The 72,089-nt window shown below is 45.2% G+C and overlaps 1 protein-coding gene across 1 annotated transcript; it reads left to right on the top strand.

Annotated features, from left to right (window-relative positions):
- The first annotated feature begins 32,048 nt into the window (after nt 1–32,048).
- oip5 (opa interacting protein 5) lies at nt 32,049–58,806 on the top strand. The gene is made up of 6 exons (XM_063032012.1): nt 32,049–32,155; nt 41,966–42,098; nt 44,144–44,210; nt 55,560–55,682; nt 57,960–58,041; nt 58,251–58,806. Exons 1-6 carry the CDS (start codon nt 32,105–32,107, stop codon nt 58,395–58,397), a joined length of 603 nt encoding a protein of 200 aa, XP_062888082.1. The 5' UTR covers nt 32,049–32,104; the 3' UTR covers nt 58,398–58,806.
- The last annotated feature ends 13,283 nt before the right edge of the window (nt 58,807–72,089 follow it).

Below are 72,089 nucleotides of genomic sequence, written 5' to 3'. Positions count from 1 at the left end.
TCCTAAAGGGATTGGACAGGCTAGATGCAGGAAGATTGTTCCCGATGTTGGGGAAGTCCAGAACGAGGGGTCACAGTTTGAGGATAAAGGGGAAGCCTTTTAGGACCGAGATTAGGAAAAACTTCTTCACACAGAGAGTGGTGAATCTGTGGAATTCTCTGCCACAGGAAACAGTTGAGGCCAGTTCATTGGCTATATTTAAGAGGGAGTTAGATATGGCCCTTGTGGCTAAAGGGATCAGGGGGTATGGAGGGAAGGCTGGTACAGGGTTCTGAGTTGGATGATTAGCCATGATCATACAGAATGGCGGTGCAGGCTTGAAGGGCCGAATGGCCTACTCCTGTACCTATTTTCTATGTTTCTATGTTTCTATGTAATATGTGTTCGGGGGTCTGAAGCAACTCTTGTCCTGGTGTCATCTGCCCATCTGTGGTACCGCAGCCATGATGTGATATACGGCTCAGGATTCCATTGAGCTAGAGTAGATCCGTGTAGTTTAACAAATGTAAGTACTGATACATGACCTATGAAAATCCTTGAGCGTGTTGTTGTTATTATCAAGTTCATGTGACTGAATCCTCTCTCACACTCAGCAGTACTAATAGGAATAACTTGTGAACAACTCAGTAATGGGCTTAAATCTTGGGGGATGCCGCTTCCACGATCCTCTACATAATCTCTGAAGGCATTTATTACAGAGGAACAAACCCCTTACAGAGAGATGATATTGCAGCTTCTCCATAATTAGGCGGTATTTCAGTAGTTATGTTTATCAAGGACACACATTTCATTTAGTAGGGATTTATACGTACTTTGAGGTTTAGAAGTTTGAGAACCTTTCAAGGCTGTTGCCGTGAACATATGGTGTTGCAAATTGTTTATAAGACTAGTAACAAAACTGCAGATAATTAATGGAGACAATTTTGTTGTTGTTTTTTAAGGCAATTTCTCCAAACTTCCCCTTTTCAACTGCCTCTTGAGCCTCTGGAGTTTTTGTACCAGGTTGCTCTTTCAGTCCATGCAGTGATCTTATGCTCCGTTGGATCAGTTTGTCTGCATAAACAATCGTAGTAGTGTGTTTCTGTAAACACCGACAGTAAACCAAGTTCATGCAACGTGTCATACATTAGAGCTAAGTCCAATAGAAAATGCTCTGAAGAGAGTCTTTTCAACAGAGCTTTATAGGTTTTTCTGTCACTCCCAGATCTTGTTTCATCCTTCATTGCTTTTTCAAAATGAAAACACAGTGCTTCATAATTTTGCCACATTTCTGAAACTGTTTGAAACGAGCTAGCTACCCACCTGGTGCCCAGAACACGGCCTACTTTGCAAATGTGTTGTTCCAGTTGAGAGGCACATTCAGACAGTTCCTTTTGATTTAGAGGTGATCTACTGTAAACAGAGCACAATTTGTCCATAAATGATTGAAAATGATTTATTCCATGAACTTCTCTCATCGAATCACCTACTGCAAGTTCTAATCTGTGATTAAGACAGTGCCAAATTATCACATCAGGGTAATGTTCCTTGAGAATTGTAGCAACACCAGATTTGACACCAAGCATTACGCTCACCCCATCACTACCAAATGCTACAAGGTTCTGTTTCAAGTAAGAGTCATCAAACCCATGGTTATTGAGACAGTTTAATAGATGCTTAGCAATAGTTTCAAGCTTTCTGATCAGGCAGTTCAATTAGATCTAAAAACATAAAGTGGGGATCCCCTTCCTTATCACTTTCACATTTCAAATAAACTATTAGGGCAGTCTTAATGCTCAGGCTTGTTGATTCATCAATGAGAACAGAAAATTTGCCATTTATCTGCTTGATATGCTGGCAAATTTTCTTTTTCATATTAATGGCTATGTGATTAATTATCTCTGTAACACTAGTGCGGGAATGCAGTCCAATTCCAATGTCAATACCATTATTTTTGAAGTTCCAATAAGCCAAAGTGATCAGAGTATGGTCTGTCATTCTGAGCTAAATAATATGCAGAACAAAAAATTGAACAAGTTGCCTTTAGATGCGAAGCATTCATGGTGTCACATAATTTTCCAAGAGCATCTTCACTAGCTATATTTTCAACACTTAGACCAGCAGTGTGAGCTTTTGATAGTTTGTGATCAACAATTTTTTTTTCTGAGAGACTTCAAGCGTGTACTTCGATTGGCTCCATAATAGGATACTTGGTACATCTGCCATGCTGATTCTTCCGTGATCTTCAGTTCTTGAGGCTGTAGCGCTTTATATAACTAGCCAGCCATCCCTTACTAGCCCTAAACTCCTTCCTCTCGCTCTCCTCAACCCCCTCACAGTAGTGCTCATAGAGGCTAAGTGCTTTTTCATGCATAATTTTGCCATCAAAAGGGATATGCTTCTGTGACATGTCCTCTAGCCACACACTTAATGTTTTCTCAGTCTTTGCAAGCACTTTATCACGAACCAGAGAGACCATTTTTGCTGTTGTAGGGGTAGCACTAACATATAACATATAACCATATAACAATTACAGCACGGAAACAGGCCGTCTCAGCCCTTCTAGTCCATGCTGAACTCTTACTCTCACCTAGTTCTACGGACCTGCACTCAGCCCATAACCCTCCATTCCTTTCCTGTCCATATATCTATCCAATTTAACTTTAAATGACAACATCGAACCTGCCTCAACCACTTCTGCTGGAAGCTTGTTCCACACAGCTACCACTCTCTGAGTAAAGAAGTTCCCCCTCATGTTACCCCTAAACTTTTGCCCTTTAACTCTCAACTCATGTCCTCATGTTTGAATCTCCCCACTCTCAATGGAAAAAAGCCTATCCGCGTCAACTCTATCTATCCTCCTCATAATTTTAAATACCTCTATCAAGTCCCCCCTCAACCTTCTACGCTCCAAAGAATAAAGACCTAACTTGTTCAACCTCTCTCTGTAACTTAGGAGATGAAACCCAGGCAATATTTTAGTAAATCTCCTCTGTACTCTCTCAATTTTATTGACATCTTTCCTATAATTCGGTGACCAGAACTGTACGCAATACTCCAAATTTGGCCTTACCAATGCCTTATACAATTTCAACATTACATCCCAACTCCTATACTCAATGCTCTGATTTATAAAGGCCAGCATACCAAAAGCTTTCTTCACCACCCTATCCACATGAGATTCCACCTTCAGGGAACTATGCACCATTATTCCTAGATCCCTCTATTCTACTGCATTCTTCAATGCCCTACCATTTACCACGTATGTCCTATTTTGATTAGTCCTACCAAAATATAGCACCTCACATTTATCAGCATTAAACTCCATCTGCCATCTTTCAGCCCACTCTTCTAAGTGGTCTAAATCTCTTTGCAAGCTTTGAAAACCTACTTCATTATCCACAACTCCACCTATCTTAGTATCATCTACATACTTACTAATCCAATTTACAACCCCATCATCCAGATCATTAATACATATGATAAACAACATTGGACCCAGTACAGATCCCTGAGGCACACCACTAGACACCGTCCTCCAATCTGACACACAGTTATCCACCACTATGCTCTGGCATCTCCCATCCAGTCACTGCTAAATCCATTTTACTACTTTGATATTAATGCCTAACGATTGAACATCCCTAACTAACCTTCCGTGTGGAACCTTGTCAAAGGCCTTACTGAAGTCCATATAGACAACATCCACCGCTTTACCCTCGTCAACTTTTCTAGTAACCTCATCAAAAAATTCAATAAGATTTGTCAAACATGACCTTCCATGCACAAATCCATGTTGACTGTTCCTAAGAAAGCATTCTTCTGGGGTGCATCACAACCTGGTATGGAACTTGTCCTGTCCAAGACCCAAAGAAGCTGCAGAATATTGTGAACACGGCGCAGCACATCACAGAAACCAATCTTCTGTCCGTGGACTCACTTTACACCGCACGCTGTCGGAGCAGTGCTGCCAGGATAATCAAGGACACGACCCACCCAGCCAACAGACTTTTTGTCCCTCTTCCCTCCGGGAGAAGGTTCAGGAGCTTGAAGACTCGTACGGCCAGATTTGGGAACAGCTCCTTTCCAACTGTGATAAGACTGCTGAACGGATCCTGTCCCGGATCTGGGCCGTACCCTCCAGATATCCGGACCTGCCTCTCGGTTTTTTTTTGCACTACCTTACTTCCCATCTTTCTATTTTCTATTTATGATTTATAATTTAAAATTTTAATATTTACTACTTTGAACTATTTTAAATATTTTTAATATTTAATATTTGTAAGCCAGGGAGTGTGAAGCGCAGATTCAAATAAAGTATAAAGTATAATCAGACCCTGTCTATCCAGATAATTATATATACCATCTCCAAGAATACTTTCCATCAATTTACCCACCACTGATGTCAAATTCACAGGCCGATAATTGCTAGGTTTACTCTTAGAACCCTTTTTAAACAATGGAACAACATGAGCAATACGTCAATCCTCCGGCACCACCCCCATTTCTAATGACATTTGAAATATTTCTGTCAGAGCCTCTGCTATTTCCACACTAACTTCCCTCAAGGTCCTAGGGAATATCTTGTCCGCACCCGGAGACTTATCCACTTTTATATTCCTTAAAAGTGCCAGTACTTCCTCTTCTTTAATCATCATACTTTCCATAACTACCCTTCTTGTTTCCTTTATCTTACACAATTCAATATCCTTCTCCTTAGTGAATACCGAAGAAAAGAAATTGTTCAAGATCTCCCCCATCTCTTTTGGCTCCACACATAGCTGTCCACTCTGATTCTCTAAGGGACCAATTTTATCCCTCACTATCCTTTTGCTATTAACATAACGGTAGAAACCCTTTGGATTTATTTTCACCTTACTTGCCAAAGCAGCCTCATATCTTCTTTTAGCTTTTCTAATTTCTTTCTTAAGATTCTTTTTACATTCTTTATATTCCTCGATCACCTCATTTACTCCAAGTTGCCTATATTTATTGTAGATCCCTCTCTTTTTCCGAACCAAGTTTCCAATATCCCTTGAAAACCATGGCTCTCTCAAACTTTTAACCTTTCCTTTCAACCTAACAGGAACATAAAGATCCTGTACCCTCAAAATTTCACCTTTAAATGACCTCCATTTCTCTATTACATCCTTCCCATAAAACAAATTGTCCCAATCCACTCCTTCTAAATCCTTTCACATCTCCTCAAAGTTAGCCTTTCTCCAATCAAAAATCTCAACCCTGGGTCCAGTCCTATCCTTTTCCATAATTATAATGAAACTAATGGTATTGTGATCACTGGACCCGAAGTGCTCCCCAACACATACCTCCGTCACCTGCCCTATCTCATTCCCTAACAGGAGATCCAACACTGCCCCTTCTCTAGTTGGTATTTCTATGTATTGCTGCAAAAAACTATCCTGCACACATTTTACAAACTCCAAACCATCCAGCCCTTTTACAGATTGGGCTTCCCAGTGTGGAAAATTAAAATCTCCCACAATCACAACCTTGTGCTTACTACAAATATCTGCTAACTGCTTACAAATTTGCTCCTCCAATTCTTGCTCCCCATTAGGTGGTCTACAATACACCCCTATAAGCATCACTACACCTTTCCCATTCCTCAATTCCACCAAATAGCCTCCCTAGACGAGTCTACTAATCTATCCTGCCAGAGCACTGCTGTTATATTTTCTCTGACAAGCAATGCAACACCTCCCTCTCTTGCCCCTCCGCTTCTATCACACCTGAAGCAACGAAATCCAGGAATATTTATTTGCCAATCACACCCCTCCTGCAACCATGTTTCACTAATAGCTACAACATCATATTTCCAGGTATCAATCCATGCTCTAAGTTCATCCACCTTTCTTACAATGCTCCTAGCATTAAAATAGATGCATTTAAGAAACCCTCCACCTCTTACTCTCTGTTTATCCTTAATGGAGCAAACAACTTTGATATCTTTTTCTTCCTTCTCCCCTACATCTTCGGTCTGTGTGCACCCAATCTCTGTCCCCTGCCTATCCTCCCTCACACACTGTCTACTAGCTTTCTCTATTTGTGAACTAACCTCCTCTCTCCTAGTGTCTTCAATTTGATTCCCACCCCCGACCATTCTAGTTTAAAGTCTTCTCAGTAGCCTTCGCAAATCTCCCCACCAGGATATTGGTCCCCCTAGGATTCAAGTGTAACCCGTCCTTTTTGTACAGATCACACCTGCGCCAAAAGAGGTCCCAATGATCCAAAAACTTGAATCTCTGCCCCCTGCTCCAATCCCTCAGCCACACATTTATTCTCCACCTCATTGCATTCCTACTCTCACTGTCGCGTGGCACAGGCAGTAATCCTGAGATTACTACCTTTGCAGTCCTTCTTCTCAACTCCTTTCCTAACTTCCTATATTCTCCTTTCAGGACCTCTTCCCTTTTCCTACCTACGTCATTGGTACCAATATGTACCACGACCTCTGGCTCCTCACCCTCCCACTTCAGGATATCTTGGACATGATCAGAAACATCCTGGACCCTGGCATCAGGGAGGAAAACTACCATCCGGGTCTCCTGACTGCGTCCACAGAATCACCTATCTGACCCCCTAACTATTGAGTCCCCTATTACTACTGCCCTCCTCTTCCTTTCCCTACCCTTCTGAGCTACAGGGCCAGACTCTGTGCCGGAGGCACGGCCACTGTCGCTTCCCCCAGGTAGGCTGTCCTCCCCCAACAGTACTCAAACAGGAGTACTTATTGTCAAGGGGCACAGCCACTGGGGTACTCTCTCTAGTACCTGACACTTCCCCTTCCCCCTCCTAACCGTGACCCACTGGTCTGCCTCCCGTGACCCCGGTGTGACCACCTGCCTGTAACTCCTCTCTATCAACTCCTCACTCTCCCTGATCAGACGAAAGTCATCGAGCTGCAGCTCCAGTTCCCTAACGTGGTCTCTTAGGAGCTGCATCTTGATGCACCTGGTGCAGATGTGGACGTCCGGGACGCTTGGAGATTCCAGGGCCTCCCACATCTGACACCGAGAACAACAAGCTGCCCTCACACTCATACTTACCCCCTTTCCTCAAATAACAGGAAAAATTGAAAACCAAACCTACTTTGCCTCGCCCGTTGAGCCAAAGCCCTTAGGCCTTCACTCCGCAGCCTGCAAACTATGCTGCCCATTGTATAAGGCTGCGTTCCTTTTAAATCTTCCGTGCTTCACTGCCCGACGTCACACGCCTGCGCAGTCCCGCCTCTCTTAACTCGGATGAAAAAAAAAAGAAAAATTCAAAATGGCTTCTGCCGCACTCCCGCTCCGATTCTCAGACTTCCTTCTCCGAATTCTCCGAACACTTCCACCAATTTCAGCTTCTTTCTGCTTTATTGTTTGAATGCTTGATTCGTTCTTACTGACCTTACGGCCCACCACGGGAAGCAACATGCCACTTCTCAAAAGATCTAACATTTTTATTTTCTCGGCGAGCAATGCTCAAACAACAAGTGCTGGAGAGAGACCGAGGATCTGTGAAATGGTGGGAGGCTACAGCAGGGTATGCTGGGACAACAGGTCAAGCGAGGAGGAATTTCACAAAACAGTCACAGCTCCAGGATTTCACCAAAAACGATCAAATATCCTAATGTTATTAGTGGTATTTTCCCCACCAGCCACCACCCCCTCTCCCCAAACCCCGCTTCTGTAAAATTCCCTCTATTTAATATGCAGCCACTGTTAAATTCCCCACTTGTTTATTTTGACTTTTTTTTACAGAGGTGGCAGAGCGGTGCTCCGGTGAGCTCCAGCAGCACTGCACCCCTGACTGTAGAACACAACCAGATCATCCTGGGCAAAGGGGGTGGGGTGGGGAGAATGTTGGAAACGATATCTTCGTCATTTTGTATATAGCAAGGGAACTGGGACCCCAGAAGATTCAATGGGAAGCATGGCAAACATCTGATGAACCAAATGCTGAAGTATTGCAATTTCTGAATGGTCGGATAATGGAATAGCAGAGCTTTAGGGCGAGGCCACTTCTACATGGAGATAGACTGAGGCTGGAGCCATTTGCTAAGGAAGGAAGTGAATTCTGGGCTTCACCTCACCAAAGACAGGAACCAAAGTATTGATAGGTTTCTACAAAGTGAAAGAGATAGATGGCAATCCCACTGGAGACTGGAAGAGAACTTCCGGTGTTCCTGGAAGAGATGGGACATTTAATTCAATGGTGAATTAAATTTTATTGACAAATTGCACATGTTTTTTTTAAATACATGAGTGGTAAGTGCATGGGACAGACTGCTGGGGGTGGTGGTAGAGGCTGATGCATTAGGGATATTTGGGGGACTCAGATAGAAATGTGGATGAAATAAGAACAGAAGGCTATGACAGAGGGAAGGATTAGATTGATCTTAGAGTGGGTTAAAAGGTCAACACAACATGAAGCTGTAATGTGCTGTACTATTCTATTTGCAGTTCTGCATGAATAAAGCAAGCAGTCTGTTCGTGACTGGGTTAAGTAGGTCAAATGTATATCAGTATCCTAAATGAAACGTATAATCCATTTGCATGAGGCATTATCTTAAAATGCTTTTTACAGACATATATCATTGCAATAACTATAGACTTCACATGCTATAACAGGCACCATCAACAACAGCAGTGCACCCCCATCAGAATCAGGTTTATTATTACTGTTTATCATTAACGATTTGTTGTTTCGTGGCAACAGTAAATTACAAAACAAATGTGGGTTATGATCTTTAATTTTACCAAAGAAAAAATGGCTGGAGACACTTAGCATTTTAGTGCAAAGGTGTTTATTAGGTGTGTCAAAATCAAACTTACAAAAATTAGTGCCAATATTTGCAAAAAGATATCTGTAAGAAAACACAGTAATAGCTCCATACTTATTATTGTCCAGTGTGAACGCCAGGCAGCCCTGATCTCTCTCCCATGCTGAGGGCAATGAGCTCCTTTTACAGGCACCAGGATATAATATCTTTAATTACCAACAAAGATTGGACCCCAATGTGGAGGAACAGCAGGCGGACGGCAGGCTCATGACTTGACCCAGGAGTGGAGGGTGACAGGCTCACGACTGAACTCAGGAGCGGAGGGTGACAGGCTCACGACTTAACCCAGGAGTGGAGGGCGGGTGGCTCACGACTGAACCCAGGAGCAGAGGGTGACAGGCTCACGACTTGACCCAGGAGCGGAGGGTGACAGGCTCACGACTGAACTCAGGGGCGGAGGGTGACAGGCTCTCGACTGAACTCAGGAGCGGAGGGTGACAGGCTCTCGACTGAACTCAGGAGCAGAGGGCGGGTGGCTCATGACTGAACTCAGGAGCGGAGGGTGACAGGCTCACGACTTGACCCAGGAGCGGAGGGTGACAGGCTCACGACTGAACCCAGGAGCGGAGGGTGACAGGCTCACGACTGAACCCAGGAGCGGAGGGTGACAGGCTCACGACTGAACCCAGGGGCGGAGGGTGACAGGCTCACGACTGAACCCAGGAGTGGAGGGCGGTGGCTCACGACTGAACTCAGGAGCGGAGGGTGACAGGCTCACGACTGAACTCAGGAGCGGAGGGCGGGTGGCTCACGACTGAACCCAGGAGCGGAGGGTGACAGGCTCACGACTTGACCCAGGAGTGGAGGGCGGGTGGCTCATGACTTGACCCAGGAGTGGAGGGTGAGAGGCTCACGACTGAACGCAGGAGCGGAGGGTGACAGGCTCACGACTGAACCCAGGGGCGGAGGGTGACAGGCTCACGACTTGACCCAGGAGTGGAGGGCGGGTGGCTCATGACTTGACCCAGGAGTGGAGGGTGAGAGGCTCACGACTGAACCCAGGAGCGGAGGGTGACAGGCTCACGACTGAACCCAGGGGCGGAGGGTGACAGGCTCACGACTGAACACAGGGGCGGAGGGTGACAGGCTCACGACTGAACCCAGGAGCGGAGGGTGACAGGCTCACGACTGAACCCAGGGGCGGAGGGTGACAGGCTCACGACTGAACTCAGGAGCGGAGGGTGACAGGCTCACGACTGAACTCAGGAGCGGAGGGCGGGTGGCTCACGACTGAACCCAGGAGCGGAGGGTGACAGGCTCACGACTTAACCCAGGAGTGGAGGGCGGGTGGCTCATGACTTGACCCAGGAGTGGAGGGTGAGAGGCTCACGACTGAACCCAGGAGCGGAGGGTGACAGGCTCACGACTGAACCCAGGAGTGGAGGGCGGTGGCTCACGACTGAACTCAGGAGCGGAGGGTGACAGGCTCACGACTGAACTCAGGAGCGGAGGGCGGGTGGCTCACGACTGAACCCAGGAGCGGAGGGTGACAGGCTCACGACTTGACCCAGCAGTGGAAGGCGGGTGGCTCATGACTTGACCCAGGAGTGGAGGGTGAGAGGCTCACGACTGAACCCAGGAGCGGAGGGTGACAGGCTCACGACTGAACCCAGGGGCGGAGGGTGACAGGCTCACGACTGAACCCAGGGGCGGAGGGGGACAGGCTCACGACTGAACCCAGGAGCGGAGGGTGACAGGATCACGACTGAACCCAGGGGCGGAGGGTGACAGGCTCACGACTGAACCCAGGAGTGGAGGGTGACAGGATCACGACTGAACCCAGGGGCGGAGGGTGAGAGGCTCACGACTGAACCCAGGAGCGGAGGGTGACAGGCTCACGACTGAACCCAGGGGCGGAGGGTGACAGGCTCACGACTTGACCCAGGAGTGGAGGGTGACAGGCTCACGACTTAACCCAGGAGCGGAGGGTGACAGGCTCACGACTGAACTCAGGAGCGGAGGGTGACAGGCTCACGACTGAACCCAGGAGCGGAGGGCGACAGGCTCACGACTGAACCCAGGAGCGGAGGGTGACAGGCTCACGACTGAACCCAGGAGCGGAGGGTGACAGGCTCACGACTGAACTCAGGAGCGGAGGGTGACAGGCTCACGACTGAACCCAGGAGCGGAGGGCGGGTGGCTCATGACTGAACCCAGGAGCGGAGGGTGACAGGCTCACGACTGAACCCGGGGGCGGAGGGTGACAGGCTCACGACTTGACCCAGGAGTGGAGGGCGGGTGGCTCACGACTGAACCCAGGAGCGGAGGGTGACAGGCTCACGACTGAACCCAGGGGCGGAGGGTGACAGGCTCACGACTGAACCCAGGGACGGAGGGTGACAGGCTCACGACTGAACTCAGGGGCGGAGGGTGACAGGCAGGGGCGGAGGGTGACAGGCTCACGACTGAACCCAGGAGCGGAGGGTGACAGGCTCACGACTGAACCCAGGGGCGGAGGGTGACAGGCTCACGACTGAACTCAGGGGCGGAGGGTGACAGGCTCACGACTGAACCCAGGAGCGGAGGGTGACAGGCTCACGACTGAACCCAGGAGCGGAGGGTGACAGGCTCACGACTGAACCCAGGAGCGGAGGGTGACAGGCTCACGACTGAACCCAGGAGCGGAGGGTGACAGGCTCACGACTGAACCCAGGAGTGGAGGGTGACAGGCTCACGACTGAACTCAGGAGCGGAGGGTGACAGGCTCACGACTGAACCCAGGAGTGGAGGGTGACAGGCTCACGACTGAACCCAGGAGCGGAGGGTGACAGGCTCATGACTGAACTCAGGAGTGGAGGGTGACAGGCTCACGACTGAACCCAGGAGCGGAGGGCGGGTGGCTCATGACTTGACCCAGGAGCGGAGGGTGACAGGCTCACGACTGAATCCAGGAGCGGAGGGCGGGTGTCTCATGACTTGACCCAGGGGCGGAGGGTGACAGGCTCACGACTGAACCCAGGAGCGGAGGGCGGGTGGCTCATGACTTGACCTAGGAGCGGAGGGTGACAGGCTCATGACTGAACTCAGGAGCGGAGGGTGGCAGGCTCACGACTTGACCCAGGAGTGGAGGGCGGGTGGCTCATGACTGAACCCAGGAGCGGAGGGTGACAGGCTCACGACTGAACCCAGGAGCGTAGGGTGACAGGCTCACGACTGAACCCAGGGGCGGAGGGTGACAGGCTCACGACTGAACCCAGGGGCGGAGGGTGACAGGCTCACGACTGAACTCAGTGGCGGAGGGTGACAGGCAGGGGCGGAGGGTGACAGGCTCACGACTGAACCCAGGAGCGGAGGGTGACAGGCTCACGACTGAACCCAGGAGTGGAGGGTGACAGGCTCACGACTGAACCCAGGAGCGGAGGGTGACAGGCTCACGACTGAACCCAGGAGCGGAGGGTGACAGGCTCACGACTGAACCCAGGAGCGGAGGGTGACAGGCTCACGACTGAACCCAGGAGCGGAGGGTGACAGGCTCACGACTGAACCCAGGAGTGGAGGGCGGGTGGCTCATGACTTGACCCAGGAGCGGAGGGTGACAGGCTCACGACTGAACCCAGGAGCGGAGGGTGACAGGCTCATGACTGAACTCAGGAGTGGAGGGTGACAGGCTCACGACTGAACCCAGGAGCGGAGGGCGGGTGGCTCATGACTTGACCCAGGAGCGGAGGGTGACAGGCTCACTACTGAACCCAGGAGCGGAGGGCGGGTGGCTCATGACTTGACCCAGGGGCGGAGGGTGACAGGCTCACGACTGAACCCAGGAGCGGAGGGCGGGTGGCTCATGACTTGACCCAGGAGCGGAGGGTGACAGGCTCATGACTGAACTCAGGAGCGGAGGGTGACAGGCTCACGACTGAACCCAGGAGCGGAGGGTGACAGGCTCACGACTGAACCCAGGAGTGGAGGGTGACAGGCTCACGACTGAACTCAGGAGCGGAGGGTGACAGGCTCACGACTGAACCCAGGAGTGGAGGGTGACAGGCTCATGACTGAACTCAGGAGTGGAGGGTGACAGGCTCACGACTGAACCCAGGAGCGGAGGGCGGGTGGCTCATGACTTGACCCAGGAGCGGAGGGTGACAGGCTCACGACTGAACCCAGGAGCGGAGGGCGGGTGGCTCATGACTTGACCCAGGGGCGGAGGGTGACAGGCTCACGACTGAACCCAGGAGCGGAGGGCGGGTGGCTCATGACTTGACCCAGGAGCGGAGGGTGACAGGCTCATGACTGAACTCAGGAGCGGAGGGTGACCGGCTCACGACTGAACCCAGGAGCGGAGGGTGACAGGCTCACGACTGAACACAGGAGCGGAGGGTGACAGGCTCACGACTGAACCCAGGAGTGGAGGGTGACAGGCTCACGACTGAACTCAGGAGTGGAGGGCGGTGGCTCACGACTGAACTCAGGAGCGGAGGGTGACAGGCTCACGACTGAACTCAGGAGCGGAGGGCGGGTGGCTCACGACTGAACCCAGGAGCGGAGGGTGACAGGCTCACGACTGAACCCAGGAGCGGAGGGTGACAGGCTCACGACTGAACTCAGGAGCGGAGGGCGGGTGGCTCACGACTGAACCCAGGAGCGGAGGGTGAGAGGCTCACGACTGAACCCAGGGGCGGAGGGTGACAGGCTCACGACTGAACCCAGGGGCGGAGGGTGACAGGCTCACGACTTGACCCAGGAGTAGAGGGTGACAGGCTCACGAGTTAACCCAGGGGCGGAGGGTGACAGGCTCACGACTGAACTCAGGAGCGGAGGGTGACAGGCTCACGACTGAACCCAGGAGCGGAGGGCGACAGGCTCACGACTGAACCCAGGAGCGGAGGGTGACAGGCTCACGACTTGACCCAGGAGTGGAGGGCGGTGGCTCACGACTGAACCCAGGAGTGGAGGGCGGGTGGCTCATGACTTGACCCAGGAGCGGAGGGTGACAGGCTCACGACTGAACCCAGGGGCGGAGGGTGACAGGCTCACGACTGAACCCAGGAGCGGAGGGTGACAGGCTCACGACTGAACTCAGGAGCGGAGGGTGACAGGCTCACGACTGAACCCAGGAGTGGAGGGTGACAGGCTCACGACTGAACTCAGGAGCGGAGGGTGACAGGCTCACGACTGAACCCAGGAGTGGAGGGTGACAGGATCATGACTGAACTCAGGAGTGGAGGGTGACAGGCTCACGACTGAACCCAGGAGCGGAGGGCGGGTGGCTCATGACTTGACCCAGGAGCGGAGGGTGACAGGCTCACGACTGAACCCAGGAGCGGAGGGCGGGTGGCTCATGACTTGACCCAGGGGCGGAGGGTGACAGGCTCACGACTGAACCCAGGAGCGGAGGGCGGGTGGCTCATGACTTGACCCAGGAGCGGAGGGTGACAGGCTCATGACTGAACTCAGGAGCGGAGGGTGACAGGCTCACGACTGAACCCAGGAGCGGAGGGTGACAGGCTCACGACTGAACTCAGGAGTGGAGGGCGGTGGCTCACGACTGAACTCAGGAGCGGAGGGTGACAGGCTCACGACTGAACTCAGGAGCGGAGGGTGACAGGCTCACGACTGAACCCAGGAGCGGAGGGTGACAGGCTCACGACTGAACTCAGGAGCGGAGGGCGGGTGGCTCACGACTGAACCCAGGAGCGGAGGGTGACAGGCTCACGACTTGACCCAGGAGTGGAGGGCGAGTGGCTCATGACTTGACCCAGGAGTGGAGGGTGAGAGGCTCACGACTGAACCCAGGGGCGGAGGGTGACAGGCTCACGACTGAACTCAGGGGCGGAGGGTGACAGGCTCACGACTTGACCCAGGAGTAGAGGGTGACAGGCTCACGACTGAACCCAGGGGCGGAGGGTGACAGGCTCACGACTGAACTCAGGAGCGGAGGGTGACAGGCTCACGACTGAACCCAGGAGCGGAGGGCGACAGGCTCACGACTGAACCCAGGAGCGGAGGGTGACAGGCTCACGACTTGACCCAGGAGTGGAGGGCGGTGGCTCACGACTGAACCCAGGAGTGGAGGGCGGGTGGCTCATGACTTGACCCAGGAGCGGAGGGTGACAGGGTCACGACTGAACCCAGGGGCGGAGGGTGACAGGCTCACGACTGAACCCAGGAGCGGAGGGTGACAGGCTCACGACTGAACTCAGGAGCGGAGGGTGACAGGCTCACGACTGAACCCAGGAGCGGAGGGCGGGTGGCTCATGACTGAACCCAGGAGCGGAGGGTGACAGGCTCACGACTGAACCCAGGAGCGTAGGGTGACAGGCTCACGACTGAACCCAGGGGCGGAGGGTGACAGGCTCACGACTGAACCCAGGGGCGGAGGGTGACAGGCTCACGACTGAACTCAGGGGCGGAGGGTGACAGGCAGGGGCGGAGGGTGACAGGCTAACGACTGAACCCAGGAGCGGAGGGTGACAGGCTCACGACTGAACTCAGGAGCGGAGGGTGACAGGCTCACGACTGAACCCAGGGGCGGAGGGTGACAGGCTCACGACTGAACTCAGGAGCGGAGGGTGACAGGCTCACGACTGAACCCAGGAGCGGAGGGCGACAGGCTCACGACTGAACCCGGGGGCGTAGGGTGACAGGCTCACGACTTGACCCAGGAGTGGAGGGCGGGTGGCTCACGACTGAACCCAGGAGCGGAGGGTGACAGGCTCACGACTGAACCCAGGAGCGGAGGGTGACAGGCTCACGACTGAACCCAGGGGCGGAGGGTGACAGGCTCACGACTGAACCCAGGGGCGGAGGGTGACAGGCTCACGACTGAACTCAGGGGCGGAGGGTGACAGGCAGGGGCGGAGGGTGACAGGCTCACGACTGAACCCAGGAGCGGAGGGTGACAGGCTCACGACTGAACCCAGGAGTGGAGGGTGACAGGCTCACGACTGAACCCAGGAGCGGAGGGTGACAGGCTCACGACTGAACCCAGGAGCGGAGGGTGACAGGCTCACGACTGAACCCAGGAGTGGAGGGTGACAGGCTCACGACTGAACTCAGGAGCGGAGGGTGACAGGCTCACGACTGAACCCAGGAGTGGAGGGCGGGTGGCTCATGACTTGACCCAGGAGCGGAGGGTGACAGGCTCACGACTGAACCCAGGAGCGGAGGGCGGGTGGCTCATGACTTGACCCAGGGGCGGAGGGTGACAGGCTCACGACTGAACCCAGGAGCGGAGGGCGGGTGGCTCATGACTTGACCCAGGAGCGGAGGGTGACAGGCTGATGACTGAACTCAGGAGCGGAGGGTGACAGGCTCACGACTGAACCCAGGAGCGGAGGGTGACAGGCTCACGACTGAACTCAGGAGCGGAGGGTGACAGGCTCACGACTGAACCCAGGAGCGGAGGGTGACAGGCTCACGACTGAACTCAGGAGTGGAGGGCGGTGGCTCACGACTGAACTCAGGAGCGGAGGGTGACAGGCTCACGACTGAACCCAGGAGTGGAGGGTGACAGGCTCACGACTGAACCCAGGAGTGGAGGGCGGTGGCTCACGACTGAACTCAGGAGCGGAGGGTGACAGGCTCACGACTGAACCCAGGAGCGGAAGGTGACAGGCTCACGACTTGACCCAGGAGTGGAGGGCGGTGGCTCACGACTGAACTCAGGAGCGGAGGGTGACAGGCTCACGACTGCACCCAGGGGCGGAGGGTGACAGGCTCACGACTTCACCCAGGAGTGGAGGGTGACAGGCTCACGACTGAACCCAGGAGCGGAGGGTGACAGGCTCACGACTGAACCCAGGGGCGGAGGGTGACAGGCTCACGACTGAACTCAGGAGCGGAGGGTGACAGGCTCACGACTGAACTCAGGAGCGGAGGGCGCGTGGCTCACGACTGAACCCAGGAGCGGAGGGTGACAGGCTCACGACTTGACCCAGGAGTGGAGGGCGGGTGGCTCATGACTTGACCCAGGAGTGGAGGTTGAGAGGCTCACGACTGAACCCAGGGGCGGAGGGTGACAGGCTCACGACTTGACCCAGGAGTGGAGGGTGACAGGCTCATGACTGAACCCAGGAGTGGAGGGTGAGAGGCTCACGATTGTACCCAGGAGCGGAGGGTGACAGGCTCACGACTGAACCCAGGGGCGGAGGGTGACAGGCTCACGACTTGACCCAGGAGTGGAGGGTGACAGGCTCACGACTGAACCCAGGGGCGGAAGGTGACAGGCTCACGACTGAACTCAGGAGCGGAGGGTGACAGGCTCACGACTGAACCCAGGAGCGGAGGGCGACAGGCTCACGACTGAACCCAGGAGCGGAGGGTGACAGGCTCACGACTTGACCCAGGAGTGGAGGGCGGTGGCTCACGACTGAACCCAGGAGTGGAGGGCGGGTGGCTCATGACCTGACCCAGGAGCGGAGGGTGACAGGCTCACGACTGAACCCAGGGGCGGAGGGTGACAGGCTCACGACTGAACCCAGGAGCGGAGGGTGACAGGCTCACGACTGAACTCAGGAGCGGAGGGTGACAGGCTCACGACTGAACCCGGGGGTGTAGGGTGACAGGCTCACGACTTGACCCAGGAGTGGAGGGCGGGTGGCTCACGACTGAACCCAGGAGCGGAGGGTGACAGGCTCACGACTGAACCCAGGAGCGGAGGGTGACAGGCTCACGACTGAACCCAGGGGCGGAGGGTGACAGGCTCACGACTGAACCCAGGGGCGGAGGGTGACAGGCTCACGACTGAACTCAGGGGCGGAGGGTGACAGGCAGGGGCGGAGGGTGACAGGCTCACGACTGAACCCAGGAGCGGAGGGTGACAGGCTCACGACTGAACCCAGGAGCGGAGGGTGACAGGCTCACGACTGAACCCAGGAGCGGAGGGTGACAGGCTCACGACTGAACCCAGGAGTGGAGGGTGACAGGCTCACGACTGAACTCAGGAGCGGAGGGTGACAGGCTCACGACTGAACCCAGGAGTGGAGGGCGGGTGGCTCATGACTTGACCCAGGAGCGGAGGGTGACAGGCTCACGACTGAACCCAGGAGCGGAGGGCGGGTGGCTCATGACTTGACCCAGGGGCGGAGGGTGACAGGCTCACGACTGAACCCAGGAGCGGAGGGCGGGTGGCTCATGACTTGACCCAGGAGCGGAGGGTGACAGGCTCATGACTGAACTCAGGAGCGGAGGGTGACAGGCTCACGACTGAACCCAGGAGCGGAGGGTGACAGGCTCACGACTGAACTCAGGAGCGGAGGGTGACAGGCTCACGACTGAACCCAGGAGCGGAGGGTGACAGGCTCACGACTGAACCCAGGATGGAGGGCGGTGGCTCACGACTGAAGTCAGGAGCGGAGGGTGACAGGCTCACGACTGAACCCAGGAGCGGAGGGTGACAGGCTCACGACTTGACCCAGGAGTGGAGGGCGGTGGCTCACGACTGAACTCAGGAGCGGAGGGTGACAGGCTCACGACTGAACCCAGGAGCGGAGGGTGACTGGCTCACGACTGAACCCAGGGGCGGAGGGTGACAGGCTCACGACTGAACTCAGGAGCGGAGGGTGACAGGCTCACGACTGAACCCAGGAGCGGAGGGTGACAGGCTCACGACTGAACTCAGGAGCGGAGGGCGGGTGGCTCACGACTGAACCCAGGAGCGGAGGGTGACAGGCTCACGACTTGACCCAGGAGTGGAGGGCGGGTGGCTCATGACTTGACCCAAGAGTGGAGGGTGAGAGGCTCACGACTGAACCCAGGGGCGGAGGGTGACAGGCTCACGACTTGACCCAGGAGTGGAGGGTGACAGGCTCATGACTGAACCCAGGAGTGGAGGGTGAGAGGCTCACGACTGAACCCAGGAGCGGAGGGTGACAGGCTCACGACTGAACCCAGGGGCGGAGGGTGACAGGCTCACGACTTCACCCAGGAGTGGAGGGTGACAGGCTCACGACTGAACCCTGGAGCGGAGGGTGACAGGCTCACGACTGAACCCAGGGGCGGAGGGTGACAGGCTCACGACTGAACTCAGGAGCAGAGGGTGACAGGCTCACGACTGAACACAGGAGCGGAGGGCGACAGGCTCACGACTGAACCCAGGAGCGGAGGGTGACAGGCTCACGACTTGACCCAGGAGTGGAGGGCGGTGGCTCACGACTGAACCCAGGAGTGGAGGGCGGGTGGCTCATGACTTGACCCAGGAGTGGAGGGTGACAGGCTCACGACTGAACCCAGGGGCGGAGGGTGACAGGCTCACGATTGAACTCAGGAGCGGAGGGTGACAGGCTCACGACTGAACCCAGGAGCGGAGGGCGGGTGGCTCATGACTGAACCCAGGAGCGGAGGGTGACAGGCTCACGACTGAACCCGGGGGCGGAGGGTGACAGGCTCACGACTTGACCCAGGAGTGGAGGGCGGGTGGCTCACGACTGAACCCAGGAGCGGAGGGTGACAGGCTCACGACTGAACCCAGGAGCGGAGGGTGACAGGCTCACGACTGAACCCAGGGGCGGAGGGTGACAGGCTCACGACTGAACTCAGGGGCGGAGGGTGACAGGCAGGGGCGGAGGGTGACAGGCTCACGACTGAACCCAGGAGCGGAGGGTGACAGGCTCACGACTGAACTCAGGGGCGTAGGGTGACAGGCTCACGACTGAACCCAGGAGCGGAGGGTGACAGGCTCACGACTTGACCCAGGAGCGGAGGGTGACAGGCTCACGACTGAACTCAGGAGCGGAGGGTGACAGGCTCACGACTGAACCCAGGAGCGGAGGGTGACAGGCTCACGACTGAACCCAGGAGCGAAGGGCGGGTGGCTCATGACTTGACCCAGGAGCGGAGGGTGACAGGCTCACGACTGAACTCAGGAGCGGAGGGTGACAGGCTCACGGCTGAACCCAGGAGTGGAGGGTGACAGGCTCACGACTGAACCCAGGAGCGGTGGGCGGGTGGCTCATGACTTGACCCAGGAGCGGAGGGTGACAGGCTCACGACTGAACTCAGGAGCGGAGGGTGACAGGCTCACGACTGAACCCAGGAGTGGAGGGTGACAGGCTCATGACTGAACTCAGGAGTGGAGGGTGACAGGCTCACGACTGAACCCAGGAGCGGAGGGCGGGTGGCTCATGACTTGACCCAGGAGCGGAGGGTGACAGGCTCACGACTGAACTCAGGAGCGGAGGGTGACAGGCTCACGACTGAACCCAGGAGCGGAGGGCGACAGGCTCACGACTGAACCCAGGAGCGGAGGGTGACAGGCTCACGACTTGACCCAGGAGTGGAGGGCGGTGGCTCACGACTGAACCCAGGAGTGGAGGGCGGGTGGCTCATGACTTGACCCAGGAGTGGAGGGTGACAGGCTCACGACTGAACCCAGGGGCGGAGGGTGACAGGCTCACGATTGAACTCAGGAGCGGAGGGTGACAGGCTCACGACTGAACCCAGGAGCGGAGGGCGTGTGGCTCATGACTGAACCCAGGAGTGGAGGGTGACAGGCTCACGACTGAACCCGGGGGCGGAGGGTGACAGGCTCACGACTTGACCCAGGAGTGGAGGGCGGGTGGCTCACGACTGAACCCAGGAGCGGAGGGTGACAGGCTCACGACTGAACCCAGGAGCGGAGGGTGACAGGCTCACGACTGAACCCAGGGGCGGAGGGTGACAGGCTCACGACTGAACTCAGGGGCGGAGGGTGACAGGCAGGGGCGGAGGGTGACAGGCTCACGACTGAACCCAGGAGCGGAGGGTGACAGGCTCACGACTGAACTCAGGGGCGGAGGGTGACAGGCTCACGACTGAACCCTGGAGCGGAGGGTGACAGGCTCACGACTTGACCCAGGAGCGGAGGGTGACAGGCTCACGACTGAACTCAGGAGCGGAGGGTGACAGGCTCACGACTGAACCCAGGAGCGGAGGGTGACAGGCTCACGACTGAACCCAGGAGCGAAGGGCGTGTGGCTCATGACTTGACCCAGGAGCGGAGGGTGACAGGCTCACGACTGAACTCAGGAGCGGAGGGTGACAGGCTCACGGCTGAACCCAGGAGTGGAGGGTGACAGGCTCACGACTGAACCCAGGAGCGGTGGGCGGGTGGCTCATGACTTGACCCAGGAGCGGAGGGTGACAGGCTCACGACTGAACTCAGGAGCGGAGGGTGACAGGCTCACGACTGAACCCAGGAGTGGAGGGTGACAGGCTCATGACTGAACTCAGGAGTGGAGGGTGACAGGCTCACGACTGAACCCAGGAGCGGAGGGCGGGTGGCTCATGACTTGACCCAGGAGCGGAGGGTGACAGGCTCACGACTGAACCCAGGAGCGGAGGGCGGGTGGCTCATGACTTGACCCAGGGGCGGAGGGTGACAGGCTCACGATTGAACTCAGGAGCGGAGGGTGACAGGCTCACGACTGAACCCAGGAGCGGAGGGCGTGTGGCTCATGACTGAACCCAGGAGTGGAGGGTGACAGGCTCACGACTGAACCCGGGGGCGGAGGGTGACAGGCTCACGACTTGACCCAGGAGTGGAGGGCGGGTGGCTCACGACTGAACCCAGGAGCGGAGGGTGACAGGCTCACGACTGAACCCAGGAGCGGAGGGTGACAGGCTCACGACTGAACCCAGGGGCGGAGGGTGACAGGCTCACGACTGAACTCAGGGGCGGAGGGTGACAGGCAGGGGCGGAGGGTGACAGGCTCACGACTGAACCCAGGAGCGGAGGGTGACAGGCTCACGACTGAACTCAGGGGCGGAGGGTGACAGGCTCACGACTGAACCCTGGAGCGGAGGGTGACAGGCTCACGACTTGACCCAGGAGCGGAGGGTGACAGGCTCACGACTGAACTCAGGAGCGGAGGGTGACAGGCTCACGACTGAACCCAGGAGCGGAGGGTGACAGGCTCACGACTGAACCCAGGAGCGAAGGGCGTGTGGCTCATGACTTGACCCAGGAGCGGAGGGTGACAGGCTCACGACTGAACACAGGAGCGGAGGGTGACAGGCTCACGTCTGAACCCAGGAGTGGAGGGTGACAGGCTCACGACTGAACCCAGGAGCGGTGGGCGGGTGGCTCATGACTTGACCCAGGAGCGGAGGGTGACAGGCTCACGACTGAACTCAGGAGCGGAGGGTGACAGGCTCACGACTGAACCCAGGAGTGGAGGGTGACAGGCTCATGACTGAACTCAGGAGTGGAGGGTGACAGGCTCACGACTGAACCCAGGAGCGGAGGGCGGGTGGCTCATGACTTGACCCAGGAGCGGAGGGTGACAGGCTCACGACTGAACCCAGGAGCGGAGGGCGGGTGGCTCATGACTTGACCCAGGGGCGGAGGGTGACAGGCTCACGACTGAACCCAGGAGCGGAGGGCGAGTGGCTCATGACTTGACCCAGGAGCGGAGGGTGACAGGCTCATGACTTGACCCAGGAGCGGAGGGTGACAGGCTCACGACTGAACTCAGGAGCGGAGGGCAGCAGGATCCCCATGAAGAGACTGAAACAAGAAGTTAGAGATAGGAATACCAACAGAGCATCGGAGGAACGACTGAACGACACTGCAAGGCACCAACACAATGACTCTGCTAAGGCACCAATTCCAAACGAGAAAGTCTGCAGACACTGGAAGTCCAAGCAACACACACAAAGTGCTGGAGGAACTCAACAAGTCAAGCAGCATCGATGGAAAAGAGTAGGGTTCATGCTTCGGGCCAAGACTCTTCAGCAGGATTGAAGAAAAAAGATGAGGAATCAGAGTAAAAGGATGGAGGGAGGGGAGGAAGAAACACAAGGTAATAGGTGAAATCGGGGGAGGGAGGGATGAAGTAAAGAGTTGGGAAGTAGATTGGTGAAAGAAATATAAGGCTGGAGAAGGGGGAATCTAACTGGAGAGGACAGAAGGCCATGGAAGAAAGAAAAAAATGGGAAGAGCACCAGAGGGAGGTGATGGGCAGGCAAGGAGATAAGGTGAGAGGGAAATGGGAATGGGGAGGGGGGAGGCATTACTGGCAGTTTGAGAAATCGATGTTCATGCTATCAGGTTGGAGGCTACCCAGATGGAATATAAGGTGTTGCTCCTTCAGCCTGAGTGTGGCCTCATCACGACAGTAGAGGAGGCCATGGATAGACATATCAGAATGGGAATGGGAAGTGGATTTTAAATGGGTGGCCATTGGGAGTCCCACTTTTTCTGGCGGATGGAGCGTAGGTGCTTGGTGAAGATGTCTCCCAGTCCACGTTGGTCTCATGGATATACAAGATGTCACACTGGGAGCACCAGATACAATAGATGACCCTAACAGATCCACAGGTGAAGTGTCATCTCACCTGGAAGGACAGTTTGGGGTTCTGAATGGTAGTGAGGGAAGAGGTGTAGGGACAGGTGTAGCACTTTTCCGCTTGCAAGGATAAGTGCCAGGAGGCAGGGATGAATGGACAAGGGAGTTGCATAGGAAGTGATCCCTGTGGAAAGCAGAAAGTGGGGAGGAAGGGAAAGATGTGCTTAGTGGTGGGATCCCACTGGAGATGGCAGAAGTTACGGAGAGTTATGTGCTGGGTGCAGAGCCTAGTGGGGTGGTGGGAGGATGGAGGGAGGGCAGATGTGTGTGAAATGGAAGAGATGTGGTTGACTTTTTATGGTGGCTGGCAGTCCAACTTAAAGATGCATTACCACCACCAACGGGAGTGGAGTGAGTGGGGGCGGGGATGGGGGGAGGGGGACTCTCACTACTCTTTCAAATGAAGGCTAAATTACTCCAAAAAGCCCTACAGCTGGAAAATAATGAAAGACAATACTGTGAATTAAATTAAAGTCACCCCCATAACCTAACAAAAATTTTAAAAGATAGATACTTAATTGATCCGAAAGGAAATTACATTGTCACAGTAGCATTACAAGTGCACAGGTATAAATATTAGGAGAGAAGTAGAAAGAATGAAAATAAGTTACCACAAACAGTCTAACAGGAGGGTATCATCACTTTCCTGACTTATTAAAAACTATCAACCCCAAAGACAGTAATGAAGCCCGCGTTTGATTTCTTTCAACATTATATGCTTCACACTGTAATAGAATGTGTTCAACAGCTTCATAATGATGACAACACCTATACACTCCAGAGTGATGTTTTCCAATGAGATACAAGGAATAATTAAGCATAGTATGCCCAATTCTAAATTGAGTCAATAAAACTCCTTCCCTTCTTGTTTTACTCTCCTCTCTCGCCAACCCAACAGTTTCATGTATTTTTAAAGGTGTCTCTCCTGTGCTCATTATCCCACAATTCTTGCCAATAGCCCCTTAATTCTCAACCCTACCAACCCCTTAGATTCTGATTTGCTAAGTGGAAGGCCTATACTCTATATCCACTGTTGAACTTTTAACAGCTCTTTTTAGCTAAACAATTAACCCGCTCATTCCCCTTAGCACCTCTATGTGCAGGGACCCATAAGAAGAGACATGTAAACAAATACTTTGAATATGAACTGAAGTTTGAAGAGCTTCCAACAGTAAATCTGATGTAACCCAGGTTTATAATCCAATACTCTATAAAAGAGAAATTTAACTTTAATGAAAATAAAATATATCTTCATGATATTAAAGTTTTCTAATGATACAGTCAAATGATAACCAATAAGGTAATGAAAAGAGCACTGCAGATGTAAAATGACTGAAACGTCGACTGTACCTCTTCCTAGAGATGCTGCCTGGCCTGCTGCGTTAACCAGCAACTTTGATGTGTGTTGCGTTAATTAAACCCAAAGATGTAATGTTAGAGCTCCACCTGGTGGAGGGATGAAAACAAAATTTATAGAATTGTAAAAGAACTTGCCAGAATGAGATGTAGTGTCAGAGAAGAGAGGACAAATAACAGAACCACAGCAAACTAAAGAAACTAACAAAAGATATAAACTGGCAGCTCATCCCACACTTTCACAACCTTTTGAGTGAAGAAGTTTCCCCTCATGTTCCCCTTAAACTTCTCACCTTTCACCCTTAAGCCATGACCTCTGGTTGTAGTCCCTCCAATCTCTGTGGAAAAAGCCTGTTTGCATTTATGCTATCTATATCCCTCATAATTTTCTCTATCCCTCATAACTATCTCTATCAAATCTCCTTTCAATCTCAATACAGTCTTAACCTATTCAATACTTCTTTATAACTCAGGTTCTACAGACCTGGCAACACCCTTGTAAATTTTCTCTGCACTCTTTCAACCTAGTTTACATCTTTCCTGTAGGTAGGTGACCAAAACTGCATAAAATACTCTAAATTAGGCCTCACCAATGTCCTACACAACCTCAACATAACATCCCATCTCCTGTGTAAGACCTACCCTGGTTGGTCCTACCAAAATGCAAAACTTTGCACTTGTCTGCATTAAATTTCATCTGCCATTTTTCAGTCCATTTTTCCAGCTGACACAGATCCCTCTGCAAGCCATGATAGCCTTCCTCACTGTCCACTATATCTCCAATCTTGGTGTCATCAGCAGAGTTGTTGATCCAGTTAACCACATTATCATCCACATCATTGATATAGATATCAAATACCTTACTAAAGTCCATGTAGACAACATCCGCTGCCTTGCCTTCATCCATTCTCCTGGTAACTTCCTTGAAAAACTCTAATAGATTGGTTAAACATGACCTACAACACACAAAGCCATGTTGACTATCCTTAATCAGTCCCTGTCCATCCAAATACTCACATATCCAGTCCCTTAGAATACCTTCCAATAACTTCCCCACCACTGACGTTAACCTTACTGACCTATAATTTCCTGGTTTCTGTTTAGAGCCTTTTTTAAACAACAGAACAACACTCGCTATCCTCTGATCCTGTGGTATCTCTCCTGTCACTAAGGATGATTTAAATATCTCTGCACTTGCCTCCCAGACGGTCCGAGGGAATACCTTGTCAGGCCCTGAGGATTTATCCACTCCGATTTGCCACAGGATAGCAAACACCTCCTCCTCTGTAATCTGTACTGGGTCCACGAAGTTGATGCCACTTTGCCTCACTTCTATAGACTCTCTATCCACCTCCCGCGTAAATAAAGTTGCAAAGAATGCATTTAAGATATTGGACAGGATAAACATTTCTGGAGAGGAAATATTAATGGATTTGTTGTTTTTTGAAGTGGATCAATAAAAAAAATCCAAATTGGTAAAAAAAAATAGATGAAATTGTAATACAGTACTTCAACTATTATTGGTCTCTGGTCATGGGACTAGTACAGAGGATTAATGGACTGCTAACATACTGTCATTTACGTGCTAGTAGCTTTAACTTCTGAGGAGTAATGAGTTTTTTTGAGCAGAATTAGGCCCTTTGGCCCATTGAGTCTGCTCCACCATTCAATCATGGCTGATCCTTCCCCCCCTCCTTAGCCCCTATCCCCTTAACCTTTGATGCTGTGTCCAATCAAGAACCTAACAAGCTCTGCCTTCAATACACCCGACGACTTGGCTTCCACAGCTGCAAATTCCACAGATTCACCACCCTCTGGCTTAAGAAATTTCTCTGCATCTCTGTTTTAAATGGATGCCTCTCTATCCTGAGGCTGTGCCCTCTTGTCCTAGACTCCCCCACCGTGGGAAACATCTTTTCCACATCTACTCCCACTAGGCCTTTCAATATTCAAAAGGTTTCAATGAGATGCCCCCTCATCTTTTTAAATTCCAGTGAGTACAGACCCAGAGCCGTCTTTGTTTAGAGCAGCAAAGAATAATCAAATACAGTCAGCATGAATCTATGAAGGAAGTTCAAGGCTAAATCTAATACTAATAACATAGAATGAGGCCATTTGTTTCAATGGGCCAATGTCAGCTCCCAGAAGAGCTAATTGCTTGAATTTTTGAGCAGGGATTAAAGAAGGTTGATAATAGGGTCACAGAGTCATAGCACAGAAACAGGCACTTTGCCTGGCAGTTTCTGCACTTCCTTCCCACAGGGTCTGAGGAAACACCTTGTCAGGCCCTGGGGATTTATCCACCCAATTTGCCTCAAGACAGCAAACCTCCTCCTCAGTAATCGTAGAGTGCCCATGAAGTTGACACACTTCTATATATTTTGTGCATCTCCTGAGTGAAAACAGATGCAAAAAAAATCATTTAAGATCTCCCCCATCTCTTTTGGCTGTACACATAGATTACTGTTCTGATCTTCTAGAGGACCAATTTTGTCTCTTGCAATTCTTTTGTCAGCTTGTCTGCTAGAGCAACCTGATGTCTTCTTTTAGCCCTCCTGATTTCTTTCCTAAGAGTTACCTTACATTTCTTGTACTTCATAAGCACCTTGTTTGTTCCTATCTGCCTATACCTATTATGCACTTCCTTTTATTTCTTAACCAAGAGCTCAATATCTCTTGAAAACCAGCATTCCCTAAACCTGCTATCTTTACCTCTTATTCTGACATGCACAAACAGGCTTTGTACTCTCAAAATTTCACCTTTGAAGGCCTCCCACTTACCAAATACACCTTTGCCAGAAAACAGCCTGTCTCAATTCACACTTGCCAGATCCCCTCTTGCTACACTTTGCAGGCGGTCTATTTGGAAAATAGTGCTGAGGTGAAAGATTAGCCATGATAGTAAATTGCAGAGTGAGCATGATATAATGAATGGGACACTCTTGCTTTTGTTTCTTATGTATGTAAATGTAATGAAATCCATACAGATTAGAAAACAGTTCCAGGATTTCAGAGCATCATGCATGTTAATGTCTGCTTTTGGATCATGAATAACTAAAGTCATTACTGCTTGATTTGGTAATGGTCAAAGGACTAGCAACAATGAGAATTATGAATTGCCAATTATTAAACACCCTGATAAAGCAGAGGATAAATTAAGAAAATAATTTGAAAGATGAATTTAGAGGCTTTTAAATATTTTGAAGAAAAATGAGTAACAAATATGAACTCACTTTCAAGCATCTGTGCTCATATATCTCCATAAAGGTGCTCTTAAGGTTATGAACATCTAACAGCCTGAACGTACAAATGAGCTTCTGGGAGATCGGTGATGTGGATTTAACAGTTGCTGTAGGCATCTTCTCCAGTGTGGGAACTTGGTTTACGACAATATCTGAACGACTGAGTTGAAAACTCTGAGTGGGCCTCTGTTTTCATGTAAATATGTTGCTGGGTGGCTGCATTTCTGACAAGCAAGCTGTTTGGATTTGTATCCTGGGAAAAACCTATATTTTTCTGTAGAATCAGTGTAGATCAGTTGCATCAACACACATCAAAGTTGCTGGTGGAACACAGCAGGCCCGGCAGCATCTCTAGGAAGAGGTGCAGTCGACGTTTCGGGCCAAGACCCTTCATCAGGATTAACTGAAAGAAGAGCTAGTAAGAGATTTGAAAATGGGAGGGGGAGGGAGAGATCCAAAATGATAGGAGAAGACAGGAGGGGGAGGTTTGGAGCCAAGAGCTGGACAGGTGATTGGCAAAAGGGATATGAGAGGATCATGGGACAGGAGGCCTAGGGAGAAAGAAAAGGGGGAGGTGGGGAAACCCAGAGGATGGGCAAGGGGTATAGTGAGAAGGACAGAGAGAGAAAAAGGAGAGAGAGAAAAAGAATGTGTGTATATAAATAAATAATGGATGGGGTACGAGGGGGAGGTGGGGCATTAGCAGAACTATGAGAAGTCAATGTTCATGCCATCAGGTTGGAGGCTACCCAGATGGAATATAAGGTGTTGTTCCTCCAACCTGAGTGTGGCTTCACCTTTAAAGTAGAGGAGGCCGTGGACACACATATCAGATCGGGAATGGGACGTGGAATTAAAATGTGTGGCCACTGGGAGATCCTGCTTTCTCTGGTGGACAGAGCGTAGGTGTTCAGCGAAACGATCTCCCAGTCTGCGTCGGGTCTCGCCAATACATAGAAGGCCACATCGGGAGCACCGGAAGCAGTATATCACCCCAGCCGACTCACAAGTGAAGTGTCGCCTCACCTGGAAGGACTGTCTGGGGCCCTGAATGGTGGTAAGGGAGGAAGTGTAAGGGCATGTGTAGCACTTGGTCCGCTTACAAGGATAAGTGCCAGGAGAGAGATCAGTGGGGAGGGATGGAGGGGATGAATGGACAAGGGAGTCGCGCAAGGAGTGATCCCTGCGGAAAGCAGGGTGGGGGGAGGGAAAGATGTGCTTAGTGGTGGGATCCTGTTGGAGGTGGCGGAAGTTATGGAGAATAATATGTTGGACCCGGAGGCTGGTGGGGTGGTAGGTGAGGACCAGGGGAACCCTATTCCTAGTGGGGTGACGGGAGGATGGAATGAGAGCAGGTGTGCATGAAATGGGGGAGATGCGTTTGAGAGCAGAGTTGTTGGTGGAGGAAGGGAAGCCCCTTTCTTTAAAAAAGGAGGACAGCTCCCTTGTCCTGGAATGAAAAGCCTCATCCTGAGAGCAGATGCGGTGGAGATGGAGGAATTGCGAGAAGGGGATGGCATTTTTGCAAGAGACAGGGTGAGAAGAGGAATAGTGCAGATAGCTGTGAGAGTCAGTAGGCTTATAGTAGACATCAGTAGATAAGCTGTCTCCAGAGATAGAGACAGAAAGATCTAGAAAATGGAGGGAGGTGTCAGAAATGGACCAGGTAAACTTGAGGGCAGGGTGAAAGTTGGAGGCAAAGTTAATAAAGTCAACGAGCTCTGCATGCGTGCAGGAAGCAGCGCCAATGCAGTCGTCGATGTAGCGAAGGAAAAGTGGGGGACAGATACCAGAATAGGTTTGGAACATTGATTGTTCCACAAAGCCAACAAAAAGGCAGGCATAGCTAGGACCCATATGAGTGCCCATGGCTACACCTTTAGTTTGGAGGAAGTGGGAGGAGCCAAAGGAGAAATTATTAAGAGTAAGGACTAATTCCGCTAGACGGAGCAGAGTGGTGGTAGAGGGGAACTGATTAGGTCTGGAATCCAAAAAAAAGCGTAGAGCTTTGTGATGGGGGATGGAAGTATATAGGGACTGGACATCCATGGTGAAAATAAAGCGGTGGGGGCCAGGGAACTTAAAATCATCGAAAAGTTTAAGAGCGTGAGAAGTGTCATGAACATAGGTAGGAAGGGATTGAACAAGGGGGGATAAAACTGTGTCGAGGTATGCAGAAATGAGTTTGGTGGGGCAGGAGCAAGCTGAGACAATAGGTCGGCCAGGACAGGCAGGTTTGTGAATCTTGGGTAGGAGGTACAAATGGGAAGTGCAGGGTGTGGGAACTATAAGGTTGGTAGCAGTGGATGGGAGATCCCCGAGCGGATAAAGTCGGTGATGGTGTGGGAGACAATGGCCTGATGCTCCTTAGTGGGGTCACGATCGAGGGGTAAATAAGAGGAGGTATCTGCGAGTTGTCGCTGTGCCTTGCCAAGGTAGAGGTCAGTATGCCAGACTACAACAGCACCCCGGTTATTGGCGGGTTTTATAGTGAGGTTAAGATTAGTGCAGAAGGAGTGGAGAGCAGAGCATTCGAAAGGACTAAGGTTGGAATGGGAACAAGGCAACATTTCACCTGTGAGTCAGCTGGGGTGATATACTGCGTCCGGTGCTCCCGATGTGGCCTTCTATATATTGGCGAGACCTAACGCAGACTGGGAGATCGTTTCGCTGAACACCTACGCTCTGTCCGCCAGAGAAAGCAGGATCTCCCAGTGGCCACACATTTTAATTCCACGTCCCATTCCCATTCTGATATGTCTATCCACGGCCTCCTCTACTGTAAAGATGAAGCCACACTCAGGTTGGAGGAGCAACACCTTATATTCCTTCTGGGTAGCCTCCAACCTGATGGCATGAACATTGACTTCTCAAAGTTCCGCTAATGCCCCACTTCCCCCTCGTACCCCATCCATTATTTATTTTTATACACACATTCTTTCTCTCACTCTCCTTTTTCTCCCTCTGTCCCTCTGACTATACCCCTTGCCCATCCTCTGGTTCCCCCCCTTGTCTTTCTCCCCGGACCTCCTGTCCCATGATCCTCTTATATCCCTTTTGCCAATCACCTGTCCAGCTCTTGGCTCCATCCCTCCCCCTCCTGTCTTCTCCTATCATTTTGGATCTCCCCCTCCCCCTCCCACTTTCAAATCTCTTACTCACTCTTCCTTCAGTTAGTCTTGATGAAGGGTCTCGGCCCGAAACATCGACTGTACCTCTTCCTAGAGATGCTGCCTGGCCTGCTGCGTTCACCAGCAACCTTCATGTGTGTTGCTTGAATTTCCAGCATCTGCAGAATTCCTCGTGTTTGCGTAGATCAGTTGAATCTTTGTACAGTATATATGCTGTCCTTTAGCTCCATGTCTTGGTATGATAGAGTTACCACAGGAACATTGTAATGCTGCATCACGAGCTCTTGTGAATCTCTTAGATGATGGCTTTAACACTGAAAACCCTATTGGAATTGATCAGAGTGCTGAAATGATGTCTGATAAGCACCATTTTGTCTCATCTATGTTAAAAGTAGTCTATTTGGCAAATGATTTGGCATTCCCCGAATCTATTACAGTATTTAAAAAGCCATGTAGAACCTTACTGGCAATTTGCACAACTTGAGAAAAGAACCACCTTATTGCTGATTTGTGCATTCTGCTAAAAGGACAAGGTGACTACACAGAGTTACATAAAACATTAGATAGCACCCTTTACGTTGACTTTGTTAGCTTCATTGCAGTAGACTGTGGCAAATAGAACTTGGATTTTAAACAAGCGGCTTCATGAAACAGTGCTATTTAGATATTGATAAATGAAATACAAGGCCATTATTTTCTCCTTGAAAATCAAAGAAAAAGCTGCAAATGCTGGTAATCTGCAACAAAGACAGAAAATACTCAAAATAAATTTAAGTAAATTTGAGTAAATAATACTCAAAATTAAGTGATGTTTTAAATAGAAGAGATTCTGTCTGATAACGCCTGGAAAGGAAAATCTTGTTTTTTCAAGGAGAGTCTGGATAGGCATCGACGTTTCGAGTGGACACTCTCAGGAATGGGAAGGAAGGCAGGCTGCTGGAAGAGATCGCTGATTTAGAAGCAATGACAAGAGAGGTTTAGAACATGGATGCGTAAGGATGGTGGTAGAATCACCTATCACATTGTAAAGTGAGCACTGACACCGTACACCTTTTGTCAGCTTGTCTGCTAGAGCAACCTGATGTCTTCTTTTAGCCCTCCTGCTTTCTTTCCTAAGAGTTACCTCACATTTCTTGTACTTCATAAGCACCTTGTTCGTTCCTACCTGCCTGACAAAGCAAGCGCACTCACAGCTCTGCGCCACCAGTGCCCACTTTGGCCGGCAGGGGGCGCTGCGGACGGCGCGCATGCGCGGAGGTTGGGGTCACGTGGGCCGCACTGTTATTTTGAATGAGTGGCGCCGGGAGCGCGCTAATGGCTGTCGGCGGTGAGGCGAGCGCGGTAAGGAGTGATATCCTGAGGGGAATGGGGGTAGTCCTTCTGCTTGTGTCGGCGGGGCGGCGGGGGTAGGCGCTCGGCCTGCTCTGCTCTGCTCTGCTCTCTGGAAGGGGTTGGACCTGTCCGGCGCAGCTCAGCGGTCACTGATGCTCGCGTTGCGGTTGTTCAGGACGCTGTTCAGCCGGCGATGTCATTAAACTGGAAAAGATTCATGTCGCCGTGACTGGAGGGCTTGAGGAATTTGAAAGTGAGAGGTCTTTCAGTTAGTCCTGACCAAAGGTCTCCGCCCCGAAACGTCGACTGTACCTCTAACTAGAGATGCTGCCTGGCCTGCTGCGTTCACCAGCATTTTGTGTTTATATCTCTTATTATTTTCATTATACCATCAAACCACATCATACTCCCGATGCAGGGTTTCTGCTTAAAACACCCTTTTGCCTCTTCATGTGTTGTTTGACCTGCTGAGTTCCTCCAGTAGTTTGTTTTATGGCTCAGATTACAGCATGTGTAGTCTGTGTCTCCGATACATACTGTTATATCATCAATCCCTCTCTAAACAACATACTCATGAGGTCTTTGAGAGGCTGTTGCTCAGGATCCAGCCCCTCAGTGCCCGGTGTGCCCCTCTGTAGTGACTACAGAGGTTACCATCAATACAGTCCTGTACCCTGAGGGATGTGCCTGTCAGACAACATTCCCTTAGGTTGGCAGCTCTCAGATATGCCAAGGTATTTTTGTTCTCTCCTCAATGATGTGCCAATGTTCATTGGAAGATTAAGCCCAATCTGTGTTTTGCAGTCGAGGTCTGGTGATAAGGGAATAATTGTTCTGAGGGGTGGTTTGCCAGAATGGGATGAGGGAACCTAACCTTGAGTTATATTTGGGTTGTTCTCTTTGGAGTGAAAGAAGATTACCTTATATGCTGTATGTACAGTAGAATGTGCTGTATGTGTCAAGTCATGTCACATCAGCGAGGATTGTGCTGGCAGTGCTCAAGTGCTCCAAACTCCTGGTGCCATCGTGGTCTGCCTGCAACTCACTAACCCTCTGCATCTTTGGAACATGGGAGGGAACCCGAGCGCCCGAAGGAAGCTCACATAGTCACAGGGAAAATAACAAGCTGCTTACAAATAGCAGCGGGAATGGAATCCCTTCAGCGATCGCTGGTGCTGTAAAGTGATGTGCTAACAGCTCCACTATCATGCTCCCTGTTTGAAGAACATAGAATGGTACAGCACAATACAGGCCCTTTAGCTTGCAATGTTGTGCTGACCTACTAACTTACTCCAAGATCACTTTAATACTTCCCTCCTACATATTCATCCACTTTCCATTCATCTAAGAGTCCTTTAAACATCCATAATGTATCTACCTCTACCACCAGCTCAGGCAGTGCATTCCTTGATCTTAACACTATTTATATTAAAAAAAAACTACCTCTGACTTTTCTCTCCATACATCTGTACATCCCCATACTATTCTTCAATCATCTTAAAATTATATTCTCTCGTATTAACCATTGGTACCTTGGGAAAAAAGGCACTGGTTGTCCACTCTATCAATGCATCTTGTACACCTTTGTCAAGTCACCTCTCATCTTCTTTTGGTCTGAAGAGAAAAACCCAAGCTCACTCAATATTTTCTCTGAAGATGTGTTTTCTAATCCAGGCACCACCTGGTGAATCTCCCTGCACCCTATCTAAAGCTTCCACATTCATCCTTAAATGAGGCGACCAGAACTGCGTACAATACTGTAAGCACGGTCTAACGAAAGTTTTGTAGAGCTGCAACATTAACTCATGGCTCTTGAACTCAATCTCATGAGTAATGAAGGCTGACACACCTTCTTAACCACCCTATCAAGTTGAGCGACCTCTTGAGGGATCCATGGATGTGGACTTCAAGATCCCTCTTTTCCTCCACACTGTTAAGATTCCTGTCATTAACCTTGTCCTCTGCCTTCAAGTTAGACCTTCCAAAATGTATCACTTTACACTTTCCTGGATTGAACTCCATTTGCCACTTCTCAGCTCAGCTCTGCATCCTGTCTGTCCCGTTGTAACCTACACCAACCTTCTACGCTGTCCACACCACCACCAATGTTCATGTCATCTGCAAACTACGAGCTCACTCTTCACTTCCTCATCTAAGTCATTTATAAAAATCACAAAGAGCAGGGGGTCCCTGTGGAACACCAGTAGTTACAAATCTTCTGGCAGAATATGCTCCATCTATTCCACCCTCTTCTAGAGGTTGAAATGAAATTTTATAGCAATTGACAAGGTAATGATATGTTTTGAAAAGTAGGTGGGGGAAAAATTGCAATTCATGTTGTTCATGGAGTTGTAGCAACTTGTACCACAAGAACAGACCCTTTAGCCCACCAAGCCTGTACTGGTCACCAATTTCCCATTTATATAACCGTATATCCCATTAAAAAAAAATTCTACCTGCATTACCCTTTTAATTTTTCCCCAGATTCTATTCCTTACCAGCATATTAGGGGTAATTTACAGTGGCCAATTAAACTACCAGCCTTTCTATAGGGGCAGAATTGAGAGCATCCTGACTGGCTGCATCACTGCTAGGAATGGGAACCAAAGGACCATTGGGGGTCCCAAGTCACCCCAACCACAAACTGTTCCAGCTGCTACCATCCGGGATACGATACCGCAGTATAAAAGCCAGGACCAGCAGGACAGTTTCTTCCACCAGGCCATCAGACTGATTAATTCATGCTGACACAACTGTATTTCTGTGTTATATTGATTATAAATTACTATAATACACATTTAGATGGAGATGTAACATAAAGATTTTTACTCATGTATATGAAGGATGTAAGTAATAGACTCAATTCAATTCAATTTACTTCTGTGAGGGGTGGGCGGAAACCTATATTGTCACAGGGACAAAAAGCGAACTCCACACCAACGCCATCTGATGTTAAGATTGAACTTGGGTCACTGGGGCTTAAAGGCAGTGGTTGTATCGGTTGTATCAGCTGTGCCAAATCGATGGTACAAAAACTAGGAGACATTTGTTCAAGGTGGCTTTGGGCATCGTTTCTGGGTGAGATGAAGGAAAATGTTTCTCCGTGAGCAATAATGATATTGCTGTCTATGAGGCTGTGTCGATGGAAATGGTCAATGATTGAGAGAAATAACCATGCAGTGAGATGGGGCTGTCTGGGTTGCTCTACAGAGGACCATCATGGAATTGACAGGCTGAATGGATCCTCCGTAATGACACTGACTTGCTCTGATGGATTGAAATAGCTGAGATCATTTCCACTGAATGCTGCAGTTATTTTAAGATAATCAGAAAAAGTCAACTTGTGACATGCTTACAGGTTCAACAAAAAGCTGTTGTTTGTTCTGTTTTAAACTCTATCATGTTCTTGAACTCTGTGGATGCCATTTAAAAGCTGGTTTGCATGGAGCCTCAGCTGCAGGCATTTAGATGACAATTCAGTTATTTTTTTGTTTATTGGAAATATTCTGCTGTTGGCAAGTGCATCTTCATGCATATTTCAATAAAAACCTGGCATTCCTCTGGAAAGCTGTTGAAGGTGGTTCAACAGCTGTAGAATAGGTAGGGGCACAATTGAGAGCATCCTGACTGGCTGCATCACTGCCTGGTATGGGAACTGTACCCCCCTTGCAGAGAGTGGTGCGGACAGCCCAGCGCATCTGTAGTTGTGAACTTCCCACTAATCAGGACATTTACAAGGACAGGTGTGTAAAAAGGGCCCGGAGGATCATTGGGGACCCGAGTCACCCAACCACAAACTGTTCCAGCTGTTACCACCTGGGAAACAGTACCACAGCATAAAAGCCAGGACCAGCAGGCTGCGGGACAACTTATTCCACCAGGCCATCAGACTGATTAATTCACGCTGACACAATTGTATTTCTACGTTACGTTGACTGTCCTGTTGTACATACTGTTGATTACAAATTACTATAAATTGTGCATTTAGACAGAGACGTAATGTAAAGATTTTTACTCATGTACTGTATATGAAGGGTGTAAGAAATAAAGTCAATTCAATTCATAAATTACTAAGGCTTTTTAGAACCACAGCAATAGATGGAGTTAAGATGCATAACACTAATAGTCTCGTAAATAGGAGAAAGAGTATTCAAGGATTGAATGTATTCACTAAATAGGGAGCATCGATTGCACTAGCAGTTGTCCTGCATGGTTGTTCCACTGGAAAAACTATTTGGTTGATCTATTTTGATATATTTTGATTCCTGTGGCAAATACTGTTTGGACTAAATGTAGTCATATTTCTGTTTTCCATTTTAGTGAAGGCTATATTTCACAGGATCATATTTGTTTGATTAAGTATCACCCTTCAAGCTGTATAAAGGCAAATTTTAGTTTTAGACTACAATATAGTGACGTGATGAAAAAGCTGGAATATTTTCCGTTTGTTTTATGTGCATGATCTACAAGGAAATTTATTAGGGATGCAATAATCTCTTGTAGAGTAACTTGTGAATTTAAAAAAGATCTAGATATTATAATTACAGGTAACTTCTGTGTTATGGCCATTTGGATTATGAAAAATTTACCCTAACATAATTCACAAATCACTACCCAAAATTTTGAGATGGAGAATAAATATCCCCTGGATTTTGTGTGGGGGGGAAAAATGAAATGAACACAACTTTAAAAAAAAAATCACTTCTTGATATATGATGATGCTATTTCATGTTATAGAAAGACAGGGAGAATTGCAAATGCTGGAAATCTAGAGTGGCACAATATCCGGAGGGACTTGGCAAGTCAGGTTGCATCTATGCAGGGAAATGAACAGTAGATGTTTTCAGCTGAGACCCTCCATCGGGACTAGAAAGAAAGAGGGCAGAGGTCAGAATAAGAGGGAGAGGTTGGTGGGGAACATGATCAACAAGTGATTGGGGACAGGTAGGTAGGTCTCCTCCCCTATGACTCGATCTTGTTTAGCATCTGCCTCTTCCACCTATCAACTTTTACATTCTCATTATTTTCCAATTCCACCCCCACCCCCCTCCCATCTACCTATCTCCTCCACCACTCACCTGGATTCACTTCTCACCCACAAACTCGAGCTTCTCCCCCTTCCACACCCTTTGTATTTTACTTCTGTCCTCTTTCCAGTTCTGATAAAGGGTTTCAGCTAGAAGCGTCGACTCTTCATTTCCCTGCAATGATGTGGCCTGACCTGCTGAGTTCTTTCAGCTTTTCATGTGTTGCTTCATGTTACAGAAAATTGTGATTTGACCAGTTTTCATGGAAAGCAAGTCTCCTTGCTCTCATGTAGTACAGGTGTTGCCTCTATCGAGACCAGTGGTCCCCTAACCTTTTTTGGGTTACTGCCCTCTTGGCTTCTGGACCACATCTCTCCTTCCCCCCTCCTCCTTTCTGGTCATTACTAAAATACTATAAACTATTTGCATTTATGATGCATAGTGAAAGAAAACAGGAACTGCAGATTCAAAGCAGTGACAAATAATTGCAAACATTATTCAAATCTATTTAAAGTTATAAATAGTTATTTCTTTAATTACAGTAAAATATTTTCATCAACAGTTTAGAGGGTACATTAGTACGCCAACTATTCACTGCTTCAGTGCTTTTTCACCTTTCAATGAGATGGATGGGCTTCATACAGTGGTATCAGGTTCTCAACATCAGGCTGAATGTCACTCAGGAGGAATCTCAGATCCCCACGTTCAGCAATTTGCAGTCTTTTTTTTCGATGCTTTGAAAGAAGTTGGACAATTGTCCTGAAACCGTGCTCCACCAGATATGATATTGGAAAGGCAATAAAGAACATCTTGACCTTTTTCCACAGTGCAGGATAGTGTTTAGAGATTTATTTTTGCAGCCAAAAGTCTTAATTTTTTTTTGAACCTTGGCTTCAGCTCAAAGTCTTTCTGTAGTGAGATCAGTTCTTCCTCCATCTTCCCTGTTAATTCCGCAGTAGAAGTTTTCAGGAATGGATATACTACCCAATCTGGAATTTGAAGATCATCATCTGGTACTCTTTCCTTCTCTTCCAAAGCAGAGAGGCTTGGAAATTGGAAAGGGTCCTGACGGCGAATGTTGCACTTAAATGGGATTAATTTGGACAAAAGTGTGGAGGCAGCTGATTCGACTTTGATAAGATTCACATCATTTCCGTGCAATTGAAGATTGATTTCATTAAACTAGGTGAACAATTCTGCCTAATATTCTTGAGTTGATTTTTGAAAGAATCATTTGAGTCTTCAAAGAATTTTATCACAGTTTCAAAAAGCACCTCAGATAGTTTCTTTTTGAGAGCCATCTGACTTTGTGCAACAGCAAGCATTCAAACTGTTCATCATTCTCAATACAAAGCTCTCAAAATAGTCGACAATTGAGAGCATGGGACTTAATTTTATTTACCACAAAATTTACCAACTTGTGCAACTGATCACTTAGGGTTTTTGTAACAAGAGGTTGTCTGTGAATAACACAGTGAATGGTAAGTATGTCAGGTATAGCTTTTTTCAAGAAAGTGGTAACTCCATGGTGGCGTCCTGTCATTGGTGCACAAGCAGGAATTTTGGTGAGTGGAATGTCCTTCTCTTTGGAAAAATTGCTGAGCAACCTAAAATATTGACTTCCCCTTTGTATCTGTGTCTAATCATCTTGCAAATAACAACTCTTGAATCATGCTTTCATCTTTTATGAAGTGAACATAACCAAGAAGCAAAGATTCATTGCCTGGCAAAGTTGACTCTTGCAACTGCAGAGCAAATTCTATCATCCTAAGTATGTTGCACAGTGCTTCTTTCACATGCTCAGACATTTTGGACAGTTTCAAACAATTGTCGCTGAACGGAATCCTTTTAATTATTTGCTCTGGTGATTTGTGCAAAACCGTACTCAGAACCTCTTACTGCTGGCAGATTTTGCAATTAATTATTGTATGAAGCACGCAAACCATCACTGTTTGGTTGTGAGGTGCTGGCAAACGTGTTTTGAAGTGTTTTCGGTTCTGTGAGTTTTCACAGTGTAACTGAAAATAAGCCAAGGTCTTGTTTGCTTTATCAGAGAGTATTCCCTTCAAATGTTCAAGGAGTCTGGATGGTTTCATTTCCTTATTTGAAAAATCCTTTCTCACACAACAGACACATTGGCTGCTGTTGGTTGCTTGGTGCTGGTATAAATTCATATTTCAGATATTCCACACTATAATGTCTACACTACTTTTTCTTTTGGTCTGCGTCTGCCATTTTTGCTATGATTAATGACGCAGTCAATTGACTATTACTTAAGTTCAACCTCAAGTGCTGTGATCAATAAAAGAGAAAGTTATGATGTCATCAGCACTCAGGCCAAAACCAGATTCTCTGATGAAAGTACGTAAAAGTGGGGCAGCGATATCTTGATTGGGCCGTGAGCCAGAGAAATGTGGTCAAAACCATTTGAAAGAACAAATTCTGAACTTTACCCATTGAGCACCATCCCTTAATTCACATGAATTGCGTCACTGTGTGATTTGAGTATGGGAATCATACTAGCTAACACTGTACTACCATAGCTAGTGCCAAAAGTGCGGAGGCTGCATCCAGAACTAACATGATTTCTTCAGTCCAGAAGCAAAAATGCCACATTGCTTTGCAACGACTATAACGTGCTTTGAGCTAAGTCTAAGAGAATAGTGGGTTTTCAAAAGATGAGGAGATTACATAGTTATTGTAATCAATTAAGAGGCACTGAGAATCAAATGCTTGTAATAAGGAATTCATTTCTTGAATTAAGCCTGTAATCCTTCAGTAGCCCCCCCTTGCTACTAAGTGTTTACCCACTGGCAAAGTTCTCTCTAATTTGTAATGACCGGAGTGCCGAAAAATTTTGTGCTGTGCAGGTTTTTACCTAGTGACGACAACATGTGCACACCGAATAATTATAAAAAATAATATAAATAAGCCAGTTCTAAAACCTGGAGATGAATCATCACAAAACTTCACATTGTCAGCACCGTCTGCATCAGAAACCAGAAAAGCAAATGTGATCATGAATGATCATGAAATATACTTAACATTCCAATGAGGTAGAGGGTGACAACCTTTTGTGTGCAATTTAAATTCCTTTGTCCACGAGTAGCAAAAGATGTGTGTGCTCATGTACCTTAGAGGGAACATTGCCCACTACCCTCTTTATCTTTATTGTCCTTGTAGAAACCCCCACTGCCCCCAGGGGGCGATATTGCCCACTTTGGGAACTACTGATGATCCCAAATTCCATTATAGGGCAAGAGAGTGGCAAATAAAATACAACGTTGGGGAATGCATGGTCATGTACTTTGGTAGTAGAAATAAATGTGCAGACTATGTTCTAAACTGGGAGAAGATGCAAAGGGACTTGGGAGTCCTTGTACAAAACACCCTAGGGATTAATTTGCAGATAGAGTCGGTGGTTGGTGAGGGAGGCATATGCATTGTAACCATTTGAACAGTTTTGGACTCCTCATGTAAGAAAAGATGTGCTTCTAATGTTGAAAGGCCTAGACAAAGTCAATGTGAAAAGGATGTTTCCCATGGAAAGGGAGTCCAAGACAAGAGGGCATAACCTCAGGATAGAGGGGTGTCCACTTAAAACAGAAATGCAGAGAAATTTCTTTAGCCAGAGGGTGGTGAAGTTGTGGAATTTATTACCACAAGCAGCTGTGGAGGACAGGTCACTGGGTATATTTAAGGCAGAGCTTGATAGGTTCTTGATTGGACATGGCTTCAAAGGTTACGGGGAGTGGGGCTGAGGAGGGGGAAAAAGGGATCAGCCTTGATTAAATGGCAGAGTAGACTCGATGGGCCAAATGGCCTAATTCTGCTTCTATGACTTATGGCCGTCTTATTAGGAATAGAAAGAGGTGTTGATGAATTTGTAACCATTTTTATGGAAGCTTACTGGATATAGTATGCCCTTGAAACTTCCTGTGTATCATGTTACAATGTGTAATATACAAATCAATTTTAATTTACTTAAAGAATCAAAAATTTAAAGAATAAGTGGCAGTTACTTTCTTACATCTTCACTAAGCAATAAGCAGCTGTTTTTTTAATATTATGAAGACACGCAGTCCTCTTATTGTCATTTAGTAATGCATGCATTAAGAAATGATACAATATTTCTTCCGGTGTGATATCACGAAACACAGGACAGACCAAGACTGAAAAAAAACTAACAAAACCACATAATTATAACATATAGTTACAACAGTGCAACAATACCATAACTTGATGAAGAACAGTCCATGGCACAGTAAAAAGTTCAAAGTCTCTCAAATGTCCCACATCTCACGCAGACGGGAGAAGGAAGAAAAACTCTCCCTGCCATGCCCGACCACAGTCTGACTCTGAGTCATCAGAAAATTTCGAGCCTCCGATCAGCTCTCCAACACCGAGTACCGAGCACCATCTCTATCTGAACGATTCGACCTCAATTTCGGTTGCCAACAGCAGGCAAAGCTGGGGATTTTGAGGCCTTCCCTCTGGAAGATTCTCGATCGCACAGTAACAACAGCAGTGAACCTGTGTTTCAGAAATTTCTCCAGATGTTCCTCTGTGCTTTCACGTCCATTCTCCATCAAATCAGAATTGTCCACGGCCCCTATTTAACGGATACGATATCATTTTCACCGGAGGGCTGCGCACACGCGGCGCGCTGCCATCTTTCCCTCCCGCAATAAGTATATTATGTTCAATATACTTAATAAAATTGCTTAATTTGTACATCCCAGTTAAAATGCCTGTTGACCATTATGTGTATCTTTTTGTGAATCTTTTCCAGATGGATAAAGAGATGGGATTCCTGAAGGTGAAAGACTGTGTGATATTCCAATGCAAGAAGTGCCACACTGTGTTAGGAGATTCTTTGCAGTGCTGTGGTTCGAACGCAACACTCAACATGCTGATGTGTTTAAGTAAGATTTGGGTGATGTATGGTGATGGTGATTTTAAGCTTTGTTGTAATCTTGCCTTGGATGTTGAATGGCTGTTGAGCCTGAGAGATTCTGGCTATCAAATATTGATGCTTCACTTCAATTTCCATGTATTTCTGCGATTTGATGATACTTAAATTGGGTAGTAACCAACTTCTTTCTGGGAGAATTAAGGATCTGGGGTAGTGCACGAGCACAGGTGCAGAAATCCTTTGAGAAGTATATTTTTTCTACTTTGATGTCTATTTGCTTCTTCATGGTCCTTCCCTTTTTATACTTTCTGTCCATAGATCTCTTTATCGTCACTGAATGTTTGTGGGTCTGGGGAGTTTTGGGTTGTTGCATGAGGAGAGATTAAGTAGATATGGACAATACTCCTTAGTTTTAGATAAATGAGAAGTAATTTCATTGAAACATGGGAAGTTTTTACAGGGTTAGATGTGTTAGATGAGGAATGATACGTCCCCTAGTTAGGAGTCCGGAACTAAAGGTCAATGTCTCAAAATAAAAGGCTGGCTATTCCAGTCTGATTTATAAATAAATCTCCATCTAAGTAGTACTGATTCTTTGCAATTCAGTTATTGATCATATTCAATAGATTACTAGACTTTTAGATATTGAGGAAATCAAGATGGAGAGGGCTTAGTGCAAGAAAATGGTGTTGAGTTTAAAAAAAAACAACTTGATGAATGGCTGTACAAGTACAGGGAGCAGAATGAGCCAATTTTTAATTTCTTGTGTTTTATGAATTGTACTGCTATGAAGCCGACTGGAAGTTAGCCAAATGGAACAACTGGTCCTTGAGTAATCTGCTAATGCAAATACCTATGTAAACCTGAAGTGATCTGGTATGTCTTTCATATCTCTTCAACTTCCTTTGTTCTCAAAAAATAAACCCAGCGTACCTACTTTGGTATATAGCAACTATCATTGAATGTTTGGAGATGAGCAGTATTTATTATAGAACCTACATTATATTCCCTGCCTTTGTAGTCTGTCTTCATTTTGAATCCTATGTCTCTTATGTGCTGCTGCTTTCAAGGTTTTGTGGCTATCCAGGTTCCTCTGTTTTGCCATGTAGTTTGGAGCTATGTATTGGTTCTCTTATTTATTTTGCATTAAATTATCTCTCTGCTTTTCTCTGCATTTTCATCTGCAAGATCATTTTATAATGCTTGTGAGCTCGATATCAACCTTCAAATTTGGAAATGCTCCCCTTCACACACGTTTCTGTCATTAACATATTCCTTTAAGAAAACACAGTGGTGTCTGGTTATTTCCCAGGAGAACATCACTGTCTTAAGAACTTCAACACATAAACACCATGTAACACTACCTTTAAGCTGGTTTCCTGTTTTATTTCTTGTTACTAGCTCTTTAATTCCATGGATCTTAGCCTTGCTAGCCCTGCTTTTGTATGCAACCTTTTAATGCCTTATAAAAATCTAAATTAGCAGCATTTCATTCTCCATCCATTTTTGTTACAGCATCAAAAGGCTTAGTCAGGCAAATCAAATGGGAGTTTCTTTTAACTAACCCATGTTGACCCTTCTTTGATTAATTCAAACTTCCCAAATTATTTAAAAAATTTACTTGCCTGTTCTAAAGAATTACCACAACTGAGTAAATTGGCCTATAATTGGTGCCATGACTTCCTTTTGTTGAAGATTTGCTATTTCCCAATCTTAGACATCTTTCTGTGTCTAGAGAGAATTGGAGTATTACAAAATGCCATCTGTAATGTCCAATACCACTTCCCTCACAACCAGCTTTACCTCAACCTTTCTAGATAAAATTTTACTTTAAGCATAACCAGCCTTTCTACAAACATTTGTAGTAAATCCTCCATATGTTGGTTTCTAATCCATTGTCTCTAGCTTAAGCTTTGGCTGGACTCTTGGTCTTTGTTTACCCCAAGTAATAACATTCTGCTTCTTTACAGGGGATTATTTCTTAAATACTATGGTATTTTTTTAATTAAGAGGTATTAAAATAATCAAAGATGACTTCTGCTGTCTTGCTTTCAGGGGTGACAGAGAATGTGCACCTGGATCCTACTATATTAGTAGGGTATGAAGGGCCTCTGGCAGAATGGTAAGGCTATTACATATTAACTTTCAGAATGCCTTCAATCATAGAAACATAGAAAACCTACAGCACAATACAGGCCCTTCGGCCCACAAAGCTGTGCCAAACATATCCTTACCTTTGAACTACCTAGGCTTACCCATAGCCCTCTATTTTTCTAAGCTCCATGTATCCATCCAGGAGTCTCATAAAAGACGCTATTGTATCCGCCTCCACTGCCGCCGCTGGCAGCCCATTCCAAGCACTCACCACTCTGTGTAAAAAAAAAGAAACACTTACCCCTGACATCTAAGGAAAAAAAAGTGGTGGAAGTAGATCTAGGTTGTCCTGATGGTTACTGCTGGACTTCAAAACCTAAATGAAAATTATGCCAAGGTTTAACAGTTGATTTTTGTTTTGAAGCACTCAAAATAAAATCATTGAAAGTCATGGAACAGAAAAAGGCCATCCTGTCCATGCTGGTTGAATAGGACTTCAGGTTAATCTCATCTCCCAGCTGTTCATCTAAGACCCAGCAGTTTCTGGCTCTAATTTCTCGCACAGGATGTTCTTAACTGCTCCGGCTATGGCTGATCTCTTTAATCCTTTTTTAAAACTAATGTTTCACAAAAATTCAAACATTGTTAAGTATGCAATTCTCCTGTCATAAGTTGCATTCTTTTGTTACCATGCACTGAACAGTCACCTAGTTGTGGACCTATATTTCTTTGTTATACTTTAAATATAAAGTGTGGTGCATAATTTTTGACCTTGTTGTCCATGGCCCAAAATTACATCAAGAAGAAACATAACATTTTCAAACATTTTGTTATGACGCTGATTGGGATGTATTCCAGGAGAAGATTAAAACCCAACCCCAGCCTAAGTGTGCTTGGGCTGATAACCAGCCATAGGGGTAACCTTTCAATCCAAAAATATCAGTAATAGTGAACAAGTTGGCTGGCACAACTCAATCTGATGCAATACTGACCATTTCAGAATCTCAACCGATATAGTTAATATCCTGGTGGGTTCTTGTCAGGTTGTTATGCTGTAATATGACTTGTCCCTATGAAATCGTATTCTTTGGTTTCTTGAGTACCATGCATGGTGTTGACCTAGGTTAGGTTAGCGATAATAATTATAACAGATCTTTGTTGTGTAAGTTGTTATTGCTTGACTTTTCACTTTAATCTTTGGACTTTGGAAGCAGTCATTGTATTATGGCTTCAGACTCTGCGAACAGGAGCTGTATTGAAATTTGCAAATGATGCTTTTTGGCTTACTTGTTTAATTCTGTTTGTTAGCCTTGAGTAGTACATGCAAATTCAACCCAGGCAAACACAAGTTGTTGAAGATTAGAAGGAAAATTGAAGGAAATACAGTTTAACAAATCAATGCAATAATAAAAGATTATTTGCAATTATATAGAAGGGAAACTTGAAGATTATAAGTCTATTTAGTCAATTATCAGTTGTGGGGAGGACACTAATGTCTATTTTTAGACAGTTATTTGAACTAGAAAGAACAGAAGCATTAGCAAATTTGTAATGGACAAGTCATGTTTGACATTTGTAACTTTTTATTGAGGTAGTAGAGTGTACTATGAAATGTAAACCATAAAGAAATCATGTTGCATACCACTACTTTGATTACATATGGTACTGTATCCCCCAGTAATATACTGTAGGTGATATCCTCAGGCTTTCACAGTATGTGCAAAAAAATGAGAAAGCTGCCATGGTAATTGGACTGAGGTGTAAGGAAATAAATGAGAAAATCAAACTTCCATTCATTAAAAGATAAATGATTGAATAACAAGCCTAAAGTAAACTTGTGTATGATAGAAGGGTTAGTACAGAATGATGCTTGTCAAATTATCTGAAATGTAGGGAAAGGAGATGTGATTAATAAAAAATATACCAACCAAATATGTGAAATTTCATCTGCCATTGTATGACCAATCCCCAGAATTAATCTCCAGAAATACAATATTTCTAAGTTCATCACTGTATTCAATTTCCTTAAGGTAATGAAGTAAAGAATGGATGAAATTGGATTTGGGCACCTATACTTCATGCCAATCCTGCTTACATCTGGGGATTGGCTGAATGAGACAGAATTGCCTCGAGTTTAGAAGAATGACCTCATTGAAGCAGGAGATCTTAAGGAGGCATGACAGATATTGAGATGTTTGCACTCAAACAGAGGGACCTAATTGGTCATTTAAAATTGAAGTGCATAGGAATTTATTATCTGAGTGGTGGATATCTGAAGGTGTTGGAGGAAGGGTTATTAATAGTACTTATAGAGAAGATGAATCGATCTTTCAAAAATTAGAAATTCAAGGTCATGGAGAACTGGCACAGAAGAGGAATTGAGACGTAGGACAGATCAGACATGGGCATACTAAACGATTGGACAGCCCTGAGGGGCCAGACAAGCTGCTGCTGCTCCCACTTTCTTATGTTCTTGTGTTTATATATGTTGCTCCCTTACTTCAATTTAAAACAGATGGAAGATAAATTCCACCTTGGGTCTTGGAGTTAGATTTATTTTTTTAAAGTTGATTTGTGACTTTAGAGCAGGTCAGAGACTGAGTATGCTGTGGTAGATGGCAGGCCTCTTGACTCCGTAAAGCTTTTCCATGAGCTTCGGAACAAGTACATTGAGATTATAATGGTATGGATAAGATCAGCCAATAACACACGTTCAGTACAAAGTAGTCATCTGATCATTTTCCCCATTTGCCAGTTTATTCCTTCTACCAGAGGTTCATGATAACTATGATATGTAGCCTTTTTGAAAATACATTGCTACAATCTGTTCAGGGCTATACACTTGGCTCTATTTTAGGTTCCTCTCTTCCTTTTGATTTGAAATGCCTTAAGCAGTTAGCTAACCCGATAGTTAAATATACCTTACGTATTTGGTTCCAATTTAGAAAATTTTTCGATCTTAACCAATTTGGGCTAGCGATTCCTATTTTAGGTAACATATTTTTGCCTCCCTCTTTTACGGATCGTGCTTTTCAAATTTGGAAGACTAAGGGTATTTCACGGTTTTTGGATTTATTTTTAGATGGTTCCCTTATGTCTTTTGAACAATTATCTAATAAATATAATTTATCAAGAATACATTTTTTTAGACATCTGCAAGTTAGAAATTTCCTAAGTACTATACTTTTTTCTTTTCCAATGCTTCCTCCTACATACATTTTAGATACTATAGTTCACCTTAATCCATGTCAGAAAGGTGCATCGGCTATGATTTATAATATTATTATGAAACTTAGGAAAGCTCCATTTGATGAGATTAGGGTAGATTGGGAACAGGAACTGGGGTCTATCATTTCCGTGGATGACTGGGGGCAGATTTTACAATTAGTCAATACTTCCTCTATTTGTGCTAAACATTCCCTAATTCAATTTAAAGTTGTTCATAGAGCACATATGTCCAAAGATAAATTAGCTCGCTTTTATTCTCATATTAATCCTTTTTGTGATAGATGTCCGGGGCAGATAGCCTCTTTAACTCATATGTTTTGGTCTTGTCCTACTCTGGAAACTTTTTGGAGAGACATTTTTAATATTATCTCAAAGGTATTGAATATAGATATCTCTCCTCACCCTATTACTGCTATCTTTGGACTACCTAAAATTTCCAGTAATCTTTCTCCTTCAGCCCGTAGAATGATTGCATTTCTTACTTTAATGGCGAAAAGATGTATCTTACAACATTGGAAAGAGCTTAACGCTCCAACCACCTTTTTTTGGTTTTCTCAGACGATACTATGCTTGAATTTGGAGAAAATTAGAAGCAATCTTTATGATTCCTCACTTAAATTTGAACAGACCTGGAGATCTTTTATTCAATATTTTCATTTAATGTAATTTTTTTTCCTTCTCTTTTTTGCTCCATATTTATGTACCCTTCTTGTTTTTTTTTACTGTTTTTAATGGAGGTTGGGTTTGAGGACGTGATTTTAAGTTCTTTAACTCTATTTGGTTCCAAGTTAGCCCATTGCTTTGCTTTGCTTTTAGTTTAGTTGCACGGTGGGTTTTTTTGGGTTTTTTTTTCCTTTTCTCTATTGATATATATATATATATATATATATATATATATAAAAATTAGTATACTATTATGTTACCTTAGTATGTTATGTTTAAATTACATTGTTTGTATCACTTTTTTTTCTGTATTAATATTTCCCGTAATTTTATTATATTCTAACAGTGTATTAGTGCCTATATGGCTTACCCTTTTGTATACTTATTCAATAAAAAGATTTAAAAAGAAAGAAAATACATTGCAGTAACTCACAAAGCTTTTTACAACAGCACCTCTCAGCTGCAGTCTCTACTACCTACTACCTAAAAAGGCAAAGACAGTAGATTTTTGAGAATGAAGATACCTGCAAGATCACCCATTTCTTAAAGGTGGAATTCTCTACCCAGTATGACAGTGAATTCTTCTGCACAATTGAAGGTAGCTCACAAGTTTAGGATTGGGATATACTGTATATCCTGCCCTTGCCAGCAATGTTCAAATCGTATAATCTGAGGTTAACGTTGCCAATTCTGCTCAAGGATACTAATGACATTGGGAAGGAAAGCTTTCGTACAGTTAAGAAGTATATACACAATGGTGATACTGTGTTAATCAATGAATTTAAGACAAGTCTAGAGCAAATTTCTCCCTTTAAAGCAATGTGAATTGGGCCAATTAGCAGCTCTTTCAGGTGCAATTAATCAAAAATATTAATTTCACATTTATTTGTAAAGCAGGGAGAGGAAATTTGAAATGCTGGAAGAAATTACTTCATAACTCCTTGTCAGTTCAATTTTTAAGAAGCTTAATTTGCAGTTAATAAACATAATTTTATTTATATAGCATCTTTAGTATATTAAAATACAGGCTTAATATGCTTTACATGGATTATAAAGATAAATCAATGCAGTCATAAAAATGCAAGCCAAAATTAAAAATCACAAGTAAGAACAAACATTATATAGAATAAAATGTAATCAAGTAGACCAAATTATATAAATATTATCAACAGGCATTATGTAATCCTATAAGTAGGCCAAATTAAAAAAAAATAGGGTTTATGTTTTTTAATGTGTTCCATAGTACGACCCTGTTGTTCATCAGTTGGTAGGTAGAGTGTTCCAGATTTTTGATGCATAAGAGTAAGAGGCTGCATCACCAGTTCTTATATGCTGGCTGTAGGAACACTAAGCAAAGATGTAATAATAACAGGGTTGTTGTGGTGGGAGATTTTAATTTCCCAAATATTGATTGGCATCTCCCTAGAGTGAGGGGTTTAAATGGGGTGGAGTTTGTTAGGTGTGTTCAGGAAGATTTCTTGACACAATATGTAGATAAACCTACAAGAGGAGAGGCTGTACTTGATTTGGTTTTGGGAAATGAACCCCGTCAGGTGTCAGGTCTCTCAGTGGGAGAGCATTTTGGAGATGCTGATCACAATTCTATCTCCTTCACCATAGCACTGGAGAGGGATAGCAACAGATAAGTTAGGGAAACGTTTAATTGGAGCAAGGGGAAATATGAGGCTATCAGGCAGGAACTTGGAAGCATAAATTGGAAACAGATGTTCTCAGGGAAATGTACAGAAAAAATGTGGCAAATGTTCAGGGGATATTTGCGTGGGGTTCTGCATAGGTACTTTCCAATGAGACAGGGATAGGATGGTAGGGTACAGGAACCGTGGTGTACAAAGGCTGTTGAAAATCTAGTCAAGAAGAAAAGAAGAGCTTACAAAAGGTTTAAAAAACTAGGTAATGATAGAGATCTAGAAGATTATAAGGCTAGCAGGAAGGAGCTTAAGAATGAAATTAGGAGAGCCAGAAGGGGCCATGAGAAGGCTTTGGCGGACAGGATTAAGGAAAACCCCAAGGCATTCTACAAGTATGTGAAGAGCAAGGGGATAAGACGTGAAAGAATAGGACCTATCAAGTGTGACAGTGGAAAAGTCTGTATGGAACAGGAGGAGATAGCAGAAGTACTTAATGAATACCTTGCTTCAGTATTCACTACAGAAAAGGATCTTGGCGATTGTAGGGATGACTTGCAGTGGACTGAAAAGCTTGAGCATGTAGATATTAAGGAAGAGGATGTGCTACAGCTTTTGGAAAGCATCAAGTTGGATAAGTCACCAGGACTGGATGGGATTTACCCCAGGCTACCGTGGGAAGCAAGGGAGGAGATTGCTGAGCCTATGGTGATGATCTTTGCATCATCATTGAGGACAGGAGATGTTCCAGAGGATGGAGGGTTGCGGATGTTGTTCCCTTATTCAAGAAAGGGAGTAGAGATAGCCCAGGAAATTATAGGCCAGTGAGTCTTACTTCATAGTTGGTAAATTGATGGAGAACATCCTGAGAGGCAGGATATATGAACTTTTGGAGAGGCATAATATGATTAGGAATAGTCAGCATGGCTTTGTCAAAGGCAGGTCATGCCTTACGAGCTTGATTGAATTTTTTGAGGATGTGACTAAACACATTGATGAAGGTAGAGCCGTAGATGTAGTGTATATGGATTTTAGCAAGGCATTTGATAAGGTGCCCCATGAAAGGCTTATTGAGAAAGTAAGGAGGCATGGGATCCGAGGGGACATTGCTTTGTGGATCCGGAACTGGCTTGCCCACAGAAGGCAAAGATGGGTCATATTCTGCATGGAGGTCGGTGACCAGTGGTGTCCCTCAGGGATCTGTTCTGGAACTCCTACTCTTTGTGATTTTTATAAATGACCTGGATGAGGAAGTGGAGGGATGGGTTAGTAAATTTGCTGATGACACAAATATTAGGGGTGTTGTGGATAGTGTGGAGGGCTGTCAGAGGTTACAGTGAGACATTGATAGGATGCAAAACTGAGCTGAGAAGTGGCAGATGGGGTTCAACCCAGATAAGTGTGAGGTGGTTCATTTTGGTAGGTCAAATATGATGGCAGAATACAGCATTAATGGTAAGACTCCTGGCAGTGTGGAGGATCAGAGGGAATTTGGGGTCTGAGTCCATAGGGCACTCAAAACTCTACACAGGCTGACTCTGTAGTTAAGAAGGCATTATGGTGCATTCACCTTCATCAACCGTGGGACTGGGTTTAAGAGCCGAGGGGTAATGTTGCAGCTTATATAGGACCCTGGTCAGACCCCACTTGGAGTATTGTGCTCAATTCTGGTTGCCTCAGTACAGGAAGGATGTGGAAACCCATAGAAAGGGTGCAGAGGAGATTTACAAGGATGTTGCCTGGATTGGGGAGCATGCCTTATGAGAATAGGTTGAGTGAACTCGGCCTTTTCTCCTTGGAGTGACGGGGAACGAGAGGTGACCTGATAGAGGTGTACAAGATAATGAGAGGCATTGATCATGTGGATAGTCAGAGGCTGTTTCCCAGGGCTGAAATGGCTAGCATGAGAGGCCATAGTTTTAAGGTGCTTAGAAGTAGGTACAGAGGAGATGTCAGGGGTACGTTTTTTACGCAGGTGAGTGCGTGGAATGGGCTGCTGGTGACGGTGGTGGACGCGGAAACGATAGGGTCTTTTAAGAGACTCCTGGATAGGTACTTGGAGCTTTGAAAAATAGAGGACCATGAGTAAGCCTAGGTCATTCTAAGCTAAGGACATGTTCGGCACAGCTTTGTGGGCTGAAGGGTCTGTATTGTGCTGTAGGTTTTCTATGTTTTTATGTCTGTATCTACTTCCAAGCACCTTAAAAATATGCCCTCTCGTGCTAGCCATTTCAGCCCTGGGGAAAAGCCTGTGACTATCCACATGATCAATGCCTCTCATTTTCTTGCACACCTCTATCAGGTCACCACTCATCCTCCATCACTCCAAGGAGAAAAGGCCGAGGTCACTCAACCTAGTCTCATAAGGCATGCTCCCCAATCCAGGCAACATCCTTGTAAATCTCCTCTACACCCTTTCTATGGTTTCCACATCCTTCCTGTAGTGAGGCAATCAGAATTGAGCACAGTACTCGAAGTGCATGGGTTGAGTCGGTAAAAGTTAAAGTATAGTATCAGGGATGTATGGAAGGGTTGATCCAATATTTAGGATGCACTAAATTATTGTTAGTCAAAAAGAAACAGTAGTAGTTGATTGCTCATTAATCAACAAAACTCCATCAAAAATTACAATAACAATCAAGTAACATTATGTAAGGTTTGAACCCTACTGGATGTTGTAGTGGAGAAGGAATAGACTGCACTGAATAAAGACTTAACGGTAAGTGAATTAAAGGGACTAAAGAAACAGTGCATTGATTTAATGGTGGTTATGAATGTGATACAGAAATTGGTAATGAAAGGTAACACAACACTGGAGATCATAGAAAGTGTTTAAAGCAGATACAAAAGCTGCAGTAAAATGTGAATGGTTTGCTTTTAATCATGTGAAGTGTTGGCACATGTGAGTTTACTTGAAAGTGTGTGTGTAAGAGAGAGAGGAGAGCAGACTGTTCCGTGTTTGCTCAATTTTGTGTTTTGAAATGCGTTATTATGTCAGAGTTCCGATGCAGCAGTTTTCCCTCTCCTGGTTCTTTGTAAAATATGTGAAAGCTCTCGAGAAGTACAAGCTTGGATTTGGGTTCTGCATTGTCTGTATTCTATTTTGGTTTGTGTTTCCTTATTTGTTTTTCATGTATTTGATTTTAGGGAGACCCATATTCCACACTAGCCAGTTGAAATCCAGGTGAAGAAAACTGGATAAATATGCAGATCTGTATTCCAGATGTGAGATGCCCACATTTCTAAGGGATATGGGCATTTGGAGAAATTGCTCATTGGTAGTCAGTTAAGTTGGGAACTTGAAATTAAAATTTTGGAAAGACTGGAATACAAGTGATTCCTCAAATTTTGCTCTTGTTAGTTTCCTAGTGACGAAGTCCACCTGTTTTCTTATTTCCTTATTGGAAATATAAGAGTTTGAATTTTGTATCAATGGGAGGCAACATCATTTTATATATATTTCAGGATTCAGGAGAAAAAGCAGAGATTTCCGTACATGCAGTGGGATTAATTTCCAAGGGCTAGAGTTTAAAAAGGGAGAAAGTTACGTCAAATATCACAAACCTTGGTTAGAAAGCACTTGATTGTGGTGCTTAGAGAGATTCCAGAACTATGAGGTTAAACTTGAAAAGTTGAGGGGTAACCAGCTAAAGCTCTTAAGATGGTAGAAGGACTTTGCAAGATTGATATCGAGAAAATCTTACTTCCGGGGCATTCAAAACTAGAAATCATTGATAACGGATGGTCCCAAGTTAATCTAATTGGAATTGAAGTAAATTCCTTACTTAAGAGTTAATAGAATACGGAATTTACTTTGACGTGGAGTAATTGAGGCATTCATGCAGATGCGGTTATAGAAAGGCCAGATCTATGTAAGGAGAAAGAAATGGAAGAATGTGCAGGGAAGGACAAAATCCAGAAGAGCAGTGGAGATAAAGGACTTGATAGAACAGACAGGTGATTCTATATCTGAGAGAGAGGCTGTCATATAGTGTGTCGCTTCCTTGGTGCGAGTGTCAAGGATGTCTCTGAGAAGGCATGGATGTTCTGAAAGGGTTGGATGAGTAACCATTGTCTATATTGATATTAATAACATACTAAGAAGAGAGGCAAAGTTGTACAAAGGGAACTTAGAAAATTGGGTAGAAAGGTTGAAAAGTGGGACTTCTGAGTTGTAATTTCCTGTGTTACATTCTGGTGTATAGAAATTGGAAAATGGGATAGTTAAAGAGCTGGTACTGGAAAGGGGGCAGCTGTTAAATATAAAAGAAGAACATGTTGCATCTAAATTAGAGGGGGAATAATATCTTTGCAGGAAGTTTTGCTGGGGAGAGGGGTATTTGGATGCCTATTTTCTTTTTGTGTTTCATGCGGGGGAGGGTGGTTAGGGGATTGATGAGTGTGTTGCTGTCCTCTTTTTTTCTTGGTTTCTTGGCTATCTGGAGAAGAAGAATCTTAGCGTTGTATACTTTGATAATAAATGAACCTTTGAATCCTTTAATTTCTGGTTGCTACACTATATAAAGGATATGGTTGTATAAAGAAAGTGCAGAAGAGATTCACCAAGATGTTGCCTGGAGTGGAGGTCTGTAGTTTTAAGGAGTAATTGAATAAGTTGTGTTTATTTCATTGGACAAGGGTCTGGGGGGTGATTTCATAAAGGTTTATAAAATTATGAGCTGTCTTGAAAAAATAAATAATCAGAATAATTTTTCTGAGGAAAGGGAAATCTAGAACTAGAGAGCATGGATTTAATTTGAGTGGCAAAATTTAAAGGAGATCTGAGGGGTAAGTTTATCCACACACAGGATGGTGAATATCTGGAATGAGTATCCAAGGAAAGTGGCTAAGCAGATAGAAATGTGTTTGGACAGATACTTGGAAAAAAACAACATAGAGGGATAGTGGCCTAATGTGGGCAGATGGGATGTACAAGTATTGGAGTTGGAATAGTGGTCCTATTTCTGTACTATGATAGTAATGTGATGATAGAGTTAAATGAAATGGGATGAGAGTAGGCAGGTAACAAGTGGACATGGCATAGTCCATAGTCAATTACTTTATGACTCGGATTTTACACCGAATACTTTAAATTTTATATTTGAGCTTGGCTTGTTCCATTATTGTAGATGAAGTAAACTGGAATTTCACAAAACAAAGGTAAAATCTAAAGGAAAGATGAAGCAATGTGTGTATTCAATCCTGAACAGGGGTTCAGGCAGAGTGGGAAAATCAATTCAAAAGAATGAGTAAAAGCTATAAATCTAGGAGTTTGAATGAGACAGTGAATTAAGAGGTCCTCACTGGATTGGAAACAAACATTTTAAAAATATATTTTCCAAAGTCAAAGGTTCATTACCCTTTCATTTATCAGTAGAATTGGAGAACTAAAAAGTAAAAACAGATTTGAAAATCCCTCCTTATTGTTTCAAAAGGTGAAATTGTGCCTGAATAAATTTTTTTGAAGTTTTGATATTCCAAATAGATGCTAGAAAGATTCAATGTGAAAAATGTTGAAAGATTTTGAAGGAGTGTGAGTTGTTATAAGACTTCTAACCATTAAAGTAGCCTGGACCAATTTCTATATATGATTTAAAGGAAAAGGTGTTTAATGGGGGAAGAAATTGAATTTCTAATTGGTATTTGCTTCAGAATTATATTTGTTGCTGTAATAATATCAGCATAATTTTCTGATGTTAAAGTTTGAAATCGTATATAAATATTTTATGGGTTGTGGTTGGAGTGAACTGAAATGGGACTTAACTACTGCGTGTCTATTAATCAGCAATGTATTGTTAAAGGGTTTTCTTTGCATTCCTGTGTGTTTTTTTTGTTTGTAGTCTTTACAAGTCCCTGTACTGCAGTTTCTGTAGCGTCAACGTGGGTGTTGTACCTATCTCTACAACAGATCTGTACTCTCACCTGCGTGGACTGTACTGTTTGGACAAGGAAATGTTGCACTGGTGAGTAGAAAACAGCCTGATACCCATGCATACATTTGAACAGTACATGTTCCTCTTTTGTCTTTGATTTCTAGCAAAATTTCTAGTAAGTTCTGCATCACACAATCCCCACGTGTTATTTTGTCCTTTTTCTATCTCTAACTGCTGGCACGGAAAGCAATTACGTCACCTAATATTTAATTGGTTTGTTATTGTCACATGTGCCAAGATACAGTGAAAAATTTTGTTTTGTACACCATCCATATAGATCATTCCGACACAGCAGTAAGGTAGTATAAAGGGCAGGCAATAACAGAATGCAGAATAAAGCTGTCAGTTACAAAGAAAGTGCAGTGCAGGTAGACAATCAGGTGCAAGGGCCATGATCAGGTAGACTGAGGTCAAGAGTTCATCCTATTGTACTGTTAAATGTCTATGGTCCACGGCTATGGACTCACTTTCGGGGACACTGAAGTTCAAGTCCCATGTATTTTTGTTTTTACTACTTATTTTTTGCTATTTGCGTGACTTGAATGAGGTGCTTCAGCAGTGAACTGAATCTGCAGCTGTGACCTACAACTGTTGACACTGAGCTGGACTGATTCCACGGCTGTGGCTTGCAGCCATTGGGCTGCTGCACCAACTTCACTTGCATCGGCGGCTTTGTGGCTGTTGACTTACTTCAGGGGACTCTGTGGTTAATGCTATTTCTTTGCTTTTTATTGTTTGCATTTGTTCTTTTTTCACATATTGGGTGTTTGGTCTTGTGTGTGGTTTTTATTTAAACAGGTTCCTTGTGTTTCTTAGTGACTGTCTGCAAGAAGACGAGTATCAAGGTTGTATACTGTATACATTGATAAATGTACAATACTTTGATAAGTGAATTTACTGATGACACAAGGATTGGTGGAGTTGTGGCCTGTGAGGATAGCTCTTCAGAGGGACAGAGATCAGCTGAAAAGTTGAACAGAGCAGTGGCAAGTGGAATTTAATCCAGACAAATGTGAAGTAATGCATTTTCGATTGTCTAATACTGGTTGGATACGTACAGGAAATAGCAGGGACCTTCCAAGCACTGGAGTGCAAGTTTATAGCTCCCCGAAAGTGGTGACCCAGGTGCATAGGGTAATGAAGCTGTTTAGCTTGCTTGCCTTCATGGGTAGCAGTATTGAGTATAAATGGAACATTCTGTTGCTGCTGTATAAAAGGCAATGGTTAGGCCACACTTGAATGTTGACTGCAGTTGTGATCACCAAATGATCAGAAAGGATGTGGTTGTGTGGAGAGAGTGCAGAAGAAAATCATCAGGAATTGGGGGCTTACAAGGAAAGATTGTTTAGGTTGGAATTATTCTTATTGGAGTGCTGGAGGCTGAAGGGTGACCTTATAGACACTTATAAAGTTGAGGGGATTAAATAGGGTAGTTAGTTTCTTATCAAGGGTTGGAGAGTCTAAATTGCATCTAGTGATTTTCTTCAGCTCTCGATACCTCATATTTTGTCTTTCCTTATGCCCATGCAGTCCTTTTTCTACCACTTAAATTTTTGTTCCTAGTTACCTATCAGTTGAAATACTTATTGACGCGTGCAAGAAGTGTGGTGGGGGAACTGTTTACCATGTCAAGGAGCTTTCATTTGTGTACAGTACTTCTAAGCATTTGTCTTTGAATTTTCTCTTCCCATGTGATTGATTCTTCATTTTTAGTTGAATTTTTAATTCTTTGTTGGCAGTGGGGATGAAGATATGGTACCGCTTTTTTTTCTGTTAACATTGTACTGTTACAGCTGGTGTAAATCAGGCTTGTGCCTCAGCATTTTTTAAAAATGTTTGTTGACCAACTTTAAGGATTGAGAATTGATCTAGCTGGGATATTAGCATTACCTTTATCGTAGTTTGTGTGTTCCAACAATAAAATGAGACTTGAACACAATCTAATCTTTCAGTACAATAGTCAGGGAACTGCACTACCTGGAGCATCATTCTTTGGGTTAACATATTAAATTCAATGCAGAAATAAAAGCCTAACTGCATTCTTGGCCATTTGTAGAAACCTTATAGCAATTAAGTGGAAAGAGTTATAATGTTCCTTTCCCACCTATCATCATGACAGAGCATACAAACTGTAAATTATTTGCTCTTTGTAACTTTTCTTTGCTTGTTTTGACTACCCATCTAACAGTTCTAATGTTTCAAAAAGAATGATTGTTGGAGTGATTTTGCATATCTTGGAAGTGAATTAAAGTATGTTTATTCTTAGAAACAAGTCTGCAAATTCACTGTAACTGTGTTAACTTTCAGCTACATGTTGCAGAGCGATTCTTTCATGGAAGCCTCAGCCCTGAAACTTGGACCACAGAGCTTAACCCCATACATAGGAGAGGTAATGTTCATTTCAATAACTTCTGTCCTAAATCTGAAGGAAGAAAGGCTGGAGGGTGGAGCTAGGATTGCCTATGAATTGGATTACTATTTAGCCCTGAGTTGCTTTTTGGATATCTAAAGAGCTGTATGTTTTCACCTTGCCCACACCAGCCTGGTTTCTTTCTGTGAATTGCACTCCATTCTGACTCGTTTCTCTCTAACTTCTAGCTGAAAAGGCAGATTGTCGAGACACACTATCGTCTGATGGCTGCAATGAAGATGCTGGATGAGTTGGTTGGGGAGGAGGGTGGGCTCGGGTCTAGCACCTTTGTCTTGAAACACGAGGATAAACCAGAGATGAACTGTTGGGTTTAGGGTTCTGTTCCAGTTTGGACTGTGGGAGGTAGTGGCACTGTTAATTAAGTCACTCTTGACTGGAGCTCTCGATGGTATTGGAAAGGAAATTTCACCTTCTCGAAGGAATTCTGGCCTTGTGAATCAAAACCCAACCAGTGAAGAAAGCAGTACTACCTTTTAATTGCATGTGAGCACCTCCCCCCACCCTCCATGATGCCACCCACATTTGTTGCATTTGGATTAGACTGTGCCCGAAATGTTGCCCAAACAGAATTCTAATAACTCAGATTATGTTCTGATTGCAAAGGTTTTTGCTTTGTTTAACACTGTTCAAATTAGCGAGCAAACTGCTTAAAAAATTGGTCTAGTTTAAATTACAATATATGACAGTAAACAAGCTGTGCAATAAATGATTTGAACAATTCTATGCTCTTGTATTTTTTCTGTTTTGTTCTTGGTATATTTAATGTTTTTTTGGAATAACTGTATGCCCTGTTTGGTTCCATAACAGAATTTATAATAAACTAAATGTCTGTTATTCTTTTACTATATTACTCGAGCCCAGGTCACGAGTCTTTTTCTGATATTAATTATATTGATTATATGATATTAAACATGAATTTAACAGCTTAGCCACTTCTTGATGAATATTTATTCCATGAAAAAATCTCAAGGCTTAGTTTAACTTGGGAAACAGAATTGTTGGTTTGTCCTTGGGTAGCAGCAACTGATCTGTATGTTCTTCAAGTGTTGTCTTCAATTTTTCTTCAGTGTGAGGAGTTTCCTGAAGGTTAAAACTCAACAGATCCAATATTTGAATTTCCCTTCGAGTCCATTGTACCAAGGGGTGTCCCAACCTTTGACTAAGTTGTGCAGAATATTTCAGAATCAGGTTTATTATCACTATGTGAAATTTGTTGTTTTGCCAGAGCAGTACGGTGCAAAGACGTAAATCATGCACAAGTAAAATAATTGGTAATGTTCATTGATCATGGTGGTGGAGGGGAAGTTTGCCCAGCAGACCTACAGGAGCAAGGATACCCATGGACACCAGATGTTAGATGCAGTTTCATGTCTGTGGAACATCAAAAGTACAGTGGAACTGGTTACAAAGGGGAAAGGTTCACTGAAAAGTAATTTATGCACTGACGAAGTTCACAGCTGTACAATGCAGAAGAGCCATTGGTCCCAAGTAGTCCGTACAATTGTTTATGCTATAATTACCTGACTGCTGTTATCGTTTCCGTCATTTCATAATGGTAAATGCCTTATCAATCATCATGTAAGATCAGAAAATAAATGGAAAACATAGTAGTTTAAGTGTATCCGTTCCTTACTCCACAGATAATGTTTCAGATCAATGACTTATGAGCAAGGTTAACTGTTTCTTGCTTCATAGATATGTTACCTGGCCTGACTATTTTCGGCATTTAATATTTCCACTATTTACAGCAATTTCTGTTATTTAATAACTTCTGTATTTATTTTGAAAAGAAGAAATGTATATTTTTGGCAGAATAATTTAGTTACAAAGTAGCTGACACAGTAAGTCAAACTGAGGAATAAAGTCCAACCCAAATCGAAACATTTTCATTTACATTTGGAAATTTGAAATATACTGCTAAAATATTGGAACTGAGTGATTAGATTACTAACATCAAAATCTATTGATAATTCATTTATTAACAATATTCTGAATGGGAGAATTTGAGTAGAGCAATAGCCAGAAGTTTGCCACATTGTATTTCTGTCTCGATAAGGCTTGCTATTACAAAAATGTTTTAGCATTCAGAATGATGCATAATGGAGAATTATTTACACACTATTTGAGGCCGTGGGAGAAAATTCAAAAGGAATGGACAAGGTTAAGGATGATAGTGAAAGTCTGAGATAATTTCATTCCTCCAGTTAGGTCTGTCCAGGGCAAGTTTCTTCACAATTTTGCAAAATTGTTGCTTTCCCAGGGGAAAAGAAAAACATTCAAGTAACTTAGTTGAAGAACTAATAGTACAACCTCTATTACTGTCAAGGCCAAGAATGTTATGTACTTTGTAAATGCTGTTAACTCTCTGATGTCTTTGTCCCAAGTGATTAAGCCATTTTGTTTTGGACATGTTCTGCAAACATTCAAGAAGAGTAGGAAATTGGAGATGGAAAGGTATCAATACGAATTTTTTTAAATGAGGTTGTTAGTGGTGACAGTTTTGAAGGAAATAGAGTCAATGCATGAGGAGTAGGAATTATGATGAGTCAGACCCGTCAATAACTGTAATGTGTGAACTCTTCAGTTGGCACTACAGCTTTCTCTGATATCTGAGCACTTTAAGACAGGACAGACTTCCTTCAAGGCTCTCTGCATACCTTGCCAACTGTCCATATTCTTTCCAAACTCGAATTTTTGTGATGTTTTAATTAGTCTCTAATATATATTTGAACTCCAATTAAATTTTGCCTCCTATCAAGCATTGAAGTGGTCTTTATCAAGTAAAAAGGACATCTTGAGTGGCTGTGGCTGCTGAAGTATTCTACATTCATCTTTTTCTTTACTGGCCAAATGATTGGGAGTGGTCTTGGCCAGCTCTTTGTTTTTCCATTGATCCACCTTTGGATTATTACTACTGCCCCTTGGGATCTATAAGTTCACTCATCTTATTTTCATCTTTATATTATCCTAAGGGCCAGCATTTGCCCGATATGTACATTAACCAAACTAATTTGGGCTTGCCAACCACTTTGATCAGAAATATCTTGTCTTACAGAAAGATTCCGTCAGGGAATGTGACCATTCAAACTGTGGGGTCTGCATCAGTTGTGTAAGAGAAATCTACCTAGTCCAAACCTCTTTCTTCCTTTTCTGAAATGCATTCCTTTCAGATGTTTCTTCAGCTCCCATTTGAAAATTATAACTGAATTTGAAAAATTGCAGATGAGCTATTGAATTGAGTCAAATCCATGTCCTCTAGGATATCTGACATCGTATTCCATTTCACTTTTTCTTGCCATTTTACTTTCAAGATATGTAGACTGGCTTGACTCTTAACCAAAGTTGTCTAAACCTTTCTTTCTAATACCTCTGATCGATTTCTTCACAAACTTTTCCATTACATCCATACAAGTAGTTTCTCATTGAAACTATTTGGTAGATTTTTACTTTTCTCACAAGTATTTAAAGTTTTCCTAAAATTGGATATCCACAAAAGACACACTTTCAAATCCAGGCAGCATCCTGGCAAAGCTCTGCACCCTCTCTAAAGTTTGTTCATCATTTCTATAATAAGGCAACCAGAACTGACACAATACTCCAACTGTTGTCTAACTAGTATTTTATAGAGTTGCAAAATTACTTTGTGGCCCTCAACTAATGAAGGCCATCACAATATACGCCCTTTTTTAAACACCCTATCAACTTGCATGGTAACTTTGAGGGATCTATGGGTCTAGATCCCAAGATCTGTGTTCCTCACACTGCTAAGAATCCTACCATTAGCTATGTACTGTGACTTTATGTTCAACCTTCTAAAGTGTATCACTTCATATTTTTTCTGAACTGAACCACTTCTCAGCCCAGCTCTGCATCCTGTCAATGTCCTGTTGTAACCTACAACAACGTTCTATATGCCACCAAGCTTTGTATCATCTGCTAACTTACTAACCCACCCTTCCACTTTCTCATCCAAGGTATAAAAATCACAAAGAGCAGGGGTCCCACAACACCACTGGTCACTGACTTCCAGGCAGAATAGGCTTCATCTGCTTTCTATGAGCAAGCCAATTCTGAATCCGCATAGCTGTGTTTCACTGGATTCCATGCCGCCTGACTTTCTGAATGAGTCTACTATGGGGAACCTTGGCAAATGCCTTACTAAAGTCCATACCCACTACATCCACTGCTCCACCTTCATCAATGTGCTTTGTCACATCCTCAAAGTAGTCAATCAGGCTGGTGAGGCATGACCTGCCCCTCAACGCCATGCTGACTATTCCTTATTAGACCATTAGATTAACTGGTGGGTTAATTGTTGCCATGGTAGCGTAACGGTCAGCACAACACTATTACAGCTCGGGGCATTCTGGAGTTTAGAGTTCAATTACGGCACTGTTCTGCAAGGAGTCTCCGTGCATCTTCCCTGTGGAATGTGTGGATTTTCCCCAGGTCCTCTGGTTTCCTCCCACAGTCCAAAGATGTACTGGGTAAGTTAATGGATCATTGTAAATTGTGATTAGGATTAATTGGGGTTGTTGAGGGTTGCTGGGGCAGCATTGCTTAAAGGCCTACTCTGCGCTGTATCGGTAAATAAAAAGTATGCTCCAAATACTCATAAACCTGGCTCTAAGAATCTTCTCCAATAATTTGCCCACACTAAAGCAACACTTACTGGTCTACAATTCCCAAGGTTATCCTTACTCCCTTTATTGAGCAAGGAATAATGTTTGCCGACCTTCAGTAATCTGGTACTACTTCTGTGGCCAGTGAGGAAGCAAAGAATATCACAAAAAGCATAGCAATCTCTTTCTCTCTTCCCCCCACCCCACTTGTCATGGTAACCCAAGATATATCACATCCAGCTCCAGGGAATTATCTTATTGTTTCCAAAAGTTACAGCACATCCTCTTTCTTTACAGAAGCATGTTCCAGTAGTTCAGCCTGTTTTACACTGTCCCGACAAACTTCAAGGTCCCTCTCACTTGCAGAATTGCAGGAGGAAATTTCCTTTCTGAATACCACAAAGGAAGATGAGTCTGGTGGTGACCTCACTGAAGATAGCAAAAATTATGGATGATGATCTGGTGGTAATTGGTTTATTGATTTACTTGTACCACATACAGTGGAAAGCTTTTGTTTGCATGAAATCCAGACACATCTTTCCAGACATAAGTACATCAAGGTAGTGCAAAAGGATTAAAAATGAGAATATAGTGTTACGGAGGAAGTGACGGTGAGATCAGGAGTTCATCTTTATCATATAAGAAATCCATTTGAGAGTCTTAAAACAGTGATTAGAAGCTCTTGAATCTGGTACATGATTTCAAACTAATGTATCTTCTGCTTGATAGATGGAGAACGGAGATTGGCCTGGATGAGAGGTGTCCGTGACTATGTTGGTTGTTATCTTGAGGTAGTGGGAAGTATTGAGTGACAGTGAATGGAGGGGAGGCTGGATTTTGTGATGGACTGGGGCTGCATTTACAACTCTGAACTTCAAGTGGTCTTGTGCAGTGCAGTTACCACCAAGCTTTGTCACATCCAGAAAAGATGCTTTCTATTGGTAATCTGGGAAAAAAATGAAGTGTCAAGTAGATTACTTTACCACACTTTTCTCAATAACACCCCCAACCTTTACTTTGGGTGACAGAAGTGTGGGTAAAAGAACATACAATTAAGAGCAATGTCACCTCTTGTGGAGAGAAAGCTGGAGTTATGGAAAAAGGAGGGCATCTCAGAAGTACGATGCAGAAGTGTCTTAACAGAACAGATAGATCAAGGCTTCATCTACCACTCTTCCATCATTGGCATACCAGAGCATCAATGTGCACTATCTGCAAATACACTGCAGTTACTTGCATCAACTGCTGCACAAGCAGATGGACACGAACAGCAGATGAAAGGGAACACTGCCACCTTCAGGTTGAACTCAAGTAGCTGACTTGCATTAAGAATGGGAGTAAAGTTTGATTTATCAAGAGAATGCTGAACTGTCACCTTAAAACTGCATTCTTGCTCTACTTCTACATCCTTTGGTCCTTTAACTGAGCTTCTGAGATGGAGAATTTCAAAGATTCATCAGGTTCTGTGTGGAGAAATTTCTTCTCATCTTAGTCCTAAATTCCTCTGAGACTTGAGTCTGATCCTGAACTCCTCAGCTGATTGAGACAGCCTCTCTGCATCTAGCCTGTTGAGCCCTACAAAAATATTGTTGTTTGTAGGTCTCTCATTCTTCTAAACTCCAGAGAATATAGACATGCCAAGTGAGTTCTTGTACTCCTTCTGTGGCACCTATAACTTTTTAAGGTAAGGAGACCAAAACTGTGAAAATTTTTCAGGCATGTTCTTAACAAAGCCCTACATAATGGCTGTCAGACATTAATACTACTCAAATCCTCTTGTTCTAAAAATCAATATTTGCTGCACTTGCATTTTGGTTTTCAGTGACACCTACAACCCTTCGAACATTATCTAAACTCTAACAATTTAAAAATTACTCTGCTTTTTTGTTTGTACACCACAGTGGATTATTTCTTCGTGTGGCTACCGTTGGGCAGGAGGTACAGGAACGTGAAGTCCCACAGCACCAGGTTCAAGAACAACAACTTCCCTTCAATTAATCAGTTCTCAAACCAAATCACTACAGTTTAGTAACACTGTGACCATTTTGTCCACCTTGCACTAAAATGAAGTAGTTTTTTCCTTCTAATTGTGTTTTCTTGTAAAATGCTTATAATTTATGATTAATTTGGTTTTCATGTGAATGTTACTAATATGATGCTTTTGATACTGCTGCAAGTACATTTTTCATTACATCTGACTTGAAACTTGACTTTCAACTTTCATATTATAATTCATCTGAATCTGGTTTGTGTACAAGCCTGTGAAGCTGGTTGGCTGCCAATGACTATTCATGTCCCACACAGTTTGGTGTTGGGACTACTTCTTTTCACATTATTTGTCAATGATTTGGATGACAAAATTGATGGCTTTGTGGCCAAGTTTGCGGACTATACAAATATAGGTGGAGGGGCAGGTAGTGTTGAGGAAGCAGGGAGTCTGCAGAAGGACTTAGACAGATTAGGAGAATGGGCAAAGAAATGGCAGATAGAATGTGGTGCAGGGCAGTGTATGGTTATGTACTTTGGTCGAAGGAATAATAGTGTAGACTATTTTCTAAATGGGGAGAACATTCTGAAATCAGAGGTGAAAAGGGACTTGGGAATCCTTATGCAGGATTCCCTAAAGGTCAACTTACATGTTGAGTCAATGGCAAGGAAAGCAAATCAATTATAACAATCACTTCAAGAGGACTAGAATATAAAAGCAAAGATGTAATCTGAATGTAAGGATGTAATGGTATTAGTCGGGTCACACTTGAAGCATTGTGAGGAATCTTGGGCCCCTTATCTAAGAAAGGATATGCTGAAATTGGAAAGGGTCCAGAAGAGGACCCTTTCCAATTTCAGAATGATCCTGGGAATGAAAGGGTTAACACATGAGTATTTGATGGCTCTGGGCCCATACTTGCTGGAGTTGAGGGGGGATGTAGAGTGGATGCTTCCAAAAGTGGGGAAATCTTGGACTGGAATAGATGGGCATCTCTTTAGAACAGAGATGAGTAGGAATTTCTCTAGCTAGAGAGTGGTGGATCTTTGGAATTCATTGCCACAGATGGCTGTGGATGCCAAGTTATTGGGTTTATTTAAAGCAGAGGTTGACAGGTTCTTGATTAGTAAGAGCATCAAAGGTTAGGGGAGAAGGCAGGAGAATGGGGTTGAGAGGGTTAATAAATCGGCCATGTTCGAATGATGGTGGAGACTCAATGGGTCACATGGTCTAATTTTGCTCCCGTAACTTATAGTCTGGTGGTCTTTTTGTTTTATATATGCCTTTCTCCCTATTCACAATCCCACCTAGATTTGTGTCATCCAGGAACCTGGTAATGTGGCAATTGGTTCCCCAAAGCCAGATTAGACCATGAAAGCCTGTGATGCTTATTCCTGGCTGTTTGCTTTTTGTCCAATAAATAACTTTCACTCACTGTCTATGTATTACTACAGTTCCATGTGCTCTAACCTCATTTGCAAACCAAGGGTCCTTATCAAAGGCCTTCTGTAAATTCAAATGCGCCACACTGACTGGTTCCTTCTTTTTTCCACTTGGTTAATTAAATGCAATTTTTCTTCCATAAGTCCACGTTATCTCTGTCCAATTCTGTTAATCTTTTAGACTCCAGCATTTTGTCTACTACTGATGTCAGGCTAATAGTTTTGTTCTCTCTCTCTCTTTAAATATATCACCCTTGCTTCATCATCACCAGGTGTAAATCTTGGAATTATGTTGTGGGAGCACCTTCGGCAGAAAGACTGCACTTCGAGAAAGCAGCTTATCATTACCTCATGGGCAATAATTGTTGGACCAGCTTGTGGTGCTCAGATTTTAACCCCTTTCACCCTGTAGTGCATTTAATATTTCAGTAATATTTGAGTAATATTGTAAATATATTGTTTGATTATGCAGTTTTTGTTTACATAATTCATTATGTGTTATATTTAAGAAGTATACACCTCCCTGAGCCAATAGGCTGGTCCTGGACTTATTTCTTGGCATAATTAAAAAATTACTATTTAACTATTTATGGTTTTATTACTATTTAATTATTTATGGTGCAACTGTAACGAAAACCAGTTTCCTCCGGGATCAATAAAGTGTGACTATGACTATGGCTTTAAAAAAAAAGGAAAACAAAACTAAGTAGACAAGAGTCCTGTGTTTTTCTTTCTATTAGTTTCTAGAGTTACAAAACACAATGGTGGTGACAAGGAAGCTTTAAGATGAACCCGAGACTACCAACCTGTTAAAGTACAGCATGTTTAACTTTGGAAGTGGGGGGTGGGGGTGGGGGGAGGATGGTGGGGAAGAGGCGAGAGATGTTAGAGTTAAAATAGGGCAGAAAACAGACAAAATTAACAAACATAATAATGATGATAAACCAGAAATAGCCTGCTCTTTTGGGAAAGATGGATGTTGTGGATTGCACGATAGATAACTGGATGATATATACAGAATAAATTGAGCAGTATTTTGAAGCAAATGAAATAACCAATGAAAAACAAGTGCCGGTGTTACTGAGTGCAATGGATGGAAAAGCATACAGTATGTTTAGGAGTTTAACCACTCCAACCAAGCTAGTCAAAATGAGTTTTGCTAATATCGTGAAGGTAATGCAGGAACATTTAGAACCAAAACAATTGTTGATTGCAGAACGCTTTAGGTTTTATAGGTGGAATCAAAAGGAAGGGGAGTCCAATTCACTTTATGTGGCTGAATTGAAGAAATTGCCTGAGTGTCGTCAGTTTAGTGATGGGGTTAATGAAGCACTGAGAGATCAGTTAGTTTGCGAAATCTTACAAGACAGCATTTAAAAGTGGCTCTTAACAGAAGCACAGCACACATTTAAAGAAGCAGTTGAAATCACTGTATCAATGGAAACAGCAGACAGAAATGCATTTGAGTTGCAGTCAGGAATGAAAGTGAGTGTGAACAAAATTGCAATACCTAAACAGAAACCTGGCTGGCCGAACAAATTGTGTTGCTTATGTTACGTACCCCGTAACTGGGTTGCCAAACCAGCAGAAATGGATCACTCAGTTGGAGTCTGGATTACTAGAACTAAGTAAGTTTTATTAAAGAAACAAGCAACACAGTAATCGAAAGGATAATAAATGCAACAGTTCAGCAATCATAAACACAAGTGCACAGAATTAAGATAACAGCATCAATCAAGCTCTATCGTTGTCTAGGGGTAAATGACCAATTTCAAAGTGACACAAAAGTTCAGTCCGATTTAGTTCAGTTCGCAGTAATCGATGCCATGACGATGGACAACGTGGGGGGAGGGAGAGAGAGAACGAGAACGACTGATCATTCAGAAACGGCTTCCACTCACAGACCGGCGATATTGCTCACAAGTAGCTTTCGGGTGAGTCCTTTGTGATGTCACCTGAGGTCACCAACTGTGACCCCTCCTCCAGATGCGGTCGATCCTCTGCAGTGAACCCGGCACCCAAGCGAGGGTGGACACACACCGGGTTCCCGCTGATCGTACCTTTCCACCCTGTGCGTTTAAGGCTGATCCCCCGATCAGCCGTCGAAGAGCTTCCCACCGACTCATGGGAGGCGCACCGCTTCCAGGGTCTCGTTACCTCGAGTGTCGTGTGTGTCCTGCCTTAGCGAACCTGTCCCTTTTTATCCCCCTGCTGGGGTATCGCCTGTCCATCACTTCAAACAGTTCAGGGTTCAAAGGGGGAGCCGCTCTAGACAGCTCTCTCTCCCGTCCCTTCATTACACATCTCCAGATGCTGCTTCATTGTTCCTTATCTCTCCTTCCCCTGAGGACAGGTGGCAGACCACTGCTGATGCCACTGGTGCAAGCCCAGGCCAGCAAACATCTTAATTTATGTATATTCTTGTCACACTATCAACACAGGGGCTTAAATGCTCAAGACCGATGCAGGTTTAAAGGTGAAGCTTGCAGAAAATGCAACAAAATAGGACACATATAAAGAGCATGTCAGACAGACAAAAATAAATAGTCTACATAGGGAAGTGAAAAATAAGAAGTCAAATTGTATCTCCAAAAAGAGTGAAATACAACAGCTAACAAGCCAGTTTGGGTTTGTATGTGGTAAACACAGGCGGGCCATAATTGGGGCTGTGACTGGCTGAGACAACTACAACTTCATTGGAGATCCATCCACCATTTGCCTGTCACATCCCCTGCAATAGAGTCAACTGAAAGCGAATTAAGTAAGATACTGGATAATGCCACGACAGTGCTCAATGATGGGTAAACTCAAACATATCAAGGGTAAAATAGTATTAAATGAAAATGTCACACACTAGTTTTATAATTCCTTACACCATTTGTGATAAAGTAGAAAGTGAGCCAGATCATATAGAGGCTGAAGGAATTCTTTCCAAGGTTGAGTGGAGCCCATGGGCAATACCAATGGTTCCAGTAGCCAAGAGGGTGGGTCTGTGAGGAAATGGGGTAATTTTAAGGTCACCATCAACCCAGTACTGAAAGTAGATTAATACCATCTGCCCAGGACAGAGGATAACTTTGAAAACCTTTCTGGAGGAAAACACTTTAGCAAAATGGACTTAGCTGAAGCCAATTTACAGATGAAGATGGAAGAAGAAGAACGCAAAGTGTTTCACACCATAAACACTCATAAAGAGCTTTATCGCTGTAACAGGCTTATTTCCGGAGTAGTATCTGCACCTGCACTCTGTCAGAAAGTTATGGACCAGGTGCTGAACGGGTGCCCATGCACTCAGTGTTACCTGGATGACATCATTGTTACTGGCGAGGATGACAAAATGTCAAGACAGTGTTAAAAAGATCAGAAGATTATGGGCTCAGAGCATGTTGCAGCAAGTGTGAATTGTTTAAACCAAGCATCACTCATTGACACACAAGCTTTACACAAGTGTGCTGAGAAAAGTCAAGCAGTGGTGGATGCCCCAAAGCCAAAAGATATGTAAATGTTGCAGTCCTTGTTTGGATTTGTCAATTACTATAGTAGATTCCTGCCAAAGCTGGCTATTGTGCCCCAACGCTTGAACTTGTTACTACAGATCGGGAAGAAATGGCAATGGACAAAGCAGTGTGAGGTGGCTTTCCAAAAAGCAAAGGAAGTGGTGACATCAGACACGGTGCTCATACGTTATGGTCCATGCTGTCCTGTGAAACTTGCCTGTGATGCCTTGCCTTATGGTATAGGTGCAGTCATGTCATGTTATGGCTGGTGGGGGCGAATGCCCCATTGCCTTTGCATCACATTCCCTTATTGCAATGGAGGAAAATTATCCACAGTTGACAGAGAGGCCATGTCTTGTTTAGGGTGTAAAACATTTCATCCAGTACTTGTATGGGAGAGAGTTTACCCTTATTTCTGATTATCAACCACTGGTGTCCATCTTCAATCCACAGAAGGGTGATCCACTAACAGCAGGAGCACAAATGCAGAGATGGGCTCTGTTTCATACGGTAATTACAAGATCAAATTCAAAAGGACAGCTGAGCATAGAAGTTCTGATGGATTATCATGTTTACAATGGGAAATGTTGATGGATTATCACGTTTGCACTTGGAAAAGGAAATACCTGAAAAATATACAAAAGAGGACGCTCCTCTGGACATATATTCGCTAAAGCAATGGAAAGTCTCCCTATTATGCCAGGGATGATCCAAAGGGAAACCAGGCAAGACCCCACACTGTCTCAGTGTTACATGGAAAACAAAAATAGCTGGAATGTGCAGCAGAAATTCCTGTTCCCCATTTTTTTTACCAGCACTGGGATGAGCTTTGCCCTTGGCAGGGGTTGCCTTATGTGGGGACTGGGAATTTTTGTACTGTCCAAGTTGAGAGCTGAAATGTTGGAGAAGCTGCCGGTCATTTAGGTGTGGTCAAAATGAAGGTGTTGACTTCAAGCTTTGTCTGGTGACCGGAGATTGGCCTGCATTGCCCTGGCAGAGGATTCATGTGGATGTTTTTGGACCATTCAGGGGCATAAATTTCCTGATTGTAGTGGAAGCAGCTACGAAGTGGTTCCCATTGGCCTCCAGTACAGCCTCCACACTGTTGATGTGTTGAGAAGCTTCATCTCAAAGACAGGTGTTCCAGAATACTTAGTCAGTGACAATGGACCACAGTTTGTTGTGGAACAGTTTCAGTCATTGCAACGTGGCCAGAAATGTTTCCATTAGCCTTCACTGCAGCCTTTGCACACTGTCGATGTGTTGAGAAGCCTCTTCTCAAAGGCTGGTGTTCCAGAACACTTTGTCAGTGACAGGGGAACACAGTTTCAGTCATTGCTGAAAATGAATGGAATAAGACATATTACATCTGCACTGTACCACCCAGCTACAAATGGCTTGTTTGTCCAGAGTCTAAACAACACACTGTGAGCAATGTCAGCAGAGTTACATTACATTACATTGAATCAGAAGCTCGCCGATTTCCTGTATGGATATGGCAACGCAGCGCACTCCACAACCAACAGCCCACCTGCTATGCTGCTCCTGGTTTGTCCCTTAGGCTCACACTTGGATCTCCTCAAACCCAGTCTCAGGAGTAAGTAGGACACACAGTAGAGACAAATTGAGGTCTCCTCAAACAAGGAGGTTCGATGTTTCACTCCTGGACAGTCAGTCCCAATGAGGAACTACAGAGATGATCAAAAGAAGGAAAGATTAAGGACAGAACTGGACCACTCTCCTACACAGTGGAGAATGCATCTGATATCATCGGGAGGCGACATGTTGATCAGTTGAGGAGAGCAGAGTCAATTGTTAGAGAAGAAATGTGTCCAGAGGTGTCAGAACCACTTCCTGAAGTCTCAAAGTCAATGCCTACAGCCATCATGGAGGAGCCCTGAGAACCTGAGATTGTTTCACAGCCACAAGTCTCACATGCCAAGCAGAGCAGCGCCCGCTGGTCAGGAAAGACATTATCCAACAAGAAGTCCTCCACAAGAAAATAACTCTTTAGGCCTGAATGGGATGGGTTAATTCAAAATTTACTATGCTGTGGATGTCTATATAGGAGTTGTATTATATAGTATACCGTACACACACACACACACACATATATATATATATATATACACACACATATATGTGTGTATGTGTGTGGATATATATGTATAATGACTAGATAGCAATACGTTACATATTTGAGCAACACACATCAAAGTTGCTGGTGAACGCAGCAGGCCAAGCAGCATCTATAGGAAGAGGCGCAGTCGATGTTTCAGGCCGAGACCCTTCGTCAGGACGCTGACGAAGGGTCTCGGCCTGAAACATCGACTGCGCCTCTTCCTATAGATGCTGCTTGGCCTGCTGCGTTCACCAGCAACTTTGATGTGTGTTGCTTGAATTTCCAGCATCTGCAGAATTCCTGGTGTTTGCGTTACATATTTGAGTTGAGATGCAT

This window comes from Mobula hypostoma, chromosome 1, assembly GCF_963921235.1.
Source record: "Mobula hypostoma chromosome 1, sMobHyp1.1, whole genome shotgun sequence".
Lineage (NCBI taxonomy): Eukaryota > Metazoa > Chordata > Chondrichthyes > Myliobatiformes > Myliobatidae > Mobula > Mobula hypostoma.
The sequence above is the reverse complement of the archived record's forward strand: the minus strand, read 5'-3'. Positions and strand labels throughout refer to the sequence as shown.

What these genes read in the sequence shown, in the direction of transcription:
- oip5 (XM_063032012.1), top strand. Translation starts at nt 32,105, where the DNA reads ATGAGTGGCGCCGGGAGCGCGCTAATGGCTGTCGGCGGTGAGGCGAGC. An exon ending in GAAGGGCCTCTGGCAGAATG is followed by an intron (nt 44,211 to 55,559) that starts GTAAGGCTATTA and finishes TTTTGTTTGTAG; the next exon opens with TCTTTACAAGTCCCTGTACT. An exon ending in GACAAGGAAATGTTGCACTG is followed by an intron (nt 55,683 to 57,959) that starts GTGAGTAGAAAA and finishes GTTAACTTTCAG; the next exon opens with CTACATGTTGCAGAGCGATT.